Source organism: Euprymna scolopes, chromosome 46 (genome assembly GCF_053919585.1).
Source record: "Euprymna scolopes isolate OS-2025 chromosome 46, ASM5391958v1, whole genome shotgun sequence".
Classification (NCBI taxonomy): Eukaryota; Metazoa; Mollusca; class Cephalopoda; order Sepiida; family Sepiolidae; genus Euprymna; species Euprymna scolopes.
Genome location: NC_136527.1, coordinates 159867676 through 159939764, shown reverse-complemented (window position 1 = coordinate 159939764; position 72089 = coordinate 159867676). Strand labels below are relative to the sequence as shown.

The 72089-nt window shown below is 32.8% G+C and overlaps 1 long non-coding RNA gene across 1 annotated transcript; it reads left to right on the top strand.

Moving 5' to 3' along the window:
* The first annotated feature begins 27781 nt into the window (after positions 1-27781).
* LOC145271216 (uncharacterized) lies at positions 27782-41265 on the top strand. Its single transcript, XR_013865755.1, has 2 exons — positions 27782-28003; positions 37275-41265. It is a non-coding gene; the product is annotated as an uncharacterized LOC145271216 (long non-coding RNA).
* Positions 41266-72089: the final 30824 nt, after the last annotated feature.

Here is a 72089-nt window from a genome sequence, read left to right as displayed (position 1 = left end):
TTATAGGATTACGCATTCATGTTTCCTCTTTTACTCTCTTGATATTAAGCTAAGAGTTTTAACTGAATAAACCATGCTTCCCTGTATGTTGTATGATTTATTTCACTCAATGGTGAGTTAATCGGAATGATTCTTTCGAGGGCATATTTGACTTTTGAAACAAGCACCTTGAAGGATTTATTCATGATAATTTTTACCAATCTGGGCCGATCTTCAACAGCCAGACCTCGTGCTATTTCTATCCTGTTGGCCAGCTCTTCCTCTAGTTCCAACTGGTTCGCGTACAGTGTTACATCTTCAAGTGGGACATACTGTTGGCATGTCTGCCCATATTTAAATTGTTTTAGGTCTGTTGGGAATGATCCCTGGGGAGATGTTTCATTATTTGATGGAGTGACACCTTGGATATATTAACGGTTTGTTTTTGGTAGGCATGTAAAACTTGGACTAAGGTAGCGGTGTCAGGTGAGAATATGTTGTAGTGTCTTCTTGTTTGGTTTGGCACATCATGCTATAGGGAGGGGGGTTGCTGATTTGACAAATGACGTTTTTAGCCATTTCACGGATATTTTTAGCTGAGACATTTGCTAAACAGGAAAGACATTGTTCCTCAAAGAATTAAACTTCTGACATGTTAACTTTTCCTTCTTAATCTCCTTATTGTTTGGGACTTTAAAATCTTTTGCCATTTCTTACAACTTTCTGTGAGTTTTTGATATTTTATATATGCGTATTCCATTGACCAAATCAATGTCCATTTTTCCTCCCTATTTAACTGAGTTTGGGCAAATTCAGCAGTGTTAAATTTGGTGAAATCAATCGCTGCTTCACTAAAAGCTTTCTTCTCAATTGACTCTCTAACATATTTTGGGAGATATTTATGTATTTTAGATACAATTGAAAGTTCTTAGTTGTAGTTAGTGATGTTTTTCTTTTGTCAAGGGTTAAGATTTTAATTGAGCCTCAAATACTGTGTTTTTCCTCCCCCATTTTTCATTCCTTGAATATGCGAAACAGTGAAAAATAATTTTCGTCTCCTCAATAGACCACTTTACTTGGTTATAGTGTCTTTTCCTAGTAGTCTTTGTTTTCTTTTGCCAGATTTCAGGACTAGAATTTGACTTGTCTGGTGGAATGTCCAGCTTAGTGTTGTTACTTGTGGAAACATCACTAGGAGAAGACGCACCGTTATTTATCTCATATAACCCAGTACCTAGCAATGCTGAGGGAACTTTTTATTCTGGACGACATCCTGCCAGTTTGTTGATTTAGTTTTATTTTTCATTTTGATTTAAATGTTAATATATGATCAGGGTTTACATAAAATTGAAAGTATCTCACTTCAATCAAGGTTGTAACTCTATCTGACTTATTCCATATAACTATGTCAGGTTTCACACCAGCATTTTCAAGGTAGGTGGCTGTAGGGATTACATGGTCGTAATGTATGATATATAAGTAAATTCCAACTGTTCTTTCAGGTTGATGTAGTGTGAGTTTTCATATGACTCACTAAATTTGATTTTTGAGAACAAGAATACCCACACACTTCACAAGTATGTGGCTTTTCCCCAGTGTGTGTTCTCATATGTCTCACTAATGTTGCTTTTTCAGTAAAAGAATATCCACACACTTTACAAGAATGTGGCTTTTCCCCAGTGTGAGTTTTCATATGTCTCACTAATGCTGATTTGTCAGTAAAAGAATATCCACACACTGTACAAGAATGTGGCTTTTCTCCGGTGTGAGTTCTCATATGTATCACTAATGTTGATTTCTGAGAACAAGAATACCCACACACTTCACAAGTATGTGGCTTTTCCCCAGTGTGTGTTCTCATATGTCTCACTAATGTTGCTTTTTCAGTAAAAGAATATCCACACACTTTACAAGAATGTGGCTTTTCCCCAGTGTGAGTTTTCATATGTCTCACTAATGTTGATTTGTCAGTAAAAGAATATCCACACACTGTACAAGAATGTGGCTTTTCTCCAGTGTGAGTTCTCATATGCCCCACTAAATTTGATTTTTTAGTAAACGAATATCCACACACTTCACAAGAATGTTGCTTTTTCCCAGTGTGAATTCTCATATGACTCGCTAAATTTGATTTTTTAGTAAACAAATATCCACACACTTCACAAGAATGTGCCTTTTCTCCGGTGTGAGTTCTTATATGTTTCACTAATCTTGATTTTTCAGTAAACGAATATCCACACACTTCACAAGAATATGGCTTTTCTCCGGTGTGAGTTCCCATATGTCTCACTAATTTTGATTTTTCAGTAAACGAATATCCACACACTTCACAAGAATGTGGCTTTTCTCCGGTGTGAGTTCTCATATGTCTCACTAAATTGGATTTTTGAGTAAACGAATATCCACACACTTTACAAGAATGTGGCTTTTCCCCAGTATGAGTTTTCATATGTCTCACTAATTTTGATTTTTCAGTAAAAAAAAATCCACACACTTCACAATAATGTGCCTTTTCCTTCATATGTTTATTCATATTTAAACTTAATTGCTCCTGGAGCAAGATTATCACTACCAAGTTATAAACAAATTTTAATCTGGAGTTGTTGATGCAAATTAGATGCTAAATAAATTTCAATTTGTATCACTTATTTTATTTTATAAGAGATATGTCGTTGTGTAAAAGTTAAAATATTCTCTTTTATAAATAAGGAGATTTTTCTGAAATGTTAAATTCGATTTCTTATTATTTATAAAAACATTACACAAAAATTTCACAAATTTAAATATGTGTGACGTTCTTATCACTATTTGCTAAACAATCCAGATAAAAAACCTCTTCACGCATATATGTCTAATAAAGTTGTGTGCAGATGTTTTTGTTGTCAGTCACGTAAGTAAATAATTGTGTATAGAATACTGTTTAAGGAGGAAGATGGTCCCTTAATATTCATTAAAAACATTCAAGCAGGAACATCTGCAAATAAAAAATAAATGAAATTTAATATTTTTAATATCATTGTTTATTTTAATCGTGCCAACAAAACCAGAAACGTAACTTTATAAAACATTTAAAATCACAGACATAAACACTTAATTCACATTCATATATTTAAATGTAAAATACTATTCATAGTATTTTGTAATAGATAAAGGAATTATGCAATTAATAAAGTAAAATAAACAATAATATAGTAAGAATTTGTAGGAACAATAAACATATAACTACCATACTACTACTGATAATAATAAAAATATATTTCTAACAATAGAAATATAAGTGTTTAATACAGGAAAAATGATTTCAAATACTCAGCTTTCGTTTTAAGTCATATGAGTGCATTATTATCATTCCCATATTTTATTATCCAAATGATAAATGCAGTATAATAATCGATTATCACAATTTCAGTTTTTTTAATTAACGTCTGATAATACATATTTGTATACGAAAAAAGCCACCGAAAGCTGTGAATTTGGTACCTTACCTAACCTTACAGAATTGATATTCTTAGTAGTTATTTTAATTTTGATTAAAATATTGTTTAATTTTTTAAATTCAACAAATTGTTACTAGCATTCAACAAATTATTTCATCCACGTTTTTAGTGTATTTTTATTATTTATATATTTTTATTTTCTTTATGATTTTTTATCAAAATAATTTTCACCTTCTAATAGTATGGATTAGTAAAATGTATTAATGTTGAAATCTTTCTATCTATTTTTTTTCATTTTTCTTCATCTTTTTCTTCTAGGGAGTGGAACAATCAACTAGATGTGTAATATTTACGCCTATCTTAGTGAGTCCAACCAAGAGATCTTTTTAGGATTCTAACCGTCCCTTTCAGTGCAATCGTTTGTATTTCACTTGCACTTGGTAAACCAGGTATGTTGGCTAAAAGCTTAATATCAATTTAAAATGTAAATGTAAAATAAGTCTATTCAACTCATAGTCTACGAACTAATCTTCTTTCATTCTTCTGCATATTAATGTTATATCTATAACCAATAGATATTTTATTGTCGGTAAAGCTTTTTATTTCGTTTTAAAATTACGTTTCCTTTACTCTTTTCTTACTGGATTTTGGATTTTTATGTCTTTAAAACCTTTCTAACCAGCTTAAAAATTACGTTTCCTTTTTTAGAACAAGTAAAGGTGAAGATTTTCTTCTTTGATGATTAAAAGTCTGATGACTTCATTGGTTTATGCAATGAAACACGTGAAAGTGTAAATCATTTTCATTGAATTTTATAAACAATTGCAATTTTAAGATATGATTATTGAATATACAGGGTGGGCCAAAATAAGGGTCCTATTTTTAAAAATTCATAAATTCATGTAAGTTTTAAGAAGTGTTTTTCGGCCAAAATTTGTTTTGTTTATTTCAAAAAAATCTCGGTAGGGTCAGTCTACACACATATAAAGTTTGGTGAGCTTAACTTTTATTTTGTGGAAGTTATTCAAATTTAAAGATAGGACCCTTATTTTGGCCCACCCTGTATATACATTATAAACGTATTTTGTTTTAAGGAAAATGTGTGCATGCGTGTGTGTGTGTGTGTGTGTGTGTGTGTGTGTGTGATAATCTTAATGTAATATTTGTCATTGTTATAATGAGAGAAATATATCTAGGTTAATCAGAAAACGGCTGTTTCTTGCCTTCCTAAAGCACATGCATATACTATATATATATATATATATATATATATATATATATATATATATATATATATATATATATAAATAAATTAAATAAACGTTGTATTGTATAGTTACTGTGCATGATCAAAAGATCTAAATATATTACTACATTGTAAAGTAAAATGTGTAATTAATATTAAGAGTGGTGTAATTAATATAAAGACTACTGTAGTTATTATGAATTAGGGTGTAATTATTATTAAGAATGGTTTAATTAATATTTGTATATAGGGATACTTGATATAGGAATATGTAAATTCATTAAAACTGTCAACACTTTCTTAAAAGAGACTTATTTAATGCAAAAAACGAAACTAATTCGGTTGGAAAAAATCTACAGTAAAATCTGTACATTTATCTTTTATTAGTTTTACTTGTTTTCCATATATTTTTCTCAAAATTAAAGCATATTATTCAAATTTATAGATTGTTTAAGGATATCCGTTTATCGCTAATTCATGTAACATGGAAATTGTTGTTATTACATGCGTTTAACTCCTCAGCAAGTTAATATTTAATCTTTAAATATTGATTAAAACAAAATTAAACCTTGCTAGAAAATTACATAAGAGTATACTATACGTCTACAAAGCTCAGATTACAATATGTATTGTGTATTGTGTATTTATTGTTGCCAAATATTGCTTCGTACAACTACCAAGACCATATTTGTCTTAGAATTCTAAAAAAGTCTCAAGTATACGCTCTGTACCAACGTACTTACTCCTGATCAATCGGACAAACATAAAAATCCAACCATTTTCCTTTGTTGATGCTTGTAAGGCTTCTATTGTTTGAGACGAAAATAGTGAAAATTGGGGTTGGAATGTTTTATCTGAAAATATTTGTTCATTCTTATTTCATCTGAACGTTAAAATTATTTGTAATCATAGACGTTTAACTTATAAGCGAGTTTATTATTTATATTTAAATATTAGTAAGACAAAATATTTAAATTATTAACATATGACACACATTTAATCCAATTATATTATTTTGATTTTTAACTAAAGTTGTTTTTACACAATAATTAATATATTTTTTCAAGTTTAAGAAAAGTTTTTAATTATTATATATTTTAGAAGTTGTTTTTTACACAATAATTAATATATTTTTAAGTTTGAGAAAAGTTTTTAATTATTATATATTTTAGAAGTTGTTTTTTACACAATAATTAATTAGTGCCATATTGAAAGGTATGCTAATTCAACGAACCCATAGTATCCATATTGGCATTAAATATCATCTATACTGTTTCTATAGCAAACTTTACCCGGACATTAAATTGTATTATGTGTAAGGAGTGTGTAACAACTCACCTGCCAAATCGATTGCCCTTAAAATGTTTATGTGTTGTATCAATACTAATTCATCTATACATAATAATCAGACAATATATATATTGTGCGGTTGTACTTCATTGTTAGGTGAGCATTGGATAAGATAAGCTTACCTAACATTTCTGAGCTGGTTTATAAAGTGCAGACTTAATAGGTATGAAGTTATTTAATTAGAACTAGAGCACAAGTTGTTCATGGGAGATACTTTAGTGAATTTTATGATCTCCACAGAATATGTTCTTAAAAAGTGCTGAAACATGTGGAGTTTAAATTTTCATCCCCAGTTTTTAATCGTTTGTAACAGTTGCTATTTTTTAAAAGTTGTTTTTTACACAATAGTTATTATAATTTTTCAAGTTTAAGAAAAGTTTTAAATTATATTTTTTAAAAGTTGTTTTTACACAATAATTAATATATTTTTCAAGTTTAAGAAAAAGTTTTAAATTAATATATTTTTTAAAAGTTGTTTTTACACAATAATTAATATATTTTTTCAAGTTTAAGAAAACTTTTAAATTATTATATATTTTTTAGAAGTTGTTTTTTGCACAATAATTTATATATATTTCCAAGTTTAAGAAAAGTTTTAAATTATATTTTTAACAGTTGTTTTTTACACAATAATTAATATATTTTTCAAATTTAAGAAAAGTTCTAAATTATATTTTTTAAAGTTGTTTTTACACAATTAATATAGTTTTTCAAGTTTAAGAAAAGTTTTAAATTATATTTGTTAAAAGTTGTTTTTACACAATTATTCATATATTTTTTCAAGTTTAAGGAAAGTTTTAAATTATATTTTTTAAAAGTTTTTTTTACACAATAAGTCATATATTTTTGCAAATTTAAGAAAAGTTTTAAATTATTATATTTTTAAAGTTGTTTTTTGCACAATAATTAATATATTTTTTCAAGTTTAAGAAAAGTTTTAAATTATATTTTTAACAGTTGTTTTTTACACAATAATTAATATATTTTTTCAAATTTAAGAAAAGTTTTAAATTATTATATTTTAAGAAGTTGTTTTTGCACAATAATTAATACATTTATTTAAGTTTAAGAAAAGTTTTACATTATTATATTTTTGGAGTCAGTGAAACTTTTATGTTTGAAATTTTATATACCTACGTTTGACTTATGTTTTTTTACAAAAGAGTCACCATTTATCAAGGCCGATAAGCCAGTCGAAGATAAGGGTTTATAAGCATACACTGGTCAGTGGGACAATGTTGTAGTAATTGTTAGTGGAAATTTGGAAAATTTGATTACTTAAGAAGAACGCATCATCAAGAATTTGTTTACGTTGGACTTGAAAATGGCAATATTATAATCAGCCGGATAGCATGCAAATGGAAGAGAGTTTCACAGGTGTGCAGTTCTAAGAAAGAAACTTTGTTCATGGAAGCTACGTGTAGATTTAGGCACAGATAAAGAGTGGAGGAAATTATTGATAGTGTTTTCAGTTAAACGAGTGTTTCTCATGAAAGTTTCGTGAGGGAGGACTATAGATTGGAGCTCAAACGAGCACTTGCCATGAAAATAATCGTAAAATAGAGACAAGCGCGCAACGTGTCTTCTGTGAGAAAGAAGTTGCAGGGAACAGTAAAAGGCATCCCCATTACAAAGTGTATTTTGAAGTCCAAGGCAGAAAATAAGGTCTTTTCTAACAGCTCCTTCCCAGATGTGGCAACAGTACTCCGACCTTGGGTTACCTGGCTCTTATATAGGTAGAGAATTTCATCAGCAGTGAAGTATCTAAATGATTTTATAATTGAGAAAACATTTCCAGTTATACTGTAACTGGAGATCTTGTGACATAGACCATTATGCCTGTGCTATGTCAAGCACAGATGCTCTAGAAAGGAAGCTACCGTCAAGAGATTCGCTAATTCTATAAAATATAACTGTAAGTACATCTGCTGTAGATCTAGCATATTTTTTTGCCACTAAGAAGCTTATTTTTGCTGAGGTGGTTGACTACTTCTCTATTTAACAGATTCTAGCAACTTACTCCTGATGCACAGGAGACATAGGTCTGTACTGAGGAGAAGATGGCCGATCACCTGAATTCTTAAATATAGGGCATACTGAATTAGTTGCAAGCTTTGTCTGATGCTTACGACATTACCTCAGGACCATTGATGATAGCTGATGTACAGGATCCTGTTCACTATTTGTCAAAACTGGTGGGAACCAATTCGCTGCTCAGCTACTTTGAACTTGACAGACTGAGTATACAACTTTCTTGTGTTCTTTTTTATGCTTTTACAGTGGTTGCTGGCAGTCCTGAAAGCGGCTTTCGTCTCAGTGCATTTACTTCTTTGCAAGCAATGGAAAAAGTGATTTCTGTGCACAATGGCTGAAGCACATTCTGGAGAGAACCACGGTTTGCTATTAGGTGCTTGCTGAAATGTTTTGAAGTAAATGAAATGATCCATACCTACAATTAGATATTCTGTCAGCAAGTTGTGAGAAAAAAGTCGATGACACTTGCATACTGACCGTCAGTGTTGGGCACACAGATGGGTTCGTGAACAAAATGTGAGGTTATAAGCAATGGAGAAATCATAACAGAACCTCCCTGCATCATCTGTCTTGTTTGAGTGGGTTAACCATTCCACATTGTGAACATCAAAGTCTCCACATACGTGGATGTTAGCCGAAAGATGAGCAGACAGGATGTGGTCAATTTTTTTCAGATATTCTTTTAAAAATAGTATCTCTGCTGTTGTGGGGGCGAGAGAGAGAGAGCAAATATAAACGCAGTAGTGTGAGCAAATGCAACCTGGGAACACATAAATAATAAATTAGGGCCTCCTGTGGAGATTTCCCTACCACATGGAAAACCATCTTTAATTGTAGGCACATATTCCATGCTCATGGCGATCTTGGGGGTCAGATTTGGAAGTTAAGTTAGAGTATTCTTTAACTAAGAACTCATCTAGTGAAATAGTTGGTTTAATGCCAGTTTCGCTTAGGAAAAATAGGTTTGGTTTAGTCTCCTGTAATTGGGTTTCAACCTCTGGAAAGTTGGAACGTAGACCCCTGATGTTGGAGAAAGAGATATGGTTGAGGGGGTCTATGTTGGATATTGGAGATCTGAGTTCAATCGTGTATTTGTTTCTGAAAACTGATCATAATAGTGTTTTGGGATTATTGGAATAGGTCGATAAACTTGCTGAGAGCAGGGCAGAGAGGGAAAGTAAGAGAGACAAAGAAATGAAGCAATATTTTTGTAGCACATGATAAAGTAAAGCCGTAACAATTACCACATAATATGGCATCGAGAAGCTCCACCAGAAGCTACTACATGGTCCAGAATCCATTCACCAAATAGCAATACAGCAGACCCAGTATTTTGCGCCTGCTGATAGGACAGCCTCCTTAGCGGATAATCCAAGGTTCGGGTCCCTGATAATCAGACGGATAACGTCAGGCCAAATGAAACGTTTACCTCCAGCACCCTTACTAGTGATATGGCCACAAGGATAGACACAGAAAGAGAAGATTTCTGACAACTTAAGCGACTGTTAATGCAAAATAATGCCAACCTAGAATACAGCTTTTTCTTCTCCCTTTGTCAGAAAACATCTCTCATTAAAATGAGGATTGAGGGACAAATTAGAAGAAGCAAGAGTAAGTGGAGCTGTTGATAATGCATCCACAATGCATTGTCTATTCTTTACAAAAAAATGATAATATGGACCTGAGGTAATCTCCTTCGCATAAGACAAAGCCAAACTCTTTGCCAAAAACTTTGCAGCTAATTATACCAAGGTCATCAACCCTACAGTGTTTCATCCTGTAACAGACAACACGCTATGCGACATACATGTTGCCAAGCTAATCAAAAACCTTGATTCCAGTAAAGCAACTGGCCCTGACAGCATTCCAATTATAGTGTTAAAAAGCGTCAACATGAAATAGCTCCTATACTTATAAAGCTGTTTAAGCGTTGTCTTCAAGAATATTACTTCCCAACACCTTGGAAAACCTTGCCAGTATATCCTGTATTTAGGCATTTTGGTGATCGGTCATCTTCCTCTCAGTACAGATCTATGCCTCCTGTGCATCCTGAGTAAGTTGCTGGAATCTGTGTTAAATACAGAAGTAATCCACCCCCTCAGCAAAAATAAGCTTCTTAGTGACATACAATATAGTTTTCGTTCTCCTAGATCTACAGCAGATATGCTTACGCTTATATCTCATAGGATTAGCGAATCTCTTGATTCCTTTCTAAGGTAGTTGTTCTTGACATAGCAAAAGCATTTGATAGAATATGACATCATAGTCTACATCACAAGATCACCAGTTACAGTATAGCTGGAAATGTTTTCTCAATTATTAAATCATTTCTCTCTGAAGAGTTCATAAAAGTAGTGGTTGATGGGAAGAAATCGGAAGCTCTCAGTATTAATGCTGAAGTCCCTTAGGGGTCCATCCTGGGCAAAACTCTCTTCTTGATCTACATCAATGATCTCCCAAAACATATACTTACAGCATTCATAGAAATTTGTGCTGACGACACTACCATCTATAGCAACACATCAAAGGCAATAACTGACCAAGTTCTCTCTGATTCTCTCTCCTCTGATCTTGAGCACATAGTCCAATGAGGAAAGAGGTGACTGATTACTTTTAATGCATCTAAAACCAAGCTTCAATCTATATTTCATCACCGCTCTAATCCCCATCATTTTTTCTGGAGGAAGTGTAAAGCCCATGTGTTGTTTACTATTCTGTACTTTCACCTAACATTAAATAAACAAAATATACCGTAAAATATCGCAAATGAGATTACTGAATGGTTCAAAGCAGCAATTGATGAACATGTTCCTACACGGAAGTTCTTCAGTAAAACCCACTCTCCCCAATGGTTTACTTCTACATGCGCAGCTGCCATTGCTCAGAGCCAACATGCACACCGTAGATTTATCCGGCATAAGTCCTGTACAAACAGACAAAGGTATATAGAAGCTAGAAATAATTGCAATAAAGAAGTAGCAACAGCTAAGAGTAAATATACTGAACAACCAGAAAACGCATTGAAGCACAAAAATTAGGAACTCGTGATTTCTGGAAAATCTGTAATTGTATAGTAAATAATGAGCAATCGACAATATCCCCACTATCAAAGAATCATGAAGTTGTTTGCACAGCAACTGAGAAAGCTAGCATGCTTGCTGTCCAGTTTACCTCAAACTCTACCCTGGACCCAGCAAGTCATTCCCTCCCTGATTTTACTCTGTGGACAGAAACCACACTAGGTGGTCTAAAGATCACGTCTTCCCAAGTACATGATATTATAAAAAACCTTGACACTTCAAAAGCATGTGGACCTGAACTCATCCCGCCTGTGCTATTAAAAAAATGCTCTGCTGAAGTCGCCCCTGTTCTCTCTAAACTCTTTAACAAATGCCTTAAGGAATCTTGCTTTCCTGGCTGCTGGAAAACTGCTTCTGTGGTACCAGTTTACAAAACTCGTGCGAAAGAACTTGCCCATTAAATAATTGGCCAATTAGCCTCCTCCCTCCTTTCGCCAACATATTTGAGTCATTAATTAATCAAGCTCTAGTCCAACACCTTACAGCTGCTAAACTTGTCAGACCACCAATATGGATTTAGGCAAACCCGTTCTTTACTGTAATTTATGAACATTTATACAAAGCTCTGGAGAAAGCAGGGGAGGGGGAGGGAAGTAGCGCTTGATATATCTAAGGCTTTTGACAGGACATGGCACGATGATCTTCTGATGAAAATAAAATCCCAAGGTATTACTGGACGAATGCTTATCATAAATGGATCCTTTTTAAATAAGAGAAGAATCAAGGTTGTCCTCGATGGGCATCTGTCCAAAAAAATTTATATAAATGCGGGTGTGTCACAGAGATCGATTCTTGGACCTTTGTCATTTCTGATATTCATAAATGACTTGCCTGATAAAATTGTCTTGAAAATGGGTATATTTGCAAACGACACCATGCTCTATAGCAGGCACACGGGAAAAACTAATAAGCACATATCCAAGGTAATGGCCAAAACACTAGAAGAAGTTTTGTTTAATAAATTGTTACATGAAAATACAGAATGATATTTTATAATATGTTTTGTTTATTAAATTGTTACATGAAAATACAGAATGATATTTTATGGTATGTTTTGTTTATTAAATTGTTACATGAAAATACAGATTGATATTTTATAGTATGTTTTGTTTAATAAATTGTTACATGAAAATACAGAATGATATTTTATGGTATGTTTTGTTTATTAAATTGTCACATGAAAATACAGAATATTTTATGATATGTTTTGTTTATTAAATTGTCACATGAAAATACAGAATGATATTTTATGGTGTTTTGTTTATTAAATTGTTACATGAAAATATAGAATGATATTTTATGATATGTTTTGTTTATTAAATTGTTACATGAAAATACAGAATTATATTTTATATGTTTTGTTTATTAAATTGTTACATGAAAATACGGAATATTTTATAATATGTTTTGTTTAATAAATTGTTACATGGAAATACAGAATGATATTTTATGATATGTTTTGTTTATTAAATTGTTATATAAAAATACAGAATGATATTTTATAATGTTTTGTTTAATAAATTGTTACATTAAAATACGGAATGATATTTTATGATATGTTTTGTTTATTAAATTGTTACATGAAAATATAGAATGATATTTTATGATATGTTTTGTTTATTAAATTGTTATATGAAAATACAGAATGATATTCTATAGTATATTTTGTTTAATAAATTGGTCCATGAAAATACAGAATGATATTTTATGGTATGTTTTGTTTATTAAATTGTTACATGAAAATACAGAATTATATTTTATATTTTTTTTTATTAAATTGTTACCTGAAAATACGGAATATTTTATAATATGTTTTGTTTAATAAATTGATACATGAAAATACAGAATGATATTTTATGGTATGTTTTGTTTATTAAATTGTTACATGAAAATACAGAATGATATTTTATGGTATGTTTTGTTTATTAAATTGTTACATGAAAATACAGAATGATATTTTATGGTATGTTTTGTTTATTAAATTGTTATATGAAAATACAGAATGATATTTTATGATATATTTCGTTTATTAAATTGTTACATGAAAATACAGAATGATATTTTATGGTATTTTTTGTTTATTAAATTGTTACATGAAAATACAGAATGATATTTTATGGTATGTTTTGTTTATTAAATTGTTACATGAAAATACAGAATGATATTTTATGGTATGTTTCGTTTATTAAATTGTTACATGAAAATACAGAATGATATTTTATAGTATGTTTTGTTTATTAAATTGTTACATGAAAATACAGAATGATATTTTATGGTATTTTTTGTTTATTAAATTGTTACATGAAAATACAGAATGATATTTTATGGTATGTTTTGTTTATTAAATTGTTACATGAAAATACAGAATGATATTTTATGGTATGTTTTGTTTATTAAATTGTTACATGAAAATACAGAATGATATTTTATGGTATGTTTTGTTTATTAAATTGTTACATGAAAATACAGAATGATATTTTATAGTATGTTTTGTTTATTAAATTGTTACATGAAAATACAGAATGATATTTTATGGTATTTTTTGTTTATTAAATTGTTACATGAAAATACAGAATGATATTTTATATGTTTTGTTTATTAAATTGTTACATGAAAATACAGAATGATATTTTATGGTATGTTTTGTTTATTAAATTGTTACATGAAAATACAGAATGATATTTTATGGTATGTTTTGTTTATTAAATTGTTACATGAAAATACAGAATGATATTTTATGGTATGTTTTGTTTATTAAATTGTTACATGAAAATACAGAATGATATTTTATTGTATGTTTTGTTTATTAAATTGTTACATGAAAATACAGAATGATATTTTATGATATATTTTGTTTATTAAATTGTTACATGAAAATACAGAATGATATTTTAATGTATGTTTTGTTTATTAAATTGTTACATAAAAATACAGAATGATATTTTATTGTATTTTTTGTTTATTAAATTGTTACATGAAAATACAGAATGAAAAAAAAATCTAAAGAAAGCAAAAGTCAATTCTCCTTTGCCACAAAAATTTGAATCTTCGAACAAGTACATGTCTTGTTAATCGTTAACTGGTCATTAAATGGGTTATCATTTTACGATAAATTTATATAGCAAGTGATACCTTACTCTAAAATCTGAAATAATAATTATATTTTTAAAAATTTCTTTGCGGATATTTTTAAGGATTATTGAAACGTATTAGCCAATAAAAGTCGATTAAGAATTTTGAAGTGATGGCCACTAAATGGGTGATCATTTTATGTAAAGTTTATAGAAGAATATGATCACATTCTTAAATCTAATATATTGGATAAATATTAAAAATCAAATGAAAAACTCTAGCGAAATACTAAATAAGTGTCTTCAGAATTTTCACGGTTAATTTATATAGCAAAGTGATACCTTACTCTAAAATCTTAAATAATAATTATATTTTTTTTAATTTTCTTTGCGGATATTTTTAAGGTTATGGAAACTTATTGGCCAATAAAAGTAGATTTAGAATTTGTGATTGATGACCACTAAATGGGTGATCATTTTACGTAAACTTTATAGAAGAATATGATCACATTCTTAAATCGAAAATATTGGATAAAATATTAAAACAATCAAAAACCGCAAAATCAGTTTTTTGTGCAAAGTTGTTTAACAATTCAACCATATTTGAATTAAATTATCGTGTTTATGATAAACATTATTATTTTCTAAAAAATCACATAAGTTTTACTAAAAATAAACAAATTTCTGATTTTAAAAAATCTTAATGTCGGATTAAATAATATTTTCTTCGGATTTTTTTTGGATTGGAGATCCATACTTTTTTTTTTTTTTTACATTTGTTAAAATCAGAATCCATAGTTGTATTGGATTGCAATAAAAAAAAAAAACTTATTTTAATGTTTAAGATTATTTTAAAAGTTATTGAATGCATTTTTTGAAATTGTAAACAAAAAAGAAGAAAATAACTTACCTTTCATTCCAGAAATTCAATACGAAAAAACAAGTGAATTCGTTTTTTTTTTCCTTTTTTTTTTGTTCAAAACAGAAAATCTGTTTTTGTTTGTTATGATTTCTTTAGTAAATTGATACAACTTTTGTTTTGTGTGTCCAATTCATTAAGAAATAAAATATATGAAAATATAAAAGAATCAAAATTAAAAGATGAAAAACATGATTTAAACGTAAAATTATTTAAAGAGAAAATCAACTGCTAAAAAACAATCAATTCAAGGTCATCGTAATCCGGTGAAATTATTTTTCGTTCCTTGTGTAAAAATGTCCGTTCATTAGTTGGATTTTTTTATTATTAAAATTAAAGTTCTCTTCTTATATGTATGTCTAATTTATTAAAATAAATAAGATACATGAAGATATTAAACTAAGGTTTATTTTTTACGACTGAACATTCTATTATTATTTGGATTAGTCGAACTACTGTTTACATCCAAGACGAGAACAGTAATCCGAATAATCCAAATAATAAATAAAAAGAAGAATTAAACGACGCAAATAAAAGGAAGGAATTACACAAAGTGTAAAGTCAAATGACAAACAAAGATTTGGATGAAAAAAAAAAAAAAAAAAAGAAGCAAATTATAACTACATGATTACATTATGAAACTTGAAACTTATTTTTATCAGTTATGATGACCTTTCCTTATTATTTCAAACTTAATTTGCTAATTAGCTTGCCTCTTAGACATACAATCAGCAAATATACGGCAGTTAACTTATACTCATGTCAGCCATGTTTTCATATTAAAAGTTAAATAACTAAAATTCTACGCAGAATCCCAAACTAATAAAAGACAGTAATAATGAAAATGTAGTACCTGTTTCTGGTTTGTGTATGAAAAAAAAAAGTTTATAATTTTGACTTTATTTCAAAGTATCTGTCTGTAAAGCTTTGGACCCGTTTTCATAATGAAACATTTATGAATCCGGAGACAGAACTATAAAATGAAAGTGTAGTATCTGTTTCTGATTTTTGTACTCATAGCAACCATGTTTCACATTATTATTATTATCACGGCAATTGAAAGGCATAATTTTGTTGTTGACATTTTGGCCTTCGGGACAAGATCAAAGTGTAGTATCTTTCTTCAGATGCTGCATTGCTGCAGTTTGCTGCACTCCAATTTCTTGTTCTCTGTCAGTGGAGGAGAAATCCTTCATGACTGAGACAATTTTAATTTTTGTTCCTTTTCTCCACATTAAAAAACGACCCTGGTGTCTAACTCTGTCCCGTGGGGAGGCATTGTAAATAGGTACATTAATTATAATTCAGCTGAATCTCATGAGTTGCTTTATATCGTAATGTTGCCATCAAAGGGACATAATTCCCAAAAGAGTTACCTGCCCTTTAAACGATATATAAAAAGGAAAAAAATATGATTTAATTCATTATCGATTTGTGTTCTATTCTATTTTCTCACATACTCACACTCGTGAGCAGGGCATTTTACATTTCATCTGGTGATGAGGATGAAAAGATAGAAGGATTTAAAAGCAACTGTTTTATGAACATATAAAGTTTTTAACAGCAAGAATCGGCACTTATACATGGCAGTTACATGAGGCGAATGTTTGTATTTTTGTTTCAAGAACCGCCGACAGATGTCGCTTGTCAGGGATCAATAACTCTTCCTTTTCGAAAAGTTATTGCAAACTAGAATTATATTTTTATATATTTTTAGATACGCTTGCATAATTTGACCCGAATTTTCGTGAATTCCCGTCAAGCATGGATCGGACGAGACCGGCAATCATTGGTGTCAGCGGAGCGTAGTAACCTTTCCCTGACAAATATATATATATATATATATATATATATATATATATATATATATATATATATATATATATATATATATATATATGGTATTCCGGCATAAAGCTCGAGACAATAGTCTCTAACCCCCTTTCACAACAAAAGGAACTAACTTCCCTATACACCGCTTTTGGTTACTATGGGAACAGTTAATTTTGTGATGATTCGATTTTTAATAATAAACACATTTTATTATTTTTAATATCAATATACAGGACACTTTAAAAGTAAAACAATATTTGTTTAATAGTAATTATTAAAAAAAAAGTTAAAATTATACTTTTGGGCCTTTTTTATCTAAAAAAATGTGGTTTTGTCTTTGAATTTGGCCTTTTTTGCTGAAAGATGTGGCTTCAAACATTTATTGTAGCCTACAATATACAGGATTTTTTTTTTTAAAGTATAAACAATATAATCACATATTTATTAATTTATTAATTTTTGTGATTCGAGGAATAAACCAATAAAATCTATTTTGTTTTTTTATTATTGATGATTTTTTTATTATTGTTGATTTTTTTTTATTATTATTGTTGATTTTTTAAAATTATTATTCGATCTGGAAACCCGCGCAAATTATTAGTACCTTGCCGCTAATTAATCGAAAAATCGTACGCGTTCTGCTGCACTCATGGAGAAAATTGTTGATGATGTTATACCTGCAGCTGACCTGTGTTTTTTTGAGTATTCTCAGTATTCATATGCAATGTAATTCTTTGTTATCGGTGGTGGCCATTTCTATACATGCAAGCAAGCGCATTTAAATTTGTCACAAAAAAGTAGTTTTTGGGATATTAATCAATGTAGTTCTTTATGTTATCAGTGGTGGTGGCGGTGGTGGGCGTCAAAAACATGCTCGTGCTTGCGCGTATAGGAATGCCCACCACTTATAACATAAAGAACTACATTGATTAATATCCCGAGAACTACTTTTTTGTGACAAATTTAAATGTGATATTCGTTTTCAGTATACTCCAAATTATTACTATTAAACAAATATTGTTTTACTTTTAAAATGTCCTGTATATTGTTTAAAATAAAATAAAACAATTATTAAAAATAAATATTAATATTTAAAATAAAATAAAATGTGTTTATTATTAAAAATAAATATTAATATTTAAAATAATAAAATGTGTTTATTATTAAAAATCGAATCATCACAAAAATTAGCTGTTCCCATAGTAACCAAAAGCGGTGTATAGGGAAGTTAGTTCCTTTTGTTGTGAAAGGGGGTTAGAGACTATTGTCGGAATACCCATATTTTATTCACGAAACCAATATTTTTATTGGATTGCAATAAAAAATAAACTTATTTTAATATTTAAGATTATTTTAAAGTTGTTGAATAATATCGTTGTAAAGTGAAAAAAAAAAAAAAACTTACCTTCCATTCCAGGAATTTAAAACGAAACAAAAAAAAAATCGTTTTTCTTTTGTGTCCAACTTGTTAGGATTTCTTAATATAATCTTTAGTAAATTGATCCAAATTTTGTCGTGTGTGTCCAATTCATTAAGCAATTAAATATATGACAATATAAAAGAATCCAAATTAAAATATAAAAAAAACACGATTTAAACGTGAAATTATTATAAGAAGAAAAAAATCAACTGCTTCAGAACAAAGAACTTATGTTCATCGTAAAACGGTGTAATCATTATTTTGTTCCTCGTGTAAAAGATTGAACATTTCATTATGATTTGGATTAGTCGAACTACTGTTTACATCCAAGATGAGAACAGTAATCCAAATAATCCAAATATAAAAAAATGCAAAACTGAATATTTCACATAAACAATTCAAAAAGGATATAATTGAACAAATAGCGAAGTGAATCAAATAACAAAAAATAGATTTGAACCAACAAGAAACAAAACAATAATCACATGATTACATTATGAAAATTGCGGCTTATTTTTATCAGATTCGATTTTGTTAACTTTACGATGACCTAAACTTATAATTCCAGACTTAAATCTGATGTTTTACATGCAAATAACATCAAGCGACTTACGATGAAAGTGTAGTACATGTTTCTAGTTTGTTTGCGCATTTCAGACGTGTCGCCTGATAGTGATAATCATTCTGGCTTTACTTGTCATGTTTTGCGCCCTCCCATGTATTACGTCCTCTTTTGTTAGAGAAGTAATGCAATGTAGGAAAATGTCCCGACTCGCAGATGTGAGTAACCGAAAAAAATAAAATATAACAGAACATAAATCGATACTTAACAACCTTTTGCTCTCCGTGTAATTTGCTGAAACGCTACTTATATATATATATATATATATATATATATATATATATATATATATATATATATATATATATATACATATATATATATATACATATATATATATATATATATATACATATATATATATATATATATATATATACATATATATATATATATATACATATATATATATATATATATATATACATATATATATATACATATATATATATATATATATATATATATATATATATATATATATATATATATACTAGCTGTATCCTGCCACGCGTTGCTGTGGCTTAATTTCGTGTAATGGAACATTCTAATTGCCTGTTTCTTATATTCTTAGTACAGCAATCCACTCCAAAAAGTAAAAAGAAAAGGCGAACAAAAAATATGGTACTCTTGCAGAATTTACTTGTCATGATTTGTGGCTTTTTTACGTTTTGGGAGATTAGAATCTATATGATGTTCACTATTCTGTACTTTCACCTAACAACTTTTGTTCCTTATGTTGTTATGTCCCTTGGATCCGTCGGAGTTGCCCCCCTTTGTTCAATGTTTATAATTTAAACTCTCGGACGTAAACGTGAATAAACGAAACTTGGCCAGTCGGCCATGTTGGTCTGAACAGTCACATATCCTTGTCCTATTATTATTAATAATAGAAACCTGACATAACATGGTGTCAGAAGAAGGGATTTACTAACAAATGTGAGCAAAATACGGGGAAAGAGTTATATTTAATATCGAGCCTAAGAGCCGTTAAAAAGAAAATGAAATACGTGAAGTCCCATAATAACCCCCCCCAGTATGAATAGCCACGTGAGTCCACCAGAGCCCTTTCCATTCGAGTCATGGGAAAAATGGATACGACGGTTCAACCGTTACTGGACAGTGTCCAGCCTTGACGAAACACCAAATGCTTGTCAAGTGGACACCCTAATATATTGTATGGGTGATAAAGCCGAAGACATTTTCGCAACATTCTAACTTGCACCAGAGGAAGCCCAGAACTTCAATATAGTGGTAGCAAAGTTCAATGACCATTTCAAGGGTGATACGAACGTAATTTATGAACGGGCCAGATTCAACCGAAGGTGTCAAGAGGAAGGTGAGTCCATTGATTCATCCATTACTAACCTCCACACACTAGCTAAAAACTGCAATTTTCGAGACCTGCACGAGGAATTAATTCGTGATAGAATTGTAGTTGGGTGTACAGATCCTAAGCTATCACTAAGTCTGCAAATGAGTCCGGACCTCACCTTGGATGGGGCCGTCAGACGCGCACGACAGAGTGAAACAATAAAATCACAACAGCATCTCCTGCGGTCCCCAGAACATATCGTTGGTGAAGATCCATCCGACAATAATATTGCAGTCCACTACGTTAGTGACAACCGAATTTGCAGACAAGGTCAGGGTAAACACATGACAAGACCCGGGCGAGAACTGCACTACGAAAATCGACAAAAAAAAATGAGCGCACACAGCAGTATAGACCAGAGGCTGAGTGCCACCGCTGTGGTAACAAAACCCCACACCAGAGACGCACGTGTCCTGCCATCTCAGCCACCTGCCACAATTGTGGTAGGGTTGGCCACTATGCTCAGTGCTGCTGCACACGAAGGCTGCATGAAATTAAACCTAGCTCAGATTACTGTGATGGCGATCAGAATGCGTACCTTGGTGTTCTGACGATATCAGAGATCAGCATAAGCAAGCCTTGGCGAACCAATATCGCCATCAATGGAGTGCCACTGAAATTCAAGCTGGACTCTGGGGCGGATGTGACCGCGATTCCAGAGCACATATATAAGTTACGGAGAGACCTACCAGACTTCTCAGATACCCACAAAATTCTTCATGGTCCAAGACGTATTCCACTTAAAGTGACTGGAGTGGTCACTGCAACTGTCTCGCATGAAGATCTTTCAGCAGAACAGAGGATATTTATTATCCCCAATCTCGAGGAGCCACTGTTAGGAAGGCCAGCCATCGAAGCACTTAAGCTCGTAACTGTCCACCCAAAAAGCAGCCAGAAACGCCCATTCAACCCAAAAATAGAAATTCCAGACTTATTCACAGGCCTAGGCACATTTGGAGAAGAATGTACCATACTCTTACATCCGGATGCGAGTCCATACTCAGTACCCACACCACGACGCGTACCACTACCCTTGATGAAGAAAACACGGGCTGAGCTCCAGAGAATGGAGAAACTGGGGGTCATAAGCAAGGTTGACACACCCACCGAATGGTGTTCCCCCATGGTTGTAGTACCAAAAGCAAATGGAACGATTAGGATATGCGTAGATATCACCAATCTTAATAAGTGTGTAAAACGTGAACTCCACATGCTCCCCACGGTCGACCACCTTTTGGCTCAGTTAGGGGAAGTAAAAATCATGAGCAAGTTGGATGCCAACAGCGGGTATTGGCAGATTCCACTTTCATCAGAATCTAGTTCGCTGACGACCTTCATAATTCCATTCGGACGATACCAATTCAACCGCCTCCCGTTTGGTATTTCATCAGCGAGTGAGATCTACCAGAGACGCATGTCACAAGTACTAGAGACCGAAATTGGAGCCATATGCATGCAAGATGATGTTTTAGTATATCGAAAAAACCAACAAGAACATGATGCCCGGCTAAAGAGCACACTGAAAAAACTCCAGGCTGCTGGTATTACACTCAATTCGGGAAAATGCGGAATATCCAAGTCGTCAGTAAAATTTCTTGGACATAGTGCTGACGGCCTGCGACCTGATCCGGAAAGGCTCACTGGTATCTCGAAATTCCAAACACCAACGAACATGACAAAAACCCGCCGGCTCTTAGGGATGGTGAATCAATTAGGAAAATTCATTCCAAACCTAGCAAACATGACTAAACCATTAAGGGATTGATTGAGTCATAAATATGCGTTTGTTTGGGACAATGCACAACAGGATGCATTCTCCTCCATTAAGAAAGCATTGTGTTTAGCACCTGTGCTATGCCTGTACAATCCATCAAGTGAGACTGTGGTTTCTAGCGACGCTTCATCTAATGGGCTGGGAGCAGTATTATTACGACAGGATGACACAAAATTACATCCCATCGCCTACGCTTTACGAGCCATGTCAGAAACTGAAACTCGTTATGCACAGATGGAAAAGTGGGCCCTCTTGTTGGACTACACTTCACAGTGGAGACAGATCACAAAGCACTGGTGCCACTACTAGGTACTAAGGACCTCAGTGAACTTCCAGCAAGGATACAGAGGTTTCGAATACGTTTAATGAGGTATGCATACACAATTCGCTATGTCCCTGGTAAGGAACTATACACAGCTTATGCTGTCAAGAGCGGTATCTGACAACTGACCCACCAAACAAGACAAGGATCTCGAAGAGTTAGCAGCAGCATTCGTCCACACCATGATGGAAGCTTTACCTACCACAGAAAAACGCCTGAAAGAGCTGGAGGAAGCCACTAAAACTGATGAAATCAGCAACTGCATATTACAATATGTAAGAAATGGCTGGCCATCAAAGGATCATGTCCAAGCATCAATTAAACCCTATTGTGCCTACCATGGCAGCATCACGTGTGAGAATGGATTACTGATGTATGGCACACGGATCATAATCCCATCGCTACTGAGACCGACTATTATTGCCAAAATCCACTCTGTTCATCAGGGAATTACCAGGTGCAGACAAAGATCTCGCCAGTTCATATGGTGGCTAGGATTATCTGAACAAATCAAAAGAACTGTAGAAAACTGTCCAAGATGCGCCGAGCTAAGACACCAACCGCCTGAACCCCTCATGACAACTGAGCTTCCAACAAGATCATGGCACACTGTAGCCTCTGATCTGTTTGAGTTGAAAGGCAGCAGCTATGTCATACTTGTCGACTATGTCTCTCGATATGCAGAAATCGCCACGCTTACATCAATGACTTCCAGCGCAATGATATAGAGTTTTACAGCTATTTTTGCCAGGCATGGGGTACCTGCCATCCTCAGAACAGACCCAGGAAGCCAGTACACTTCGAAGGACTTTGCCAAGTTCGCAAATGACTGGGGTTTTAAGCACGTTACAAACAGTCCCCGCTATTCCCAAAGCAACGGAGCTGCAGAAGCCTGTGTGAAAACAATGAAGAGAATGTTAAAGAAGGCAAAAGACCCATATCTTTCTTTGCTTACACACGGAGCGACAACAATGGACTGTGGGTTTAGCCCCAGCGAAGTGTTAATGGGCCGACGTCTGAGAACAAACGCCCCGACTCACTCGGATCTACTAAAGCCCAGTTGGCCCGATCTTGAGAATTTTAGACAGAGGGAAAGGAACCAGAAGGCTCAACAGCAACTCACACACTGCCTATCAAAAAAGCTAAAGAGCTACAACCACTCGAAAATGGTACACCGGTATGGGTCAGAAGCTCCAACCCCCCAAACCAGGAAGGCATCGTTGTTGGAATGGCAAATACACCACGTTCCTACATCCTACGGACCAAAGAAGAAGGGACAATAATCCGACGCAATCGACGACACATTGTACCCAAACCACCAGAAATGGTCGAGGGTCACACATCGGAAACCCATGAAGACAGTCATCTACCTAGGGAAGAAACAGTCAAAACAGCATGCCCCACTCTCACCTCTCAAGAGTATACAACAACCAGATCTGGGCGTCAGTCAAGACAACCTATTAAACTAGACCTATAATATATGTATATACAAATATATATATATATATATATATATATATATATATATATATATATATATAAGTAAATAAATGAACTCTTTTCTTTTAATAGATATATCAAGTGTGTGTGTGTCTGTGTGTGTGTGTGTGTGTGTGTGTGTGTGTGTGAGAGAGAGAGAGAGAGAGACACCATATAGTAAAAGAACATTAAACATTATTAAATAAAATAAAAAGGGAGATGTTATGTCCCTTGGATTGGTAGGAGTTGTCCCCCTTTGTTCAATGTTTATAATGTAAACTCTCGGACGTAAACGTGAATAAACGAGACTTGGTCAGTCGGCCATGTTGGTCTGAACGGTCACTTATCCTTGTCCTGTTATTATTAATAGAAACCTGAAATAACAGGGAGGGGCAGGGGCACTTAAAGAATCAACAACTGATAAACTTAAAATGTTTAATTGTAAATATAGAAAAAATGGTGCTAATGTATTTTTGGTACTGCGGTTTTTTCAAGTTACATTCAAGTTTCACGATATCGTTTTTATTATTACCCTTATCTCCCCATGTTAAGAATGGCTTTCAAAATAATAACCTCATTATTTCAGCGCGCATCCAAAATACGTAAGTACTGAAAAAGGTTCAAGAAAACATAAGACTGGCTTAACGGAATAACAATATTAATTGGCCCTCTTGCAGTTTAAGGAAACAGAAATATGAGAAAGAAAATGGGGCATAAGCACGGCTACCGAGAGAGGACGCTGGTGCACATGACAGCGTGACGTCATTACCTGATCAACATGTAGGTAAAGGGTGCCTAACGTTTCCTGTGTTCAACCACGTGCCCATAAAAAATATTTTTCGTTGGCTTAGAAAATGACTGTGGTAATTTTATGAAGGTAGTCCAAACGTGCATGTTTTTCTTCTCGTAAAGAGAAAAAAATTCTCCATTTGGATGATATCACTACAATTATTAGTATTGTACATTGGGATCATTTTAATCTAACAAAATATAACAATAAATGAACTTGTTTTTGAACTTTTATGTCTAGCGAAGAAAGTCGAATATTTCATTTTTTTTTAAACTGCAAAACAAACAAATTTTATATGAGAATACTCTTCAGTCCGTTCTTTCAATAATAGATATATGAGCATTTCCAAATATTTTAAAGTTAGAAGCATTTTTCACGACAGTTATTTTTTGTTTTATTTTTTTTTTGTTGTTATTTTTAAACTAAAACGATTGATAAATTCAATATTTTAGCACCGGGCATAATTTATTTCTTTGAAATATATTTAAAACTTGAAGTTTTCGTTTTTTGTTTATATATATATATATATATATATATATATATATATATATATATATATATATATATATATATATATATATATATATGTTTTAAGAAAAATAGAAAAACCGAATGAAATTATTAAAAAAATCAACGTTTCGTCCTTATTTCAGAGGACATCTTCAGGATAATTGAAATAAAAATGTAAGAAAAGAAAAAGTCACAGATCGTGCGAAAAAGACAGTTTTTGAATCCTACCCATGTCGGGAAGGACATACGCACACATATTTGTCCTTCCCGACATGGGTAGGATTCAAAAACTGTCTTTTTCGCACGATCTATGACTTTTTCTTTTCTTACATTTTTATTTCAATTATCCTGAAGATGTCCTCTGAAATAAGGACGAAACGTTGATTTTTTTAATAATTTCATTCGGTTTTTCTATTTTTCTTAAAACATAACGTCAACCACCGCTGGTATTTTTTCATTCGTTATACATACATATATATATATATATATATATATATATATATATATATATATATATATATATATATATATATATATATATATATATAATTTTATTAGTAAATAATTTACATGATGAATTGAGAAATATAATAGGAAATTCTCTATTCTCTCCCGAGGCATACAAACACAAATCCATCTTAAAAATTCATTAACTAATCAGTTTTAATTAAAGTTTTGATATGAGCTAAAAATAAAGAGTACATTAAATGCTATTTTATAAAGAAATATTGTTTGGTATTTGTGCCGTGTACGCACCATGCTGAAATAATAATGTTATTATTTAGAACGCCTTCTGAACAGTGGAGAGGTTTCTAACTATTCTGCACATACACCTAACAATTTGATAAAAAAATACCATAAACACTTAAATTAACTTGGAAATACTATCGAAAATATAGCACAAGGCATACACTGCACAAGCACTATTATTATTATTATTATTATTATTATTATTATTATTATTATTATTATTATTATTATTATTATTATTAACAACAACAACAACAACAATAATAAAAAAAGGTTCTTCATGGGGAACATTGACCCTGTGTAAACGGGTTTTAATTTAATGGCCACTCTCTAAAAAGCGGATCCCCAAAAGGTTTTCATTGGTTTATTTAATCTACAAAAAAATGTTGGAAGGTACTATTTGAGGTAGAAAACAAGCCAAAAGCATTATTTGAATATGTATGAAAAAATGAATGCAACAAAAAATTTTAAAAAATTATGTGGAATATATAATAATAAAATAAATTAAAATAAAATGAAAATAAAATAAAAACAAGCCCGAAATAAAAGTATGAATCAAATTTAATTAAAGAAATAAAAAAATAAAATAAATACACGCTTGATTACAAATATGGGATATAAACGAAGAAATTTAAAGAAAACCTCACGGAGCAACGATCAAATTAAAACCCATTCATGCAGGGTTCACGTTCCCCGTGAAATTCCCTCCCTACTAAAAAAAAACCAACAAAAAAAACTGTAAATTACATCGACTGGCGCCACACCAGTTAGTTGTGAAGAGTCAAGGAGGATGAAAATTCCGAAGTAAGAGAGTACTAACCAGATCTCCACTGGAAGAGTGCAGTTCAAATCTGGTACATTGAGGAGGCGTTTTATCACCCAACTCCCAGGAAACACCAGTGGCACTGGCTGATGCCAATGAGAAATCAATGGCAAACGGCTGTTGCGATAACGTGCAATCATCTGCACGAGTGGTCAAAAGGTAAAGAACAATGGAAATCTGGGAGACTTGTTGTCACTTGGTCTCCAGCAAATACTGCAGGTTACTGCCAGTGAGCGATCACTGGTGATTATTGCCTCTGAGACAACTCCTAATGAATTAAATAATAATAATAATAATAATAATAATGGCCTCTTCCAAATTCACTACCACCCTGATTTAATATCGTAGATGTTTACTATATTTGCTTAGTTTTTAACCAATGTAAACATTATAGTATGACTGAGTTTTAGATTATTTTAGTCATGTGAACTTCATTTTCGTATTCAGGTATTTTGTACTGATAGAAAAATGAAGACTATATTTTTCAGTTAACAGGCCTCCTATATCTCGGTGGCCGTGGCGGGACACTCGTTCAGGTTCACCAAATATTCTGCTTTGCAATTTTTTATATGAAAATAATTTGAATTATTGCGACTACTACTTGAAATGCTGTACATACGCCAGCTCGTGAGGTAAGAGGGTGCTATAACGGCATAACACAATTTATGGGGTAAATAACGCTTTGGAGAGTTATATCCCTTTGATTGCAACACTTAGAATAATTTAAAAAAAATATTGTCAGTTTTAAAACATAAACCTAATTTTTTTATATATTCATATATTGACGCAGAAAAGAAGCATTTACTCAAGAATTCCAAACATTGACAAATATATTGTAAACGTGATACGAAGACAATTCCGCACACTTAACTAATGACAGACATTTTTACACGAGGAACGAAATAATGACTACACCGTGTTATTACGATGACCTTAAATTCTTTGTTCTTTAGCAATTGATTTTCTCTTTAAATAATTTCACGTTTAAATCGTGTTTATTATCTTTTAATTTTGATTCTTTTATATTTTCATGTATTTTATTTCTTAATGAATTGGACATACAAAACAAAGTTGTTGTAATGTACTAAAAAATCCTTACAAGCAAAAGAAATGTTGTGTTTTGAACACAAGAGAAAAATCGAATTCATCCTGATTTTTTTTTATTCGTATTAAATTCCTGGAATGAAAGGTAAGTTTCTTTTTTTTACATTTAAAAATTATCATTCAATACTTTTAACAATTCTCTTAAATATGAAATTAAGTTTATTTTTATTGCAGTTGAATAATAATAATAATAATAATAATAATAATAATAATAATAATAATAATAATAATAATAATAGTAATAGTAGTAGTAGTAGTAGTAATAATAATAATAATAATAATAATAATAATAATAAAAACAACAAAACAAAAGCAAAACAAACAAAAAGTATGAATTTAGGATTAAAATAATCCTCTTTAAAATATATCATTAAATCTCACATTTAGATTTTTATCAAAAAATATACCTAGTGATTTCTAATAAAATAATAACGTTTACACAAAAAATTATTTCAAAGTTGGTCGAATTGTTAGACAACTCAGCACAACAAATTTATCATTTTAACATTTTTATTTTTTATTCTTTTTTTTGTTTATACTTAATTATTTTGTTTGCTATTTGAATAAGAATCAGTTCATTAAAAACAAAAAATCCCTCACATTTTTTTCTTTTTCGCTTGTTTAGAAAAATATATATACCATAACAATTTCTTTCCTTGTTAAAACAAAAATATTAAAAACGATAGCAGACATTGAACGAAAGCTATTATAGAAAGTATTATATTTTTACAGTGTTACTTTTCTTGTCAGCGAGAATTTAAAATGTTATATTTGTTGGAAGCAGATCTGAGTACACCTGTAAACAGTTGAATAAAAAAATAATCAACTTCTTAAAGATAAACTGCACTTTCTCCATCACTTTATTTTTTAAAAATGTATATACATAAAAGGAGCCCACATTTATTGGCTATCTCAATTAGAAGAAACTTAATATATTATTGAGAAAACTTGAAACGCTTACCTGCGACTCTCAGGAAGAGTGGCAGCAGAAATTTTTTGTGGGGGTGATGATTCTTTTTATATTGGTAGTTGTTACGTTTAACTTATTTGATTGGCTGACTGGATTATAAGAATGATGGAGTGAACTTAATTTTGGTTGTGATTTCAGTTTGCGATTGGAGTTGAAGGAAATTGAATCGTTACCCTTATTACCAGATCGACAACATTGCACAATTTTTACGTAGTCAAAGGTTGCAACAAACCATTATTGTAAACTCATTGTTTACCTCTACCTTTCAGTGGAGAAAGTTTCCACAGTATAAAATATATCGGTAATTTACCCCTTAAAAAATAAGGTGCTAATGCAGAGATTGATCCGCTCTATTTTTTAAATCATATTTCCACGTTTAATTAAAGTTTTATGATATGTTTTTTTTATTCAATTCTAAGGTTAAAGTACACAATAGGTACAAAACACCACCCCTTCCCCATGTTAAGAATGGCTGTTATTATTTCAGCACAGATCACTCTCTGCATGAGTACCAAAATAATTAAAACGTATTTTGTGCTACTACTTTTCAACAGCCCTAAATATCCACAGAGAAGGAATTAAAAAAAATATATCATTTAAGGTGTTAGACTGGGAGATTGCTTTCTTATATAAATTTCACTTAAATGAGCCCTCATTTCTTGGACAGTTAGCGGTAAAGAAAACATGTAATCGTTTGCAGATTCCAATTCTTTAGCGAATGGAGGGATGAAATGAGGCGTTCATTTTTTTTATTACACTTTGTTTGGGGTGTGTGGATTAGATCCAACTGGTGTTAAGTCTTCTGTACGTTGATCTAACAATTTGATAACTAAAAGATGTCATATAAATATAGTTGGGTGTAATAAAACTTTGAAAAAAAGTGTCAATAAGACATATTAGATGTGTTACTGCAAATATTTTCTTTAATTTTCGATTCTGAGCCATTATCTGGACTCCAAAATAACCAAAGCGTGTTAGTCATTTTTTCTTGTACTAAAGTTTAGGCATTTTTCTAAGATGTTTGTTCACTCGATTTCCCCTTGTATTTGTTATAGAGCGTGATGTCATCAGCAAATGTAACCATTTTTGAGACAATTTTATCAGGGAAGTCATTTGTGAATATAAGGAATACTAAAGGTCCAACGATTGACGCTTGTGGCTAACTTGCATATATATTGTGTTTTGATATACGATCAATGAGGAAAACTAGGATCTTTCTCTTCTAAAAAAGGATTAGATTATATCAAGTATTCATCCATTAATATAATAACATTTAATTTTTAAAAGAAATTCTTCGTAACAGACCGTCTATGGCCTTAGAGGAGTCTAGAGCTACTGACCCAGCATCCTTGCTTTATCCAGTGCATGCTACATGTGTACAGAGATTACAGTTAGGATATCTGCATGGAACACGCTTGCTTAAATTTATATTGTCTGTCGGGAAGGAGTTAAGCATCCATGATGTGATCCTTATTTAAAGAATTCAAGATTTTGACAAAGAGAGGAGGTGACGAATGGGGCGTATATCTATTCATATATATATATATATATATATATATATATATATATATATATATATATATATATATATATATATATATATACATTATTTCATACAATTTACATAAAAATATCATAAATTTACTGTTTCATGCTTAAAAGACAAATAGCTAGCTTCGCATAAGACCAGAAATCATTACTTGTTTTCCAGTGTCTTTGAAGACTGAAACAAAAAAATTCATTGTAGCAACTTATCGTAATTGGGTTTACCTTAATTGAATAAAGTAATATCTTACTTTTTTCTATATTTACAACATCTTTGAAATTCAATCGTTTTTACTTTTGAGTTTTTTTATCTTTGAATATATATATATATATATATATATATATATATATATATATATATATATATATATATATATATATATATCTTGGAACATACATAGGCTACTTATGGATTTCACTGTAGAAAGTAGCCGGCAAAATCCGTGAAAAACATGAACAAACTTATCAGGAGTTAAAGGTCCCTTGGATTGGGGTTAGGGTTAGTATTTGAGTAGACAAATCATTAAATCTGTGCCAAATTACTTCCCGTCCTGTGTTTGGTCTCTGGTTTAATGTCTGCATTTCCCCTAGTTGTTAAGCATGGTTTACATCACAAAAAGTAATGTGGTTTATGAAATCCCCTCATTTCTTAAAATGTCAAATCTACACTTAACACTATTTTCTATATATCATTCTCTACAGATTTATTTTATGTTTTTATTATTTCTAAGACATATTTTAACCATTTTACTTCATTTTTTAAAACAATTTCTAAACTTCTGCTATGCTAAATTGATAGTATAACGATTCATCAATTTGCAAAATTGTCTGTAAACTTATATCGTTAAATAAGTAGATAAGTTCTGTCCATTGCAACAACCTTTCACGGTTTTGTTCTTGTCAAATTAACCAACTGCATTACAAACGGATTTCCTCTTACGATAGAGGGTAGAACTTAAGTAGTCTACTTAATATGTACAATTCATACATACGAAACTAATCGTCTATACTGGATCCTCATCAGCTCACAGCTTACTTTCAGTATACTTGCACTGTTAATTTCTAAAATCTTATATTACTAAGACATTTTCTGAATAAATACAAAAAGTTTTCCCGATCAGCTCAACACCCAGTGATCGTACATCCTTATTTAATTCGTTATATCACTTTGAATTTTACCATAATTTTTCATTCTATCTCTATACTAAGATGAACGCCTTCTAATACTCTATTCAACTACTTTTAAAAAATTAGACAAATGCAGTTACAATATCAGACTCACTTGAGGTGCTTTGTGCCTGACCTAGTTTATGGACTAGAGCAAGAAACCATGACACTATGTACCTGTAATTTTTATCAAAACTGTAAAAATACCCTTGCTAGTATACTACGTATATCCTATAGATACTTTACCTCCAAGATGACTGCCTTTGTCTGTTTTGCATGACAAACATTTTCTTTTTTTTAATCTACCCTAAACTCTATACCCTAACGTGCAATTATACTGTGCTGTTATTTAAATAATCTCTCCTGTTCATTAACTAAATGCTTTATTTCCGAAGTTGCCATTAAATCTAATCCATTGCACGTAACTTAGCTTGAGTTAGCTTAATCTTAGTAGACTAACTTTTCGTAATCGAAAATTTCTTTGCTCTCAACCCTTAGACTTTTCGTAAGATTTCTAATGCATGCTTTAGATTATACTCTTCTCCAATAGCTAAGCTTTAAAGTAAATACTTACTAGCCATAGTCTTATGCATAGATTTCAAGTGATCTATAATAAACAGCAACCCTTAATATCTTTCCTTTTGATAGGAGATCGTATCCATAAACTGAACTTATACTCATTGTAATACAAACTTCCGGATTTTCAAAGAAAGGTGAAGCCATCAAACAAACTCAATGGTTAAAATTCCATATATTCGCATATACTAAAAATATGCCACTTAACCATCCATCTATACTTAATTATACTTACAGAATACACCATAACTTATATCGTTCAGATGTACCTGTACTGAAGTGTACAACAAATCAAATTTTGTTTCTTGTATCTATATTGAGGATATATCTTATCTTTCAGTCATATTAAATACTCAGGTTGGGCACCAAATTTTAATTTCTAATACTATATTTAACCATGCATTAACTCTGAAATTCAGTGCGGCTTTAGGTCAGGAAAATGCTGTGTAGTAAATCATATTCAACATGTTATCCTATTCCTAAACTAACATAAACTATATTTAACCATACATTAACTTCTCTCTCTCTCAAACCAATCAGCAGAAGATCTAAACATTAGTGGTGTCTGAAAGTCAGGAAAAGGCTGTGTAGATATGATATTTTCCGCTCGCCAGGTACAAAAGCAACGTATTGAGCAACTAATGTCTTTTGCTTCCACTCCATGAATTTTTTCTTATCCCATTAACAAGCATATGAAAAGCATAGTAATGTCCTTTTTAATCACTTCGAGGAGTGTAATTTTTCAGTAGATATTAACCGAAATAACCTATTAATATTAGCGACGCATGTGGGGTCACAGAAATACCTGCATTAAAACCCGGGCGCAGAGCAAACTCTCTTGGTGTTGATGGACCTGTAGATCTTCCTAGGTCATCCGTCTTAGAGAAAGTAAAACTCTGAAGCTAACCCTAGATGGGAAAGCCTCTTCCGCCCCAGATGACAACATTCCTAGATCTGGTGACTCAAACATATTAAAGGTTGGCAAACTTAAACTGGGTAAGGAGGAGATAGGACCTTGCACTCATCCCCAGAAGGCTTTCCTGAGGCAACAATCCCATAGGTGAGGGCAGCTGATGGTCTATTTGTATTGCATGTCTGATATCCTGCACAACCACTTGTCCAGCACCCCTCACTCATCCTAACTGAAACTTTTAAATGAAATGACAGCTCAAGCAAAAATTACGTTTAAACCAGGACCAAACTCAAAGTAAACCAACCTGCCTCCTTCCTTGAGGTTTGCATTTATGAATATCCGCAGGCTTAGAACTAACTTAGATGATGTTGAATCATTTCTCCAAGTAAACACCCCGGATATCTTAGCATTAAGTGAAACTAACCTACAATCCTCCATTCCCTCTAACAACTTTAACATGCCTGGTTATCTCCCACCCTGCCATAAAGACTAAAACAGACATATGCATGGACTTGGAGGCTATATTCGGAACACCCTCCCCCTGACTAGAGAAACAAAATTCTAATCAGACGACCAGGCTTTTCATGTGCTTCAGGCTAAACATGCAACATAATATTAGCTACTAGTATTTACTCTCAACCCAGCACTGTACCCTAATAAACAAAGTCTCTGACAGCATAGATATAGCATTCTCCCTCGATACTAGTGCACCAATACATGTATTTATTGACTTCAATGTCTAGCGCAGTACCTGGCTTGTATTCTCTACTTGCACAGACGTAGCTAGTAACACAACACGTCGTTTCTCTATATCCCATTCCCTATCTCAGACGGTTACATTTCCGACACGTTTCCCAGACCAGCAAGATCATGCCTCACTTCTAGATCTATCTCTGACCACAATTCTCGATGATTGTACAATAAATGCCCACAGCCCACTTGGGAATGCTGATCACGCTGTGATAATGGTAGAAATTGCTCTAAATTCTCGCTCTAAATGGAAAACTCATTGCTTAAAACAATGAGGTATTAGGGAACTCATCAGAGATGACCCATGGCGAAATATCTTTATCTTCCAGCGGAAAAGTGTGCGAATGAGAAAACTGAATGGCTTTAACTGCAATTGAAGCACAGGTTCCCACACGGAAATTCTATAGCAAGCCCCATTCTCCCTCATGTTTTACTTCTGCTTGTGCGGCTGTCATTGCTCAAAGGCAGCATGCATACTTTAGATTTAACCGACAAAAGTCCAGTTCCAACAGTTAAAAGTATATAGAAGCTAGAAGTAATTGTAAAAGATAAATAGCGACAGTTTAGACAGAATACACTGAAACGACCAGAAAATGCATCGAAACACAGGAATTAGGAACTCGTGATTTTTGGAAAATCTACAACAGTGTAGTAAATAATGGGCTGTCAACGATTCTCCCACAAGCAAACAATCATGAGGTTGTTTGCACGGCAACTGACAAGGATAACCTGCTTGCCAGTCAGTTTGCATCAAACTCCACACTGGACCTGGCACACCACTCCCTTCTCGACTATCCTTTGCGGACAGACACCACATTAGACGATTTCAAAACCACCCTTTCTCAGGTATATGGTATCATAAAAAACCTAGACACCTCAAAAGCAAGTGGACCCGATCTCATCCCGGCTGTGCTATAAAAAAATACTCCGCTGGGGTTGATCCAGTTCTCTCCAAACTTTACAATAAATGCCTTAACAAATCTTGCCTTCTCGGAAAACTGCTTCTGTGGTACCAGTCTTCAACAATTCTGGTGAAAGAACTGACCAATTAAATTATTGCCCCATTAGCCTTCTTCTGCTCATCACCAAAATATTTGAGTCCTTAATTAATCAAGTCCTAGTCCAACACGTAACAGCTGCTAAACTCCTGACTGACAAACAATATGGATTTAGGCAAGCCCATTTCACAGCAGATATCTTAACTGTAATCTCTAAATGTATATACCGTTCACTGAACAAAATAGGGAGAGTATTCCTGATATTCATAAATGACACCACACTCTATAACAGGCGCAAGGGGAAAACAAATGAACACATATCTAAGGAAATGGCAGAAACACTAGAGGATAACCTCCAATCGGTAGTGGAATGGGGACAAAGATGGATGGTCACATTCAATGCTTCCAAGACTAAGCTTGATTCCTTCAATAATTACAAGAAACCTTCTCTACCACCAATAGCAATGGCCAAAAACACATTACCTGAAAGTACTTCCTTTAAACTTCTCGGCCTAACGTTTACAGGGAACATGCACTGGAATAGATACATTGAGAGCATTGCCAAGGCTGCTGCAAGGAAGGTAGGCTCTCTCTAAGGTGCTAGAAAACTACATATGTCTGAAAATATCCTGTACCTCTATAAGGCCACTATTCGCCCATGTATGCGTAGCAGAATTAGCAATAACCGAAATGAGGGGAAATAGAGAGCTTACTTCGGATACGTCTGTTGTGTTTCGGCCTGAGCGGAAGAGAGAGTTCCAAGATGGCGTCCATCGGTTTTTATTAGCGTTTACCCCATGCAATTCTCGTAGAATCTGTCTGCTCTCGCGCGATTATGCAAATACATAATCCCCAGCTGCTATAAAGGCAGGTCACCGGAAAACAATCAGGGGGCGTCCTTCAGATTGTGTGGTTCTGGTGATTGGATTGTTCTTTGTGATGAGCCACGTGTCTACGAGAAGCGAGTTTTTTTTCTTTGTTTTTTGTCTTCTTCAAGAGGTGGGCGATACTGACCATTTCCTATCTGATTTTTTTTTTGTTTTGCCTCCTACATGTTGCTTCAAGCTATTTTGGCACGACTCGTTATTCTTTGTTAGCCATTCTCCGCAGATGACGTTGTTGATTTCGAAGCCTATACTTTTTCCTCTGTATGCTGTTGCTGTGTTCATGATTGCCTCCCATTGGTTTTGTTTTACCCATGTTGTCATAAAGTATGGTACGATGTAGTCCTCGGATTCCAGTTGAGCCCAGGCTTATTCGCCGATGTATTGGTATTTTCCGTTACTTTTGTATCTTTTGAAGGTTATGTCGCTGGTTTTGATCATGTTTTTGAATGTTCTTTTTAGTGTGTATGTTCGTTGGATGTTTCTTGTTGCTGTGGGCAGGTGGAGTCCGATGTGGATACCCTCCCATCCGTTAGATCACGATTCCGAGTTTTGTTCATTAGTACCCTCGTCCATTTGCGGCCTATGTATATTGTCAGTGCTATCAGCAGCATCCACGGCGGTATTATCTTGGAAATACTTGTCCCAGTGCGTTTGGCTCTAATATCGGTACAAGCAGCCGTTCTTATGATTCCTGTGTCCTGACTGTTTCGGATGAATTCAGCATCAGCGTCCTCTGTAGTGGTGTCTGGATCGTCGTTTGCAAGGTCGTGTAATTTTGCTGCTAGATCGAGTTTGTGCTAGATCGAGTTTTTAAATTTTTTCGGTCTGTCTCTGGTCCTAGAAATTCGTATCAAGTACTGTAAATTCTAGTTTTTTGTGGTGTCTTTTCTTTGGGATGTTTTCTGATATAGTTAAATGTAGGTCATTATGTGTAACTATTGCGTCACATTTATTTATAGCTCGGATAATATTTTATTGTTATCTAAGGTCTGGTTACTAGTAATGAAACTATTACTTTTACATTGATGGGTCTAAGATAGGGTGTACAATTACTACACGATTCTACCAGTGAAAAACAAATTCAATAGCATGCTGGTTGAATCGTGTAGTAATTGTACAGCAGACCTTAGACCCATCAGCATAAGCCTGACGAATCCTATAGTTGGATGAAACGCAGAATATTCAGTGTAGCTTAATCGCCATATATATTTTATAAATTACTATATATATATATATATATATATATATATATATATATATATATATATGTGTGTGTGTGTGCGTGTGTATCAACGTTTCTGCTTTGCCACCAATATAGGAATGATAAAAGTACTTTATATAATTTTCTCTAGAATGCATTATAGTATCCACTGCTTTTTTGATAATGCTAGAAGTTATTCGGTTCTTTCTAGTCTCTTATGCTTTTGCGTTTAATGATTTTGAGTTTAATCAATTAATTTAATGTTTTGAGTTTAATCAAATAATTCTGACAACATTAAACACAATTTTAATACGTTCATATAAATACCAAAAATATTGACTTTTTTCAGATGTTCGTGCTTGAAGGCATTTATTGAATGTTTCAGGAATGATTTTCTTAAAGATCATATGGAAAAGTATTGCTTTATGTGGAAGACAACATCGACATCAGTGGAGACATTTTACTGGACATTACCATTTAACAAATCCTCTGAAATGCTGTTGAAAATCCTTCTCATCTTGAATGCTTACTGGAGCTAACTTGAAACCTACTCGATAAAACTTGAAAGCCTACTTGAGAGAACTTGAATGCCTACTAGTAAAAGTTCTAGATAGAACTTGAATGCCTAAAAGTAAAAGCATGATACTGGATACTCCACGAGACTAGATAAATTCTTGTCCTAAAATCAAGTAAGACGGACAGACTAAAATGAAACAAATATAAAAACATATGAATATGGTTAATTGTGAAGAGGAAAATTATGTTTCCAATTTCTTGACGAACCCAGTGTTTGAGAAATAAAGAATTTTAATGGAACATTCTTATATCTATGCATCCCATATAGAGTTCAAGTGTTAATCCCAGGTACTGAGCCTTTTGATTTCTGAGAACGTCGACAGATTAAAACAAAACGAAAAAGGGAAAACCACATTTTTTTAAGTATGTTGATATTCTAATTTTGGTTAATCAAATTTAGTGATGAATATGAAAAGCCACATTTTTGTGAAGTGTGTGCATATTCTTGTTTTCAGTTTTTTTTTATTTAGTGTTTTAGATATAAATAACTTCAATGTTACACTCGAATGTCGTTGTATCTCATATAGAGTTCAAAATTAGCTCCAGGTAGTGGGTTAGGGTAGTGGGGCGCTTGATTTCTCAGAAGTTCAGCTGATATAAAATAAAATGGAAAACAGAAAAAAGTCACATTGTTGTGAAGTGTGTGGACATTCTTTTTCTATGAAATCACATTTACTGAGACATATGAGAACTCACACGGGAGTAAAACCATATTCTTGTGAAGTTTGTGGATACAATTCTTCTCATAAATCGTGTCTTGTGACACATATGAGAAGACACACTGGTGAAAAGCCATATTCTTGTGTAGTATGTGGAGATTCTTTTTCCATGAAATTAACTTTAGTGATACATATGAGAACTCATACGGGGGAAAAACCATATTCGTGTAATGTGTGTTCAAGTTCCTTTTCTCAAAAATCACATTTAACGACACATGTAAAAACTCACACTGGGGAAAAACCACATTCTTGTGAAATGTGTGGATATTCTTGTTCTGAAAAATCAACATTAGTGAGACATATGAGAACTCACACTGGAGAAGGGCCACATTCTTGTAAAGTGTGTGGATATTCTTGTTCTGAAAAATCAGCATTAGTGATACATATGAGAACTCACACTGGGGAAAAGCCACATTCTTGTCAAGTGTGTGGATATTCTTTTTCTCAAAAATCAAATTTAGTTTCACATATGAGAACTCACACTGGAGAAAAGCCACATGCTTGTGAAGTGTGTGGATACTCATGTTCAAAAAGATCAAACTTATGGAAACATATGCGAACACACACTGGGAAAAAATAAAAGCACGAAGCTGGGTACTCCAGTAGACTAGATAAATTCTTGTCCTGGAATCCAGTAAGACTAAGAGACCAAAATGGAAGATATACTACCTTGTCCCCCTCGCCAATCATTTACAAAAAACACCCGTCTAGCTGAATCCACTGTCAAAAACTTTCCCCACTCTTTATCTATGCCTAAATCAAAACGTAGATTCCATGAACAAAGCTTCTTTCTTAGAACTGCACGCCTGTGGAACTCTGTTCCGTCTGCCTCCTTCTTGCTGACTACAACTTGGATGTCTTCAAGTCCAACATAAACAAATTCCTTATGAACCGCCCCCTTAAGTAGACACTCTAAAATATCCACACTAACTTACTGTACTTACAATAAGCCTTATCCATGAGTGGGTTCCGGACCTTGATAAGTGGTGACCACCTTGTAAAAAAATGTATGAAAATGGTTAATGTAAGAGAAGAAAACTATGTTCTCAATTTCTTTGCTAACTCAGTGTTTGAGAGATAAAAAGGTTTAATGGAACATTCGAATATCTATATATCTCATATAGACTTCAACTGTTAGCCTCAGGTCGTCGGCTCCTTGATTTCTGAGAACTTCAACTGAAGTAAAATAAGACAAAAAAAGCGAAAAGCCATATTCTTGTAATGTTTGTTTATTCTTTTTCTCAAATATCAATTTCAGTAAAAATTGAAGTAAAATAACACAACGGGTAAAACCACATTCTTGTAAAGTGTGTGGATACTCTTTTTTTCAATAAATAAAATTTAATGACACACATGCGAAAATGCCTACAAGACACTGTTATCGAGTGTCTAAGGTCTCCCTGTACAGGGGTTTGTCAGAAAAATCTGGCATGAGGATACTTTTTCCAAAGAAGTAAACCCTGCCCAAATATTCAAAATCACATAGTATTCGCAGCCCAAATAAGATCTCCTCACTATGGCTAACCCATATTAGCTTTTACAAGGAATGGTGCACCTTCTCTAAGTGATGTTACCCAAGGTAAGAGCACGAAACTGGATACTCCACCAGACTAGATAAATTCTTGTCCTGGAATTCAGTAAGACCAAGAGGCCAAAATAAAAGATATAATACAATATATGAAATGTTAATTGGGGAGAGGAACCTTATGTTCTGAACTTCTTTATTAACTCAGTGTTTGAGAAATAAAGAACTTAAGTGGAACAATCGAATATCTATGTATCTCATATACAGTTCAAGTGTTAGCCCCAGGTTGTGGGCCCCTTTATTTCTGAGAACTTCAACTGAAGTAAAATAAAACAAAAGAGAGAACTTGAATGCCTACGACAGAGAACTTTAATGCCTACTAGACACTGTCCTCGAGTGTCTAAGGTCTCTCTGTACAGGGGTTTGTCAGAACAATCTGGGATGGGGATACTTTTTCCATAGAAGTAAACCATGACCAAATATTCAAAATCAAATGGTATTTGCTGCCCAAATAAGATCTCCTCACTATGGCTTACTCACATTAGCTTTTATAAGGAATGGTGCACCTTCTCCAAGTGATGTTATCTCAAGTTAAATCATGAATCTGGATACTCCACCAGACTAGATAAATTCTTGTTCTAGAATCCAATAAGACCAAAAGACCAAAATAAAAGATATACGTATAAAAATGGTTAATTGGGGAGAGGAAAATTATGTTCTCAATTTCTTTACTAACTCAGTGTTTGAGAAATAAAGAACTTATATGGAACATTCGAATATTTATGTATCTCATATAGAGTTCAAGCGTTAGCCCCAGGTTGTGGGCCCCTTGATTTCTGAGAACTTCAAGTGAAGTAAAATAAAACAAAAAAGGGAAAATCGAAAAATGAAAGCTTGCAAATAAAAGCGAACTGAGAAAAACAATAGAGATTGAAGAGCGACCCAAATTAAACAAGTTCTAACCTGGGAAGGAATTCAAAGAGTTATTACAAAACATAAACGTCGGACTTTTTATGGTGTAAATAACACTGCTATATTTCACCTTAACTGACATAACTCATGTTAACTTTTTATGGTGTAAATAACACTGCTATATGTCACCTTTACTGACATAACTCATGTTAACTTTTTATGGTGTAAATAACACTGCTATATTTCACCTTAACTGACATAACTCATGCTAACTTTTGTGCAGCATTGTATATGCAAAGAAAGCTAACCCCAAATCTCACTGAAACACCAAAGTGGAAGATCAAGCTTCAAAGACAAATAGATACTTTCAGAAAAGAAGCTCTCAAATAATTTCCTATACTGTGGACCAAACAAGATCCCCACATTTCCCAAAAAAGCAATGAATAGAATGGAGAGAAAATATAACATTGAAGATCATCAGCTTCTAGAAAAGAAAGCAGAATATGAAACTGTAATTAAGGGATTAGCTGAACAGATCAAGGGTAAAGACTAATAAATATTTGTTATCCACATAATAAAATATTAAATAAAAATTTTATCATGAAATATATGTGGTCTTGTTAATATTTTTGTTAAATAGAAATGTTATCATTAAATCTTGTTATCTTGTTTATATTTTTAGTTATTCTTTCATCTGTTAGAGACAACTTCGTTAAAGACAAGTGTTCAGCAATTTATTAATATTTATATTGTTTTTACTTAATTTTTTCATGAACTCTGAATAAAATTAACATATGAAGCTCATTTAATTTTGACATCAGTAACTTAACAATAAAATTATTGCAAAACGTTATACATGCCGCAAATTTGCTTTGTCTAGATCAAACCCACCGACACAGAGCAAGGAGTGGGGCATGCACAATCATGAGATAACTAATTAATATGCGCGCATTTCTTGTGACCTTTGACATAGTCTTTCGTCTCCTTCTCTCTTGCTTGGCATCAAGCAGTGCACACGTACAAATTCTCGTGCTCCAAAAACATACATCATCGTATGACGTAAGACTTGCATTTCTACAAATGCTTCTGATGTAGTTGTTTCTGTCGTACTCAACCAGGTGGTAAATGGTCAAACTGGGCACTACTCAGCGCAAATACAGTATTTTCAGTGAAAAACTACACGCCATGTATTTAGCATTAAAGTATTTTTGTTTTATGTTGGAAGGGAGACAATTCACAATTTTCATCGACAACAAACCTCTGATCGCTTACCTTACATCTTCTACCTCTAGTAAACATACACACAGAGAATTGTGACACAATATTCTGCCGACATTCAATAGTTATCAGGAAAAAATGAATAATGTAGCTGACACCCTTTCCCGCTTCTGTGACCTCAACAATTTTGACAAACATCTGGATTTAGGAATGACACACGTCATTGTGTAGCGGGGGACATATCGGGATACATTAATGGGTTCATGTAATACGGGGACATATAATACAGATATAACACTGATAATGATAATCATGATGGGAAGACATTTATAACAGTTCTAGGATGCTTCTTGGGAACTTCATATATAACAGTTCTTATAACAGAATGATAATGACACACACACACATATATATAATATATATATATATATATATATTACATCATGACAACGACTGCGACAATTCTTGGAGGTTTCATATTAATACGGACTGGGTGATATATGAAGCAAGTACTTAACACAGAGGAGGGAGGTCACATAATCTTCGAAAGATTACAATGTTCGTTATAAATAACGATAAACACATTTTCCTTTTGTTTGCGATGAATGATGACACAAGACAACAGTTACAACATAAATGGTGATTTCTTTCTTCATTTGATCGGCCGGAATTCGATGAAATCAGGAATTCATCTTGGACCTATCTTCTTCTACCTTCGCTTCCAACTCTTGCCTTTCAACTCTTGGCTGATCAACTGACTGCCTCTAACTCTGAACCCGCAGAATCCTATATTGAGAAATCTCCTTTGTTTATTACGTCAGAAGTATGTTTTCAAATGTGACTAATTTTCACGTGACTTTACATATGATTGTCTAAACACATTTTTGGCGAACAACAGAATCCTCAATTGTAATTCTAACCTATTTTTAACAATATATCTTTAACTGACATAAACAATATTTAACTCTTTCTAATAGAATTATCAAAATAGAATAGACTTAATTTCTAACATTTAATTTCTTAACTTTGCATAAACGTTGAATCTAATTTCATTTTCACTTCTTACTTACAGGGGAAGGGGACAGCCCTTTCCATGTAACAACGGCATTGACAGACTTTGTGTCCAAATCAAACATTCTGTTGAAAAAGATTCCTATTCCTTTTCAGAAAGCTAATCTGGTGCGATATCTGTTGAAGAACCTACTTACCTCATTTTTGTTGTAAGAAAGTATTTCAACACATTCACGACTTGACACAACCCAGCAAGCAGGCAACCGTCAAGCTTATCACAGCTCATTTGTTTGGCTTATCATGAATGGCAATATACGTAGATGAAGTGAGGCACGTATGTCATGCAAAACTACAAAAAGTTCATCGTCATATAAACTCTACCCTAGGCAGCTTCTCTGTGCCTGACGCAGGTTTCTCCCACGATCCCCTGGACATTGTTGGACCACTGCGACCTTCTGATGGTCATCGCAACATGCTCACCATGGTAAACTTTTTTACACGTTGGCCAGTAGCAATTTCTTTGTATGACATTTCAACAGACGTCGTAGCCCAGGCATTCGTAGAGAACTGGATCTCTAACTTTAGTGTACCCACCACTGTTACCACTGACAGATGTTTCCAGTTTACATCACAACCCTTCTAAGACATTTGCCAATCCTTCAAACGTTCTCACATAGCAACAATCGCCTATCATCCTTCTGCTAACTGGATGGTAGAGAGCTTTCACCATCGACTCACAGCTGCATTATCAACTCAGACCAAACTGCATCGCTGGAGGGGGTAATTATAGTGAATTGTTAAAACGCTCAACGCGTTTTGCTCGGGCACTCAGACACCAAGAAAGCTATGCACGGTGGCAGACATGCGCAAAATAAGGTCATCAGGCAGAAAAAAGTGGACACTTATTACCCGTTGCAAAGATATATAATTTCCAACAAAAATTGTTTTAAATATATTTTATAACAAGCCAAAAATTTCTTCAGATGAAATTAGAAAAGATTCGTTAAAAATTTTAAAATACAGTAACGGTCGAAATAAAATTAAAATCCAGTGTTGAATATTAATCTTTATTTTATTTTTGACATTTTTTACTGATTTTATTGTTTTATAAAGATAGACAAAAACATTTTTGATGAGAAAAAATGATACTTAATGTTATTTTTGTAAATCATCAACGATCTGATGAGTAGATCTCTCACTCCTGATGCAATTCTCTACCTATATAAAAGCCAGGTACATCCAATGATGGAGTACTGTTGCCGCATCTCGGCAGGAGCTGCTAGAAGTTCAAAATAGACTGTGGAACTCTTCCGATTAACTGCTTTCCAGCTGACTACAATCTGATTGTCCAACGTAAACAAGTTCTTGATGAACTGTCACCTAAGTAATCCAATTTTCAAAATTCTCACTACTTATTTTTACTACGCTATAATCACATTGACTAATGTATACCCATTAAACCTTATCCTCGAGTGGCCTCTGGGTCTTAGTAAGTGGTGGTTACTGTGTAAAAAATCCTTTACTATTTCTCAATAAAATATATTCTAATAAAATCTTTAATAAGATAACTTGTTATTGTCTTTTCAAATATTTTTTTCGTATTTGTAAACAAATTGATAATGCAAAAGGCCGGGGAAGACAATTCAAAATGTATACTGATGCATATATACATATACATAACGTCCATATATACGTGTCGCGTTGTATTGCGTCTATGTAACCGTGTTCATGTAAATATATTAATGTATGTATAATGTTTTCTTTTCTGTGTTGTTAGTATACAATCTCTGATGTTTTCTGCTTGCGGGTGGATACACATATCGATACTGTTTACAACCGGAACAAATATAGTTCTTTTTCCATGACAAATAGACATCTTTGCATTACACTTCACACAAAAAGGAAACATACCTTGTCCCATTGACCTTCGCTCTCTTGGTGATTTTTACCTTACAAGAAATACATCTTCTTCTGAACGAAAGACTATAACACAAATATATATTATTATATAGTTTTATTCCATGTGTGTGACTTTTCTGTGATTTTTTTCTCAGTTGCACCCAATTATATTCTTTGTGATTATTTATTTACTAATATTATATTATTCTCTTTTTCTCTTTATTATGACAATATTCATTTAGAATTGTTACATCAATCATGAGTCCTTTCAAGTGTGTTCGATGTAATGTTGTCTAGTTTGAAGTTCTCATATAAATAAATGCAAATTCTTAGAATAAGACTATAAACATATTTTGCAAAAAATGGCTTTTACTAATTGTGCGATTTTAATATGTATCAATGAACTTGATTAAAAAAACGAGAATATTCACAAATTGTTCTCAAATATGAATTTTTTGTGTTGAGTTCTCATGTTTCAATAACTTTTCATTATTTATAAGAAAAAACACACATTTCACAAGAATGTGGCTTTTTATCTTCTAATTTATCACTTTGTTTTTGTTGGGACTGGAGCCTTTCACCAGATGCCAAACATACTCCAATTATTTAGTTACGCCAACTGAAATATCTTTTTAAGATTCTAACTGCCCATTGTTGTGCAATTGTTTGTATTTCTTTTTCACTTGGTTCACCGAGTAGATTAGCCAGATGTTCAGGCCGCATCATTAGGGACGCTTACTTTAACTTGAGTTGCTACTTTCTCCCTCTTGTCCCATATCGCTATGTCCGGCTTAATATCCCGTTTTCTATGTATGTAGATGTAGGAATTTTGTAGTCATAATGGATGGTGTATGACTTATTACCAACTGTTGTTTCTGGTACATGTTCCCAAGATTGCTAATACATGAAATATTCAAGATCTTACAGTGGAGTTACTTAAACACTCCATTGTCACATTGTATAATAGTCGTTACCAACAGGACATTACAATTGGATGTCAAGAGGTTAACATTCTCTACTTCTGTGTGGCAGAATCATCAATTGTTATTACTGAGTGAGTTCTCATGTGTCTCACACACTTCACAAGTATGTGACTTTTCCCTTCTTTGTTTTATTTTACTTCAGTCGAAGTTCTCAGAAATCAGTGTAATGACCATCGGCTAGAAGGATCTTGCACCCAGACATTAGGTGGCTTGGGCTTTCAACAGCCGAGTGACAGAATCTGCATTGGTCGGTTTTTTGCAGACCAGCCATTTTCTTAAATCCATTTGTGAGCAAGCCTTGGTTTTTTGCAGCTATAATTAATCGTTCTTCATCAAATGGAAATTTGTCACTTTTAAGCCATTCTAGTGAGGCCTCCTTGTCAATGTAGCTCTGGTTCAGTTCTTCCATGAACCTCCCTGCTCTCTTATGTTGTTTCCATCCTTCTAGTCTTGTCTTCAGTTCCCTTTTAGTATACTCATTCGCTTTTTTGTTTTATTTTACTTCAGTCGAAGTTCTCAGAAATCAAGTGGCCCGCAACCTGGGGCTAACACTTGAACTCTATATGAGATACCTAGATATTCGAATGTTCCATTACAGTTCTTTATCTCTCAAGAGTTAGTAAAGAAATTGAGAACATAATTTTTCTCTCCCCAATTAACCATTTTCATACGTTGTAGTATATCTTTCATGTTGGTCTCTTGGTCTTACTAGATTCCAGGACAAGAATTTATCTAGTCTGGTGGAGTATCCAGCTTCGTGCTATTACTTGAGGTAATATCACTTGGAGAAGTTGCAACATTCCTCAGAAAAGGCAAATGTGGGTTAGCCGTAGTTAGGAGATCCTGTTTGGGCTGCGAATGCTATGTGATTTTGAATATTTGGTCAGGGTTTACTTCTATGGAAAAAGAATCCTCATGCCAGATTGTTCTGACAAACCTCTGTACAGAGACACCTTAGACACTCGAGGACAGTGTCTAGTAGGCATTCAAGTTTTCTCCGTCAGTGTGAGTTATCTTATGTCTAATTAAGCTTGATTTTGTTGTAAAAGTAGATCCACACACTTCACAAGTATGTGGCTTTTCCCCAGTGTGATTTATCTTATGGGTGACTAAGACTGATTTTTGAGTAAAACAAGATCCACACACTTTACAAGTATGTGGATTTTCCCCAGTGTGAGGTCTCATATGTTTGACTAACCCTGATTTTTTAGCAAAAGAACATCCACACACTTCGCAAGCATATGGCTTTTCCCAAATGTGAGTTATCTTATGGCTGACTAAGCTTGATATTTGAGAAAAAGAAGATCCACACATGTCACAAGTATGTGGCTTTTCCCCAGTGTGAGTTCTCATATGGATGACTAAGCCTGAATGTTGAGAACAAGAATATCCACACACTTCACAAATATATGGCTTTTCCCCAGTGTGAGTTCTCTCGTGTATCATTAAATTTGATTTATGAGAAAAAGATCCGCACACTTCACATGTATATGGCTTTTCCCCTGTATGAGTTCTCATATGTATGACTAAGTGTGATTTTAAAGAACAAGAATATCCACACACTTCACAGGTATGTGTCTTTTCACTTTTTTTAATTTATTTTACTTCAGTAAGTATTAAGAGATCAAGGGGCTCCCTCCTGGAGCTAACACTTGATTCTGTTATGATTTAAATTTATATCCGAGGGCTCTTTTAAGAATAGATGCTGTTCCCTTTATGGCTGCTATTTGTATTTCGTTACAGCTTGGTCTTCCAGGGATTGCTTCTAAGTATCTATGAAGATTCTTTTTTATTAACCCAGTTGCTCCTATCACAACCGGTATAATGTTTATTTCTTTCAGAGACCATGTCGTTTTTAGATCATTTTTTAGGTCCTGATATTTTGTTATTTTTTTCCCGTTCAGCTCTGTTAAGGCCAAAATCATTTGGGACTGTAACATCGATAATGAGCGCAGTTCTTTCAGGCTTGTTCCATATTACAATATCTGGCTTGATGGCCTTGTCTTTTATGTAGCTCCCCGCCTGTATGTCTTTGTCATAGAACACGGTCACTTTTCCATTTGATGTTATTGGTGGTGGTTCATGTTCCCAGATGTTCGTCGCTCTGTCAAGCTGCATCACTCCACAGATTTTCCAATGAAGGTACTTACATACTTTGTTGTGGCGGGCAGTGTAGAGGCCATCTGCCAATAAGATTGGGCATGCAGACATTAGGTGGCTTGGGTTCTCAATTGCTGAATGGCAAAACCGGCATTGGCCATTTGCTTGTAGGCCAGCCATTTTTTTAATCTATTTGTGAGTAAGCCTTGGTCTTGACTGGCTACAATGAGTCTTTCCTCATCAAATGGAAGTCTCCCGCTCTTGAGCCATTGGAGTGAAGCATCCCTGTCTATATATTCCTGTTTAAGCTCTTCCAGAAACTTTCCTGCTCTTTTATGTTGTTCCCATCCTTGCTTTCTTGTGTCTATTTCGATTTCGGTGTATTTCTTTCTCTTTTTTCTTTCAATCTGTGTTGCTGGATTATCATATACCTCGGCAGTATTTTCCAGTATGACACCCCCAAAGTTTTCGCCAAGCTTCGTGACTGAGGTTTGTTGAGGTAGACGTTCATGGTGGTCCCTCACTATTTCTATTGTCTATCTGTTGAGCCTTTAATATACTGCCCCATGCTTACTATGGTGGCTCGATATGCATGGTTTATTTCAGTGAGACCGAGGCCACCCTCTCTTCGTGGAAGGTATATCCTGTCCATACATTGATTTCGGTATATTATTTTATGCAAGGTTAGGAGTTTCCTGGTCTTTGTATCTAACCTATTGATATTGTATTGGGGCCAGTCAATAATACCAAACCCATATGTGATGACAGGGATTGCAAGTTGATTTATGGCAGTTATTTTGTTTTTCGGGCTTAATTCGGATTTGAGTATCTTTTTAAGGCGTGATGTGTATTCTTGTTCAACCTTATGTCTCATTTTTTCATGCTCCACAGTTAGATTTTCCTCTATACCGAGGTACTTATATGTGGCATCCTCTCGTAGGTCTTCAATAAAGCCATCATTGAACCGAATATTTTCGGATGTCGTCTTTTTTCCTTTTTTTATTGTGCATTTGGCACATTTGTCAAATCCAAACTCCATGCAGACATCCTCTGTAAAAGTCTTTACATTTTCAATCAGAGAGATAAGCTTTTTTTCTGTCTCTGCATAGAGTTTGAGATCGTCCATAAAAAGTAGATGATTTACTCTTTTACTTTTTCTTTTTTCCTTCCCCTACTAAGACTGTACCCAGCATCACATTTTTGAGGAGCTTGCTGAGTGGGTCAATAGTAAGGCAGAAAAGCAATGGTGACAGGCTATCACCTTGAAATATACCTCGCTGGACACTGAGATTTGAAGTTTGTATTGTCCCTTCCATGTGGTGTAGAGCCATTGATGTTTGCAACATGGTCATTTGTTTTTTAAGGAATGTCCTTATGCTCTCATCAACATTATATATCTCCAAACATCTCAGTATCCAGGAGTGAGGCATACTATCAAATGCCTTCTTATAGCCTATCCAAGCCATTGATAAGTTTCTTTGACGCTTTTTGCAGTGCTCCAGGATGGTTTTGTTGAGGAGCAGTTGGTCCTTTGTACCAAGTTTATTCCTGGTGCATCCCTTTTGTTCGTTTTCAAGGTCCTCACCCTCGGTCAGGTGTTGATAGATTGCATCTGCAATCATTCCTGTAAGCCACTTGTATGTGGTTGAGAGGCAGCAGATAGGCCTGTATTTATTGGGCAAGTGAGTCTCTTGGCTCTTGGGTACCAGAGTCGTTTTACCAAGAGTTAACCATTCTGGTGGATCTTCCTCACCGCTGACAACACGAGTAAATGCCTGTGCATAATGTTCATGAAGTGCTGTGAGTTTTTTAAGCCAGAAATTTGGGATCTTGTCAATTCCTGGGCTTTTAAAGTTGCCAAAATGGGTGATTTTTTCCTTAGAGCATCTTTCGTGATTTTTAGTGGTGGCATATTTTGTTTGCCCTTGACAGCCTCTTTAATTGTATATATCCACCCCCTCTCTGTGACGGTGGCGAATTTACCTTGATGTCCTCTTTAATTAAATTTCTGTACACCATCCTTGGGTTCTTGCCAAACAACTCATTCAATGACTTGGACTCAATTTTCTGTTGTTTGTTTTTAATTTGTACAGCTAAAGCTTTTATTTCAGCTTGGTTTTCTGCTATTTTAGCTCTTAGCTTCACTTGGTTGTGAAGAGAATAGTCAGTTTTAAGTTTATTCATCTTCCTTTTTAATTTTTTCCCTGGGCTGTCACATAACAGAAAGGCAGATATCCGGGATGTTTCCTTTCGGAGTTTTAATATTTTCTATTGAAGCCTACTTTTCCAGACTGGTTCTTTTGTTTTGGCCTCAAATTTTCCCTCTTTTTTCTCTTTATGCTGAGGTAAAAGTTTCCTCTGCATAAACCATGGTGCCCCAAAAGTTGCATGGTTTGTTTCAGTAAATGACGCATTAGTTGGAACAATTTTTGTGAGAGCATCATTCCCTTTCGTAACAATGATCTTGAAGGCTTTGGTACAATTTATTTTCACCAGTCTGGGTCGATCTCCAACAGCCAGGCATCGTGCAATTTCTATTTTATTCGCCAGTTCTTCCTCGAGCTCACTCTGGTCGCCATCCAGTGTCATGTTTACAGGTGGGGCATTGCGGTGTTGTTTTTGCCCATGTTTTAGTTGAGATATTTTCGGAGGTGAGTCTTGAGGAGATTTACTGTCGTTTATTGGGCATTGCCCTTGATAACGCGTCTCCTCTGTCAATGTTAGGTCTGAGACCATGTCGGGTAGTTGACATGAAATGGGTTCTGGTGTAATATCACTGGGAAGAGGGATGGGGTTGCTTATTGGGCAGATGTCATCCTCAATCATCAAGTGAATGTCTCTAATCATGCTGGAAATCTGCTCCGTAGAGAAAGCATAGTTCTTCATAAAGTTAAACTTCTGGCATGTGAGTTTTTCTCTTGCGATGCCTTTTTTATTTGGACAATGATGCTTAAAGATTTTCTCCAGTGTGAGTTCTCATATGTCTCACTAAATTTCATTTTCTAGAACAAGATTATCCACACACTTCACAAGCATGTGGCTTTTTGCCAGTGTGAGTTCTCATATGTCTCACTAAATCTGATTTTATAGAACAAGAATATCCACACACTTCACAAGAATGTGGCTTTTCCCCAGTGTGAGTTCTCATATGTGTCACTAAATGTGATTTTTTAGAACAAGAATATCCACACACTTCACAAGAATGTGGTTTTTCTCCAGTGTGAGTTCTCATATGTGTCACTAAATGTGATTTTATAGAACAAGAATATCCACACACTTCACAAGAATGTGGCTTTTTGCCAGTGTGAGTTCTCATATGTCTCACTAAATCTGATTTTCTAGAACAAGAATATCCACACACTTCACAAGAATGTGGCTTTTCCCCAGTGTGAGTTCTCATATGTGTCACTAAATTTGATTTTCTAGAACAAGAATATTCACACACTTCACAAGAATGTGGCTTTTCCCCAGTGTGAGTTCTCATATGTGTCACTAAATGTGATTTTTGAGAACAAGAATATCCACACACTTCACAAAAATGTGGTTTTTCTCCAGTGTGAGTTCTCATATGTGTCACTAAATGTGATTTTATAGAACAAGAATATCCACACACTTCACAAGAATGTGGCTTTTCCCCAGTGTGAGTTCTCATATGTGTCACTAAATTTGATTTTATAGAACAAGAATATCCACACACTTCACAAGAATGTGGCTTTTCCCCAGTGTGAGTTCTCATATGTCTCACTAAATGTGATTTTTGAGAACAAGAATATCCACACACTTCACAAGAATGTGGTTTTTCTCCAGTGTGAGTTCTCATATGTGTCACTAAATGTGATTTTATAGAACAAGAATATCCACACACTTCACAAGAATGTGGCTTTTTGCCAGTGTGAGTTCTCATATGTCTCACTAAATCTGATTTTATAGAACAAGAATATCCACACACTTCACAAGAATGTGGCCTTTTCTCACTGTGTACTTGCATGTTTTACTAAACTTTATCCAGGTTCAATATTATGTATTCTGTTATGAATATTACAGAATTTCACTTTAGCATTATTTCGAAAATATTCTCCTTCACAAGAATAAAATATTTAATGGAATTGAATATTGTACAATCTTGTCTTTTGGAATAGTAGTATTCGCATACATATATGTGTTGTCTTTTATATCAATAATTTTCTATAGTAAAACATACTGATCAATGAAAATGTAATAATATATAATGATATATATATACATATTCGCATACATGTGTTGTCGTTCATATCAATAATTTTCTATAACAATCATCAAACAGGAACATCTGTAAATAACAGAAATAAATGAATTTCAATATTTTAGTATCATCGTTTATATATTGTTTTTTTTATCAAATCTTGTTTACTCAAACCTTAATATGATACACAGAAGAAAATAATCGGATGTTTTATAATTTGACACTGAAAGAGTCGATACAGGTGTTTTTAACATATACTTTAGAAACAGTTACACCTAGAATTCTATTTGATATTCATCATAGTGAAAAAATAAGAAACATTGATATATATATATATATATTGATATGCATATATATATATATTGATATACATATATATATATTGATATACATATATATATATATATATTGATATTGATATATATATATAGATATATATAGAGAGAGATATTGATATGTATATAGATACAAAGAAATCCCTTCCCTATATAGATACAAAGAAATCCCTTGCTATCTTTCTGTCTCTTTCCTGTACGACTCCTCCTTCAATACTAGTTAGGTTTGAAAAGCATATTGTCCAGTTTTGAATTGTAAAAGTTTATGTATAATATATTTTGTAAAATAAAATAGTTATGCTTCATATATATTACAATTGTGTCGCGTGTCATTTTTCTTGTGTCTGCAATAAATGCCTTCATTGAAACAACAAAGCAGTCCGGAAAATGAAGAAGGAAAATTCCAGTCAGAACGTCACCAAGGGTGAAGAGGTCAAGACGTTTCCTGGGAGAAGAAGGAGCCACACAGCACATCCAACATCTCAGGTATTATTTTCTTGTTACAAAGTTCCTAAAGACTGGCCCATCTTTACATTTTCCCAAGATCACTTTAAGAGATTTAATATAACACGTCAGTCATTCATACACCTCACTGACCGGCTGATAGTGGTATAAGAGGAGCATATCGGTTGCAGCTTCTTACAATATTTTTTAATAAACAAAACGTTTGTTACGTTGTTGGGAGATTATAGTCTACATGTTGTTAACTATTCTGTACTTTCACGTAACAAATTAATAAACAAAACATATGTTTGTTACGTTGTTGGGAATTAGAGTTTATATATTGTTAACTATTCTGTACTTTCACATACACATTTAATAAACAATTTAAACGTCAAAGTGAAAATGCGTTGGATTTTTTATTGCCATAATATAACAAACGTATTTAATAAATTATTCGGTTGAATGTTAAATGCATATTTAAAAGTCAAAGTGAAAATGCGCTGGATTTTTTTGTCATCATACAACAAATGTATTTAAAAAATTATTCGGTTGAATGTTAAATGCACATTTAAAAGTCAAAATAAAAGTTTGTTGGATTTTTTTGTTGTCATCATACAACAAACGTATTTAAAAAAAATATTCGGTTGAATATTAAATGCACATTTAAAAGTCAAAGTGAAAATTTGTTGGGTTTTTTATTGTCATCATACAACTAACGTATTTAAAAAATATTTGGTTGAATGTTAAATGCACATTTAAAAGTCAAAGTAAAACTTTGTTATGCTGTGGATTTTATATACGTAATCAAAAGCTGGACTTTCGAAAAAATGATGCTATTGAGAAGTGAAATATGCATTAAAAGCTCGGACTTGTGATTATTTGTCGGACTATAGAGAATTTTTTTATTTGCACATGCAAGTCAAAATTTGAAAATTAAACATTCTATAGAACTTACAATGGCAATTCGAGTGCGTGATGCTGAAATTCGGTCATATTTTAAATTTGGTTGTATTTGAACAAAAAAGTCGTTGCTGTTATAAGAACTTTCAATGCAATTCAGTTGACTTGTACAGAAAAAGTCATCGTTTTTAAATGAGAAATTTAAAAAGAAATTTGGTTGCATTTGCTAAAAAATTGTCGCTCTTAAATGAAGTAATTAAAACAGTGATTTCTGATTGGACTAGGAAGTGTTACTAGCAGGGATATCTTAGTTTCCTAGGAAGCAAGACTAGCAGAAATATATGAGTGGGATAGGAAGCGAGACCAGCAGGCATATATCTTAGTCAGCATGGAAGTGAGACGAGCAGGGATATCTGAGAGGGCTAGGGAGCAATACTAGCAGGGATATCCGAGTGAGTTAGGAAGCGAGACTAGCAGGGATATCTGAGTAGGCTAGGAAGCTAGATTAGCCGCGATATTTTAGTGGGCTTGGAAGCAAGACTAGCAGGGATATCTTAGTTGGCTAGGAAGCAAGAATAGCGGGAATATTTGAGTGGGCTAGTGTAGCGATATATGAGTGGGCTAGGAAGTGAAAGTAGCATGGTTATAGGTTTATGAGGTGATCTTTAAGGGTCAAAGGGGAATGTGGTTTGATGTGATTTGCATATCAATAAGGTTAGACACTGGAATGAGGGAATATAAGGCCGGCAGTCAAGATGGCGGCTGTTGAGTTCTGGAGAACAGAAATGAACATGATGGAACTTAGAATGTCATCTGAATGCTGATAAGATTCCAGTTTTTTTATTAGAATCATGTGGTATTTTTCCACTGTAGAGCATCGGTTATCTTAGGTTTGCCACAATGGATTGTTGTGACTTGTGCCGTAGGTAACATAAAAAGTATAACCTTGTCGATCTGCTAATGTTAGAAAAGATTTCATCTCCACTGATCATAACTTCGGAATGATTATCCACACCTTCAGTCTGATCATGTGACTTTTTATACCAAAATTATCCAATCAAATGAGTTGGACGTAATGGCTACCTCAAGCATAAAAAGAATCAACATTGCCATAAACTTTTTCTTTGCTTAAGCTCTTCCAGACAGTCACAGATAAATGTCGTTCATCACTTTTTCTGACAAATAAATTATTTGGTTGAATGTTGAATGCACATTTAAATGTCAATGTGAAAATTATCTTAAGGATAAGGGTGAGGGAATATAAGGCCGGCAGTCAAGATGGCGGGAGTTGAGTTCTGGAGAACAGAAAGGAACATGATGGAAGTTAGAATGTCATCTGAATGCAGATAAGATTCCAGTTTTTTAGAATTATGTTGTATTTTGTCCACTATAGAGCATCAGTTATTTTAGGTCTGCCACAAGGGATTGTTGCGACTTGTGCCGTAGGTAACACAAAAACTATAACCTCATTGGTCTGGTGATGTTAGAAAACACTTAATTTCCACTAATCACAACTTCGGAATGATTAACCACACCTTTAGTCCGATCATGTGACTTATTATACCCAAGTTATCCAATCAAATAAGTCGAACGTAATGGCTACCTCAAGCATAAAAAGATCAACATTGCCATAAATATTTTCTTTACAGATAAATGTCGTCCATCACTTTTTCAGACAAGTAAATTATTTGGTTCAATGTTAAATCACAGGAAACATGAGTTGGAACAATTACATCGAGGGCATTGCCAGGGCCGCTGCAAGGAAGGTGGGTTCTCTCTACCGTGCTAAAAAACTACTAACACCCGAAAGTATCCTGTATCTCTATAATGCAACCATTTGCCCATGTATGGAGTATTGCTGTCATATTTGGGCTGGTGCATCGGCTACTAGTCTCTAGCTCCTTGACAGGGTTTAAAAGAGAGTCGCAAATCTGATAGGCCCTAAACTGGCATCTAAGCTTAAGCCTCTGTCCCATCGACGAACGTTGCATCCCTGCGTTCTACAAGTATTTTAATGGTGAATGCTCTGATGAACTGCTAGCACTTCTGCCCTCACGACGTGAACAAACATTTTCTTTGCTTAAGCTCTTCCAGATGGTCGCAGGTAAATGTCGTGCATCACTTTTCTGACAAATAAATTGTTAGGTGAAAGTAGAGAATAGTTTAAAACATGTGGGTCTAATCCTACCTTCGTAAAATCAAAACAAAAAGCGATACAAGGAATTCCCTCTCCCTTTTCCTGCCATAAAAATTTGAAACTGCGAACGATTACAAGTCTCTTTGACTGACATTTGGACAGGACATAGGTAGCAGTATCAGAATTTTTGTAGGAATTTTTGACACCCCTAACACGAAACTGCGAATACAATATAAAAATCTCGGAATTTCTCTGTTAAAAGTGGGTTATTTATTTTCTTTATGGATTATACTTCCAAAATAAACTATTACAGTTGTTTTAAAAGTAATAGAAATATTTTTTTTAAACAGTAATGAATTTTCCGAACTCAATATTTTTCAATTTTTAAACTTTAAAAATCTATCAAAATTTTTCTATTGATTCTATTTTTACGATATTTTCAGGGTCAATGTGAAATTTTATGTTCTTTCCAATAAATCGAATATAATATTTTAGACAAACGTTTTTTTTTAAATTCACGACCCCCCCCCCCGATCCCAATTTTTAAGTGTCTATTAAAAAGTAAATAATTAATTTAGTCACCCGAAAGTAAATAATTAATTTACTCACAAATTGAAGAGAAAAGGTCAATACATAATATATTCAAATTTAAAAAAAAACAAAAAACATAGTGTTCTTTTAGAATTTTACCTGTAAAGTTTGAAGTTTAAAACCTTTTTTTAAACCACGTTATTTGTTTGTTTTTTTTTGTTTTTTTTTAATGGAACCTTGGTCCTTGCTCCTTTAATTGAAAAATAAATTAGGGCTTGAATTACATTTTTCGAGGAGTTATAAGCTTGGAAAGACAGGGGGTCAAATAATTCACGCCTCCCATTTTGTAAATGTCTAATAATAATTAATTTAGACCCCGATAAGTACATAATTATTTACTCACAAATTGAAGAGAAAAGGTCAATACATAATATATCCAAATTTAAAACAAAAAAATATACTGTTTTTTAGAAATTTACCTGTAAAGTCCGAAGTTTAAAACCTTTTAAAAAAAAACACGTTTTTTTTGTTTGTTTTTTTTTAATGAAATCTTGGTCCTTGCTCCTTTAATTGAAAAAAAATTAGGGCTTGAATTGCATTTTTCGAGGAGTTATAAGCTTGGAAAGATGGGGTGGAATTATTCGCGATTTCTGACACTGCTAGGACATAGGTGCTAAATTTATGTTAAATTTATATAAGAAAGTGTTAAATATCTATAATTTGTGTTAATGTTATTCTATTTTTCGGGATATTTTTTATGGCTTTTCAGACGCAACTGCAAACAAAAAGGAGAGTTTGATATTTTTTTAGGATTAAAACTATGGTGGCTTCGATTGTAAACATTTACCACTTATTTTTTTTTACATTAAATTTTAGTTAATTGGTGATTGTCAATAAATGGGTGCTCATTTTTATGTAAACTTTATTAAAGAAAGTGTTACCTATTCTATAACCTTAAATATTGAATAAAATGGTACTAGTGCACAATTAAATATCGAAAAAGCAGTTTAAACCAACTTTGAATGAAATTATTTTGTTTATGGTAAACATTATTATTTTACTAGAAATCACGTAAGTTTTACTTAAATAAACACATTTTTGACAAAAAGATCTAATAGTCAGATTGAATACTATATTTTAAAGGGAGATTGGTAAATATGAAGAATTACTCCACTCTCGAAAATTCCTTTAAAATTATCACTCTTATAGGTTTTCGAAGTCACAGGGTTTCGGGGTTGCTGAAAACGAAAATAATGTTTAAAATTACGGCAAGTAAATAGTTTGCAAGATATGAAGAAATGTTAGTTTTTAAAAAGTGGAGGATTACTTTTCTATGTTAATTTAACCTAAAATGAGCACCCACTTTGTGACCACGATTTTTTTCGGGGGGCGGGGAGACTTTATTTCCATCATCGGAATATCCTTTAAACTAACGTTTAAAATTCCAATAAACACGTAGTTTCCAAGATATGAAGAAATGCACTCATTTTATGGTCACCTTTTTTTACGGAGGGGACTGCCAGTTTGTTTTTCGTTCATTTTTGGAGGGGGATATTCAATTATAGAACTTGTATAGTTTTTTAATATGTGCTTATGCAGTTTAATTAACCGTGTTAACGTAAGTAACATGCCGACATTAATCGAGCAGAAGAACTGTTTAATATTTTACAAAAATCCTGTTTACATTTGGTGGGAGGCAGTGGAGGGGCAGCAGCCACAACAATCCTGCCCCTCCACCGCCTCCCATCAAATGTAAACAGAATTTTTGTAAAATATTAAACAGTTCTGCTCAAAACAGTTAATTAAACAACTATACAAGTTCTATAATTGAATACCCTCCTCCAAAAAAGAACGAAAATTAACCGGCAGCCCCCCCCCTTAAAAAATAAAAAGGAGACGATAAAGTGAGTGCATTTCTTCATATCTTGGAAACTACTTGTTTCCTGGAATTTGAAAAGTTAGTGGTAACTTTAAAGGATTTTCCGAGGGTAGAAAGAAAGTACCCATTTCCTTCCGAAAAAAAATCATGGCCACAAAGTTACGTTAAATTACTATAGAAAAATGATTCCCTACTTTTTTTAATACTAACATTTCTTTATATCTTGGAAACTACTCGTTTTCCGTAATTTTAAACGTTCATTTCGTTTTCAGCGACCCCGAAAACCTCTTTGAGTGGTAATTTTAAAAGAATTTTCGAAGGTGGATTAATTCTTCATATTTACCAGAAGATTTTTTTTAATCGGAGATTCATAAATTTTATTCAAGTTTGTTATAAAGTATGCCGGGATCAATATTTGGGTTTGTATTACTGTACACATAGATTCGAAAAAGTTGTCAAAAAACAAATATATAACAAATAAATGTTATCAAAGGCAAGATAAGTTACTTTTCTACCCAACTGGATATATTTTTCGTGTTTTATTCAATGTAACATGTTTATTCAGATCGAAAAGCAGAGTGTTCACCGATGTTGGAAAATTCAAAACGGCGCCCGATTCTTTCTTTAACACGGGAAGTTTGGGAAAATGTATTATAAATAATAAACTAGACAAAATACTGTTAGAAATTCGCTCAATATATGTTACCGTGACATAGGTTGACATACATTTGGTGTTTTTTAATAGTATTGTGTCTAGTTTATTATTTATAACACCTTTTCCCAAACTTACCGTGTTAAAGAGACAGTCGGCCACCATTTTGAATTGTCCAATACATCGGTAAACACTGCATGTTTTTCGAGCTGAATAAAGATGTTACATTGAACAAAAACACAAAAAATTTATCCAGTTTGGTAGAAAAGTAACTTATCTTGCCTTTGATAACATTTATTTGTTCTATATTTATTTTTTGACAACTTTTTCGAATCTATGTGTACAGTAATACAAACCCAAAGAATCAATATTTCTGAGGTGCAAAAAATAAACTGTTTTTCTGTTTCACATTATTCTTAAAAGTTATTCAAACGGATTTTTAAAAGCGTAAAAATAAATTACATTTCACATTTGATTGCAATAAAAATAAACTTATTTAAATATTTAAAATTATTTGTAAGTTGTTGACTGATATTTTTACAAATGTTGAATAAAAGAAAGAACTTACCTTTCATTCAGGAAATTAAATACGAGAAAAGTGTCGTTTTTTTTCTTTTGTGTTCAAAACAGAAAATTTGTTTGTTATGATCTCTTTAGTAAATTGATAAAACTTTTTTCTGTTTGTCCAATTCATAAAGAAATAAAATATATGAAAATATAAAAGAATCAGACGTTAAATTATTAAAAGAAAAAAAAAAACAACTGCTTAAGAACAAAGAACTAAAAGTCATCGTAATAATACGGTGAAATCATTATTTTGTTCCTTGTGTAAAAATGTCCGAATTGTTTTCCTATAAAGTTTAGATTGTATTTGTCAATTCTTGAACCTTTTGAGGTATTTCTATTGTAAATTTATATTTCGTATTCAATTCTTTAAAAAAAAATATGAAGCTTTAAAAATCAGGTTTATTTTTTTAGATAAAACATTTCATTATTATTTGGATTAGTCGAATTACTGTTAACGTCCAAAATGAGAAAAGTATTCCGAATAATAATCCAAATAATGTTCATATTAAAAATTGTAAAACTAAATATTTCACATAAACAAATCCAATAAGAGGAAGGAATTGCACAAACAGTGAAGTCAGTCAAATGACAAAAATAGATTTGGTCCAAGAAATTAAACTATGACGTCATGATTACGTAATGTGATTTGCAACCTATTGTTCTCAAACTTGATTCGGTTAAACTTACGATGACCTTCTTCACTCATTATTCCAGACTTAAACTTGCTTACTAATCTGCCTGTTTTACATAAAATAGGCATTAAACGAACAACGATGAAAGTGTAGTACCTGTTTTAATTTGTTTGTTCATTCCATTCATGTTTTGCGTTATCATCCTTGTAACTAGTTCAAGAGAGGCTTTATTTGTCATGGGCTGTGCCCTCCTCCTTTGATAAAGAAGTAGTTTAATGTTGTAAAATGATGCTCCGGCTCCCGGGTGTGAATATGGTAGAGAATAGGAAAGGACACAAATCAATATTTACAATTTACTGCTCGCCGTGTAACTTTTTCAAACGCTTTTTTATTTACCTTACATATTGTTTCAGGGGAAGGTAACTCTTCTGGGAGTTATGTCCCTTTAATTGCAAACATTGGTCACCGGATATACGAGAAGAGAGACCCTCCCTGGACTGAACACGATAAACACTACACATTGTCTCACTGTAAATACGTTAATAAACTTCTCTTCTTTTATTTAAATCTACAGACCCTACCTGGACTGAACCGAGGCCGCCGAGATATATTATTAACATTAAGGCCGGTCAAATATGAAATGTGACGTCACATGGGAAGTTTACGTTGAAGTCACGTTAAAGTCATGTTTGGGAACTGGGCCGTATCGAACGGCCATTTTGTTTTATTCCTCGCTCTAATAAACACTTGTGCCAATTTGTTTGCTTTTCTTTTAAAATGCCTAGTTGTTGTTGCGTAACCACTATGCAAAGGTAATTACGCAGATGGACCCAAAGTGAGTGTATTTAAATTCCCTGACGTAAGGATTTACGTGATAAATGGACAAATGCTATCAAGCGAGAACATTTCGAGCCTACAAAATCAAGCCGGGTAAGTGTTGTTTACTTTTTTTCTTCTGTAAAAAAACAAAAAATATATATATTTTTTTCTTTCGTTTTTTTTTCATTTGTGTAATTTAAAAAAAAAAGTAATTTTATGAAGAAAAAAATTGAGAATTTTTTATATATATAATTATTTCTATTAATTAATTTTTTATATATATAATTATTTCTAATAATTAATTTTTTATATATAATTATTTCTATTAATTAATTCTATAGTTTTTTTATATCAATGAGTAAAATTAATAGAAATAATTACATATAAACAAAAATTAATAAACTTGGTGCACGTGGAATTAGTGCATTTTTAATAATATGTTTTTTTTAACATTTGCTTAATCGAATTCTATAATTTTCGTACCGTACAATTCTATAATATTTCCGTATAAATTACAAAAATTAATAAAAACAATTCTGTATAAACAAATTTAATAAATAAATATAATTATATATAAACCAAATAATATATAAACCAAAACAATGAAATGTAGTAAGAAAATATTTTAAAACTCGACCGTATTGAATTATTCCTTTGATATATTTTTCACCATACTCTTTAAAATTAAGGAATGATTGTATACGTTTTTAACGTATAAAATTCTTTCAAACAAGTTTTCTATACAATTGTAACCAAATCAAACTTTATTGCTGTACTAAACCTAAATCTTATAAAGATTTTAAAAAATCGGTTCAAATTCTGTAGAAGTACATTTAAAAGTTAACAGTCGTTTCTCTCCGATTGCGTTTGTTTTTACTATTAAAGTTAAAACAAAGTTCAACATTATCTTAAACATTAATCACTAACAAATTCTTGATGAATATTTTTTTAAATTTCGTTACATTAATAACATTGCAAGATTATATAAGCGTGTAGAATGATGAACAAGACATTTGAAATGTTGAAAACAGGTACAACGCTTTATATATATATATAGATTTCTTTTAATTATATATATATATATATATATATATATATATATATATAAAATATTTATAATATTTATACATCTATATTAAACTGGTTATTCAGAGAAGACACCATGCTATTCTTTAAATGGTATTTTGAAGTCCACGTTTTATGGTACCTTCGTTTATTGCATTGTTAGGTGAAAGTATAAAATAGTTACAAAACAGATTCTACTTCTTCATGTTAAGAATATATTTGTAAATAATAACGTTATTTCAGAACGGTACCTTCTGTGCATGAGTACAAAAAATAATATAACTGTCTAAGAATTTGTTAAAATAGAGGTTATTAATTGTTAATCTTGAAATTTTAAGTTCTATGACTAAACATTTTTTACATTCCCATCAGTGTTTTAAATTTATTATTTTACCTAATTTAATGCTATACTCATTTACTGTATAACTTATCACTTATTTTTTTTTTAGGTATGTGAACTGCATTTCTTTCAATGTGATATAATGCATGAAACCTCATGTTACGACCCCAAAACTGGAGTGACTCTTACTGCAAAATTAATCCACCCTTGCGGAAAGATGCAATTCCACAAGTATGTGTAACCCAACCGTCAGTATCTAACAGAGAGTCTGCCAATGCCAAAAGAATGCGGCTAGAAAATGAGGCCGTAAAACATGCTTTGGCTGAAAGCATTGCCGACGATGTGGCATATAAAAAGAATATTAAGTTTGAAAGCCTTGAAGAATTAGAAGAAAAAATTTCATTTCTGGACCAGATGTATTGGACTGTAGTTAAACATGACTAAACACTCATGATATGTCACATCACGAAATCACCCAATCCCAAAATAAGTCTTTCTATAGTGATTGAGCATGATTGCTCAATACAGGTTTTCTGTAATGATGTGGAAATGCATATGATAGGGCAAGATAAAATTCCTACTCATGTAAGTGACATCATCACCTTAGAAAATGTCTTCAAAAATATGAAAAAACTGGATATAGAAGAACACAGAACCAACCTTCCAAATGTATTTACCTCATTGACTCTGATAATATCTTTTTTAACATTGCTCATAGATCAAACTGAAAAAATATTGTGAAGTATTAAAATTTATACGTGAGCAGTTACAACTGCTGACACAGAATAGGTTTGATTATTCTGCATAAATGTTGATATTTTGTTCACTATTTTATAACTGCTCTCCAAAAGGATAAAAACTTTTAAGAGACAGCAATAAACTCATCTTACCCTGTCCTTCTACCATCAGGAGGTTAACTTTATCAAAATACATGGATCCTGTAGTTGAGCAACATGACAAATTCTTGATGTACATTAAGAATAAATTTAAATTGTTATCACAACAAGATGAGGCAGTATCGTTACTTGTTGATGAAATTCCTTTAAAGTCATACTTTGACTTTAAAGGAGGGAATATTGTTGGATCAGCGTATAATACTTGTGAGGCTGCAACAAGTGCTTTTGCTTTCATGGTGAGCAGTATCTGTTCAAAATATAAAGACGTTGTGCATAATAAAAATAATAAGAAAAATGTAAAGGAATGATTTTAATAAGAAAAAATATATATAAAAATGGCAGAGTATCATTGTGTCAACGTATTATAAACAACCCCAACCTCCCATATTAAAAACGGCTTACGGAGTAAACACCACCAACCTCATAAGCCGCTCTTAACACAGGGAGGTTGGACTGTGTTCCTTTCGAAAGCCGTTCTTAACATGGGGAGGTTGGATGTGTTTATACTACGTAAGAAAAATAGAAATAACTTTGCATACACAAGCAAAACAAAAGAATATTTATTGCGGACTTATTCTCATCTTTATTGGTTGTTGTTTCACGACGTTTCGCCCAACTATTCCTCTGGCCTTCGTCAGGTGGTAACCGCGACGAATAGAAACGTCGAATCTCTTAACTGCATTCTCAGCAATCCCTGCCATCTGTAGTTTTCGTCGTCTCACCACGTTTTGGCCAAGTAACCTCTGATCGGCTTTGGGTAGGATTGAAACCGCTATCTTCAGACAATGCTCATCTGGAACCGTAGTCTCTATCAACTGCGCCACTTGGCCAAAACGTGGCTTAAAATTTTAAATGCAAAATCAAGTATCATGCTTCACTTGTGATCTAAATAGAATCATTCATTTCAAACGCGCCACAGTCATGTCAAAGAACCACTGTTGGTTTTATGCGCCGGACCTTTCTGCTTGAGTGGTGATAATGGCTTGAATTTAAGTTTAAAATACAAAAGACAAGTATCTTGGTTCATTTGTGCTCTGAACAGAAACATTCATTTTGTCATTTTTTGTCATATCAAAGAACCGCCTGGTGTTTTTATATGTCGAGCCTTTCTGCTTGTGTGTAAATTAAACTTGCCACATCTCAATAATGAATTCAAATTACAATAATATATATAAAAAAATTTGACAAAACACCTTCTGAAGTATCTTGGTTCATTTGTGCTCTAAACAGAAACATTCATTTTGTCATATCAAAGAACCGCCTGATGTTTTTATATGTTGAGCATTTCTGCTTGTGCGTTAAAACTTGCCACATCTCAATAATGAATTCAAATTGAAATAATATATAAAAATAAAAATTGTAATACTGACAAAACACTCCCCTTCCAAAGGTTAAAATGGCTTTGTAAATAAAAACCAATATTATTTCAACACCAAAAATACATAAGTACCAAAATTGTACTTTGTATTATTCAACGCATTTAACATTAAAAAAGAACATTTACTCATTTTCAAACTTCGGTACTCCTGCAGATTTAAGTAGGATCTTTTTTCCGGGATTCTCTTTGGCCAATGCCCAGCGAACGACAAAGACCGGCGAATTATATTAAATTATATCGATAGATCAAAAAATAAATGCGAACGAACAGACGTTAAAAAGAATTAAATAAAAAGTAAAAGAATGATTTTAATAGGAAAAATAAAAGAAACGACAGAGTATCATTAAGCCCACGTATTACTAAAACCCCAAGCCTCCCTATGTTAAGAATGGCTGTCGAAATAAACACCTACCAACCTCAGAAGCCGTTCTTAACACAAGGAGGTCGGGCTGTTTATTTCGTAAGCCGTTCTACACATGGAGTGGTTAAATGTATTTATACTTCGGTCGGGCAGGTCGTAAGAAAAATCCACAAATAATTTTGCATACAAAAACAAGAAATAAATGGAATGAAATTAATTGTTACAATAATTTGTCACAACAGCAAACGTGTGTTTTCCTGTATATTTTTATGTTTAATCGATAGACAAATGTATAAACATTCTTGTAAAAATAAACTATCCCCGTTGCATGTGATTTTGTAAAAAAATACCCAACGTTTTTTTCAATATATTTTTATTCGCTTTACAAATGTATAAATAGTCTTTTAATAATAAATTTTAATAAATTTTATTATTTAGGGGAGGAAAATCAACGGTATGGCAAACAATTTTATCAATGCAAAGTCAGTTTCGTTTACGAAAAAAAGCCAACTCCATTCTCGTTGTATAATTTGGAATTTTAACGCTAGTTAAATGTGTAAACATTCTTGTAAAAATAAACATTATTCAATTTCAATCCTTATAAAATACAATGCACCGGTACGATAGGCAGAGCTTTATCACACAATTATTTTTGATTTACAAGCGTAAAAATTGACGTCAGCTCCGTTAAAAATAAAAACGACTTATTTCACACCGTATCTCTCATTCCCACTCTGTACCTGTACCTCTCTATCTGTAACTGTCGCTCCCCCCGAGTGTCTATAAACAGGACTTGTATCGCGTAGCTGGTCAGCATTTATGATTTGGGACTGTAACATTTTCACAAGTAAATAATAGAAGTTCAGAGTGTAAAAGCGGAACAAATCCATGAGTAATAAATAAAACTAGGCACCGCCAAAATTGGGGGGGGCAGGTCAGTACTTTTTGACGGACCGTCTTTTTAAAAATCTACCAAAAATCAGGTAATTATCCGATCAATACGAAATTTTCAGCGATTATTAGGAGAAGAATGAACTTTATAACAGTGTACTTATTTTTCATAAACGATATTTATATATATATTTTTTTTTGCTTACAAAACCCCCCCTTGTATTGAAGTGGGAACAAATATGCTTAAAATAATCATCTGAAACTGAAATCAACATATTGTGTTGTTGTAAGGGACAGAATTATAGATTCAAAAAAAAAAAAAAAAAAAATTGTTTGCATACCTTATTTTGACGTCTGAATATCAGAACTTCGATTGTGTTTAATTATCCCGCTTTTGAGTTTTGAAGTGTGAAATTCGGTGAATATGTTAAGTAAAATAATTAATTTAAGTTAAGCAAAACAAAAAAAAAAATTTTTTAATATTTATACGAAAAAAGCCATTTTAAAATTTTTGATAAATAAATTAACAATTTTTTTTTAGCGAGCCGAATAATGCATGACCATTATTAAACAGGGCATGCTTTGAATAATTGATATAAAAAAAAAAAAATCGATAAATGTTGTGCCCTTTGTGTTAAAAATAGCATCATTTTTTTCGATCCCGTTTGAAAACGTTTGCCGCCTTTCGACTACGGTGGACCAAACGCGCTGAAATAATTTTTTTTTATTCTGCTTTAAATTGCCCCCCCCATTTTGGGGAGTCTGGCCCCCACACACATATACATTAAAAACCAAACTCATACAAATGGTCACCCATCTGGTACTGGCCAGCCTCAGCTTTATAATACATTGAAATTTTCGTCACTGAAAAATAAGTTTTTTTTGGCCTGTTTGGTCTTCCATAGTTTTCCTCTTATAATCCGCAAACGTAAACAGAGTCGATCTCGACTCTACATGAACGCGAAATATCTGGTTACCTATATGAATAAGTGGAATTATTTGAAATTCAGGTACTTATATTATAATATTTTTGCATATTCTCTTAGAAAATCATCCTAAATCTTAGTTAGACAATAAATAAATTAATTAATTATTTCAAAAACCTTTTTTTTTTAAATATTTAAGTACGTTTTTTGTGCAAGACAAAAAATGTCAATTGTTAACTTTTTGGGAAAATTTAACATTTAAAATTTAATTAAAAATAGTAGAAAAGTTTTACATTATTCTGTTTTCTATATGATAAAATTCAGGGTTTTATCTTTCTGGAAAAAAAAAGTTACTCAGAAATAATGGATTTTAATAAATGTAATTTAGTTTTAAAAAACAACAACAACTTCATTTTGCGGCCATTTTTGGCGGTGCCTAAATAAAACGTAAGATTATTGTGCACGTACCGAACAATGGCGGCGTGTTTAATAGTTGATAAGTGTTCGTTTATTTGGTGGAATAACCGAATGTTGGTATTGTAGAATGACTAGTTCTAATCCAATCAGTCAGATATTTAACAGGGAAAAATCATTATTTTGTCGGATTTAATGGGTAAGAATATGCGTATGTGTAAGAAATGTGTAGTCGTGAAAAGTATGTAAAAGTATAAAAGTACTCGGTGTAGAATGGTGTCGTAAATATATAAATGGTGGCGTAAGAGTTGTCGGTAAAGTGAGGATGAAATTTTAGCTACTTTCTCTTTAAGCTAGGAGCATAATGATCATGGCGCTCCTAGGACTTAATGTAATTTTTTTATTATAACGAAAATGTAATTGCGGTCTATAGTTAGATAACGTAATGACTAATGACGTAAACGTGGTAAGTTTTTATGTACCATCTGTTGTCAATATAAGGTAGTTTCGTCCAAATAGGGAAAATTGCGTCTCTTATATTATTTATATACAAGATAATGAGCCTGTAGGTTCTCTTCTTTAGCCACCCCAACGCTGTAAGAGGCGATAAATTGTTTTAGCTGCAACAATTTCTTCTCTGTAAAAATTCAGCCGATTCTGGAGCTTCCGTTATAAATATGTGGTCTTGTTTTTTTTGTTAGTTTTGATTTGTTTTTTTTTTTTCTTTTGCTCAGGACGGCCTTTGTTTTTTTTAATTGCGAGACTCATAATTTAGAGTTCTGCAACTTAAGATATCTGGTTAAGCTGCAGATGGAGTGTGTTGTATGTTACAACTTTGAATAGCATCAGAAACTCTTTATTTCTGTCCTTGTAATTCTCGTAGTTTGACAACCGAGATCTTCTCTACATTCCTATACTCTGGCCATTGAGAATCGGGTTTCGCAATTTCTAAGGTTACTGTTCAGTTTTTTGCAATTGCTTTGCCATTGGAAGTAGCGAGGATGAACCAGTGAGCGACCGTTTAAGAGTTTTTACATAATTAACTGTTGATGATAAGGGACGTATAGGGGAGTCAATTCACAAATAAAATCATGGTTGTAAGTGATGAGATGTCATGGTTAAAACTGTTCAAATGAATCAACAAATGAATGGTAGCGTAGTTTAAAATGTGTTTCTGGTACATGAAGCCAATTGTGATTCTCTTTTTTTAATTATGAGAGCTGGTATTTGTCTTTTAATTAAAAACCAATGTTTTGTTGTTTTTGGAGTTTGTTTTGCTCAGGACGGCCTTTGTTTTTTGTTTTTAATTGCGAGACTCATAATTTAGAGTCCTGCAACTTAAGATATCTGGTTAAGCTGCAGATGAAGTGGGTTGGATGTTACAACTTTGAATAGCATCAGAAAATCTTTATTTCTGTCCTTGTAATTCTTGTAGTTTGACAACCTGGCTCTTCTCTACATTCCTATACTCTGGCCATTGACAATCGGGTTTCGCAATTTCTAAGGTTACTGTCCAATGGTTTGCAATAACTTTGCCATTAGAAGTAGCGAGGATGAACCAGCGAGTGACCGTTTGGGAGTTTTTTCATTATTAACTGTTGATGATAAGGAACGTATAGAGGAGTCAATCCGCAAATAATATCATAGTTTTAAGTGAGGAGATGCCATGGTGAAAACTGCTCGAATGAATCAACAAATGAATGGTAGCGTAGTTTAAAATGTGTTTCTGATGCATTGTTGAATGAAGCCAATTATGATTCTCTTTTTTACTTATGGGAGATGATATTTGTCTTTTAATTAAAAACCAATGTTAGTAAATAGATCGAGATTGAGGGAAGTATGTTAAATGATTTGACACGTTGTTTGCAATAGCTTTGCCACTGATGGTAACAAGTTACGGCTTGATAGTTTTGCATTATTGGCTGTTGATGATAAGGGACGTATAGGGGAGTCAATTAGCAAATAAAATCATGGTTGTAAGTGATGAGATGTCATGATCAAAACTGTTCGAATGAATCAACCAATGAATGGCAGTGTAGTTTAAGATGTGTTTCTGATGCATTGTTGAATGAAGCAATTGTGATTCTCTTTTTTAATTATGAAAAATGATATTTGTGTTTTCATTAAACTTATGGGAGCTTATATTTGTGTTTTCATAAAAACAAAGACTTTCATCGCTGACAGTTTATTTGAAGGTCGAACCAGTGTATTATGTTTCTTTTCAATGACGTCACTTTCTTTCATTTTCTCATCCAGGATTTAAATTTATTTGCGACAAAGTTGGATTAGTGACAGCAAAACATTTTCTTTTGATCAAAAATCCATGGGTTTTATGAGTTTTTAATTCTCTATTCTTTGTTGCTACAAATGATGGAAATACACGGATCTGCATAGATTTTATCAAGACTTTATATCTGAAATCGTCTTATTTCTGTCCTTTATTTTGGGTGCCGGCATTTGTTTGTATTTTTTCATATTTTTTTTCAGAGTAAATTTTTACGTTTCAATAAAGATGATGTAAACATTGAGTTTATTTTTGTTCTTATACAAGCTTACCAAGTATGAGTTCTGAAATGTTTCGCAAGATATTGTTTACGGGAATTTTAATATTAACATTGTTCACATGAATATGGTTTTCACATTTTATGGTGTCTCATATGTTTCGTTAGCTGTTGTTTACTAAAACATGAATATACACATTTTTTACAAGAATATGGGTTTCCCCTAACGTGATATTTCATGTGGTTTGCTAGATAGTGTTTGTGTGCACATGAATAATCACATAGTTTACAAGAATATGACTTTTCTCCAGAGTGAGTTATTATGTGTCTCGTTAGATTTGATTTAGTTGAAAATGAACATTGACATTGTTCACAAGAATATGGTTTTACCCCAGAATGAGTTCTTTTGTGTCTCGTTAGATTTGATTTAACTGAAAATGAATATTGACATACATTACAAGAATATGGCTTTTCCCCAGAGTGAATTCTTATATGTTTCGTTAGATCATACTTACATGAAGATGAATATTGACATTGTTTACAAGAATATTTCTTTTTACCAGTGTTAGTTCTCATATTCATCGCTAGATTTGGTTTCTTAGAAAATGCATTTTCCCTTTGTTCCCAAGAATATGGGTTTTCTCCAGGGTGAGTACTCATATGCATCTCTGGATTTGGTTTCTCTGAACTTGAATATTGATATTGTTCACGAGAATATGTCATTTCACCAGTTTTAGTACTCATATTCATCGATAGATTTTGTTTATCAGGACTGGAATAATCCCATTGTTCCCAAGAATATGGCTTTTTTCCAGTGTGAGTACTCATATTCATCGGTAGATTAGGTTTCTCAGAATGTGAATATTGACATTGTTCACTAGAATACGACTTTTCCTCCGTTTGAATACTCATATACATCGGTAGATTTGATTTATTTGAATTTGCATATCGACATTGTTCACGAGAATATGACATTTCCCCAGTGTTAGCACTCATATTCATTGCTAGGTTTTGTTTCTCAGAAAAGACATCTTCCCATTGTTCCCAAGAATACGACTTTTCCTCCGTTTGAATACTCATATTCATCGCTAGATTTTGTTTATCAGAACAGGACATTTCACACCAATCCTCAGTGTGGTTTATCATATACCGTGTACTTGAATTTTTCAGTAATTATTATTTTGAGAAACAAGAATAACAATATTTTTATGACAAATTATTCGAATTTTTTCTGACAAATATAAGATTGTTTTGCCACAGATGATAGTTTATATCTTCAAACACGAATATGATTTTCTCTGTAGAAAATATTAAAGAAAATATAGATTCGTTCAGATTCAACACAAGCGTTCAACCAGGAACATCTGCAAAGAAAAAATAAATATAATTTTATTAATTATTGCCAATATCATTTTAAGTGATTTGTATTAAAATATTTGAAATTTTCATCGTTATGGAATTTGTTTGATTGTTTAAGAACAATTATTTAGAGATTTCGCTTTTATATTAATACAATCATAACTACGTATTTTATATTGATACACTCATAACTAGGATTAATGTATTTTATATTGATACACTCATTACTAGGATTAATGTATTTTATATTGATACACTCATAACTAGGATTAATGTATTTTATATTGATACACTCATAACTAGGATTAATGTATTTTATATTGATACAATCATAACTAGGATTAATGTATTTTATATTGATACACTCATAACTAGGATTAATGTATTTTATATTGATACAATCATAACTAGGATGAATATCTTTTATATTGATACAATCATAACTAGGATGAATATCTTTTATATTGATACAATCATAACTAGGATGAATATCTTTTATATTGATACAATCATAACTAAGATGAATATCTTTTATATTGATACAATCATAACTAGGATGAATATCTTTTATATTGATACAATCATAACTAGGATGAATATCTTTTATATTGATACAATCATAACTAGGATGAATATCTTTTATATTGATACAATCATAACTATGATTAATATATTTTATATTGATACAATCATAACTATGATTAATATATTTTATATAGATACAATCATAACTATGATGAATATCTTTTATATTGATAAAATCATAACTACGATCAATATCTTTTATATTGATACAATCATAACTACGATGAATATATTATATTGATACAATCATAACTATGATGAATCTCTTATATTGATACAATCATAACTATGATGAATCTCTTATATTAATACAATCATAACTACGTATTTTATATTGATACACTCATAACTAGGATTAATGTATTTTATATTGATACACTCATAACT